The following is a 66,523-nucleotide window of genomic DNA, read 5'->3' as shown; positions in this document are numbered from 1 at the left end:
GTAATTAATATTCACGATGACATCATTCTACCAGCGAAATATCGGACACGTAATAACTAAACAATGACTTCACTGTTATTAAATAATGCCTTCTCGCCCGTCTATCGACGACGCTTCCTGGAGCGTGATTTTGCTTGCCGTGTTCAATGAATGGACTACGTTGTATTTTCGTTAATTCGTATCGCTGAGAAGCTAAAAAACGATGAATCATGGGGCAGGCGGGCTCAATGCGTCGTCAAATCCAGTGTGCGCTGGCGTATTTGATTACGTTGTATTTTCGATGATTTACGCGCCACTTGTGAAATTTTGCGCGAGAGCCCCACTTGCTGCGTTAAGTGGGTTTTACGCCCTAGGGTGACGAGGTGTGTAGGGTTACTCGAATTACCCAAATCACAATTTTGTACCATTTCTTTCTATTGAGTAATTTCACCCGTTGATATGGCCTTGTATGTGTCAGGAGTAAACTACTCTATTACCATACTGTTTCTGATGCAGGAAATATCTTCAGTAATTCAAATGGAATGTCTGATTAAATCTATTTAAGTATGTTTATATAGTAAGTACTGACCTCATTTTTCGTGTTCTTTCCGTAAACCTCCCTTCACTGTAGGCATATAAACTGTACTGTGGATAATTTTCATTCTCAGGCACCTGAATTTTCTGAAAAATAGATATTATTATGTAAATACCACTAGAATTATGCCTTTTTATATGCCCTTTTCTGAAATGTGTCGATCTTTGATTGGCTGTAAAATTAAATGTGATTTCGACTTTGTAAGTAATGCCTGAGAAAAGGGAAAAGCAGTTTAATTTTTTTTAAACAGCTACCAGAGGATACGAATCCATCTCTGTGATCATGCATCAGCGCATTGAATCAAGATTGAGTGGGATTATATTTTTCAAACGGCCTGACACCACAGGCTACAAACTTGTTGCGGTGCCCAAGTAGTCCTGAAGTACCTTCTCTACAATACTGAAAAACTAATACCTATTAGTAATTATTGTGACTAAGAGAATACACAAATATTTCTATAACTATGCTGTTTCTGAATTGTACATATAAAATTTGAACCGAAATAAAAATAATGATAAATATGTAATTGGTTTAGTCGGGGTTATGTGCTGGTGCCCCCCGCCCCTTAAGTAATTGTTCAATTATTTTTAGCTCAATCCCAGTGTTTATTACAGTGTGGTGGGGCAGGTGACTTAATCGACGTGATAAGACTGAAATACATTCAAATTAAATGCTTACTACAAATTGTGGGTATTCAAACATGTATGTCATTTCGCAGGCATTTTCCTTGTCGCTCAAATATATATTGAGCAAACCAGTCATAAATAATGACAATGTAAATAAAGATAGAATTTGGAAAATACTAAAAAACGCCATGATTTTGACAGGACAGATCACTTTGACATTTTTAAATTAATAATGTGAACTTTGTGAAGTGTTATGAACAGTGTTGCCATATTTTGAAAGTGGAATTGTAGTACAGAGCCTCAAAAATTATAGTACCTATTTGGGGATAAAATATAGTACGCGTTGTCATCTGCCGAATGGCTGAGAATATTATTCACTTACCTAGACGACTTCTTAGTAGCCAACCAATCCGAGAAACAGTCTCGGTTCAGGTGGAATACAGGATAACCTTCCTACAATCTCTAGGGTGGTTAATAAATATTAAAAGATCCTGTCTGAACCCAAGCCAACAATGAGGGTTCCTGGACATCACATAGGACAGATACAACAAGCGGAGGTTTCTGTCGCCGGAGAAGTGTGTAGCACTCCGTCACCATCTGCTAATGCAGGTACAAAAAGGCAATTGGTCCCTCAGACAGGCACATATCCAATCCCTTCTGGGGCGACTCAACTTCACATCCTACCTCCACGAAGAAGGTTGTATTGCCGATGGCTACAACGCTCCAGTCATCAATATGGCCGAGGTCCCATCCTCGCTAATGGATGACAATCCCACCACAGGACCAACAGGACATCAAGTGGTGGCCCTAGGCGATTGGATCCTCAGATTTGACACAACGCAGGTACAAAAAGGCAGTTGGTCCCTCAGGCAGGCACATGTTCAATCTCTTCTGGGGCGACTTAACTTCGCATCCTACCTCCAGTTGCATTGCCGACGGCTACAAAGCTCCAATCATCAATATTGTCGAGGTCTCATTCTCGCCAATAGACGACAATCCCACCATAGGCCTAACAGGACATCATGTGGTAGCTCCAGGTGATAGGCTCCTCAGAGTTGACACACATCAATCACTTCCTGACGACAAACGTAGCCGACACAGGCTAGGGAGCCCAACTGAATGAACACCACCTATCAGGTACTTGGGAACAAGACCAGTTAGCATGGCATGGCATTCGAACAGGAAGGAAATTTTTGCAATTCAATCTCAGGTACAATCAATCATAGGATCAGATCTGCTTCTGCAGACAGGCTACAAAACATACATCAACAACGAGGGCGGCACAAAATCTGTCACCCTCCTAAACCTATGCCGACAGATACTAGTATTTACCAATCGAGCCAACATCACGTTTACTGCACAATACTTCCGCAGAAATTACAACTGCGTGGTAGATCATCTCTCCCGCAGACAACTCATTCCCGAATGGCACCTCATCAACACCGCAACCACCCCCCTGTTTCAAAGATGGGGTGTTCCTGAGGTGGATTTATTCGCAAGCGAAACAGCACATGTCATTGCAACGTATGTATGGGGGACATGAAAGGAGCCTCCACGAAGATTGCCACTGTACCTAACCAAAAACATACTCACCGCAATCGGGCGTCCCCTGGAAACGGCAGACCAACAGCCGGCCAATCCTTTCAACACCGGAATCACAAAATACCATCAACAAAATGAAAACAAAACCAAATAAAAGGTCTTTTTCAGGACCAACCTTTGTGGCAGTTTCAGTTAATATCGAAGGCCTATCTAAATTTAAGGAGACAATCCTCTCTGCACTTTGTAAGAAAACTGACTGCGACATCTTACTAGTTCAAGAAACCCACAGAGGCCCAACCAGCCATAGACCCAATGTACAAGGACTGCAATTAGTCGTTGAAAGGCCACACGACCAGTACGGCAGTGCCATTTTCGTAAAAACAGGCACCAGCATAGTCTCCACTGCATTCTCAGATAAAAATGACATCGAAATTCTGACCACTGAACTCCCACGCTGCAACGTCATATCCGAATACAAACCACCCGCAGCAAACTTTGAGTTTGAAGTACCAAATAATTTTAATGCATCCGACATAAAATTTGTTCTTGGTGATTTCAACTGTCACAGCACAACCTGGGGATACAGTACAACAGATGAAAATGGAGCGACACTGGAAGAATGGGCAGAAACAAAAGGACTTCAACTTATCTACCACCCAAAACTCCCAGCCTCTTTCAAAAGCGGCAGGCGGAGGAAAGGATACAACCCTGATAATATATTCATAAGTAAAAAGATATCTGCTCAATGCACAAAGCAAAGGCATGACCCTATACCGAGAACTCAACACAGGCCTATCATATGTGAAGTTAACGTAATGATTAAACCAACCATAGTCACATTCAAGAGACAGTTTAACTTCAAAAAAGCAAACTGGGAAATGTTCAAGGAATATCTCGATAAGGCAGTAGATAACCTGCCGCCACTACCAGAGACACGATAAATTCATTGAGGCGACAAAGAGAATCTCTAGGAAGAATATTCCAAGGGGGTGCAGAACTGAGTACATTCCAGGAATGTCATCTGAAACAAAACCTCTGTTAGACAGATATAAAGCACTTTACGAAGAAAACCCTTTTGCTGACGATACACTTGAAGCAGGAGAACAAGTATTGGAAGCAATATCTGAGGCACGAAAGGGAAAATGGTGCAATCTGGCAAAGAACCTCGAGATGAAACAAAACAGTAGGAAAGCGTGGAAAGTAATAAAAAACCTCAGTAACGACACGACAAGTCCACCTCAAATCACTACGGTAGTCACGCCAAATCAAATCGCCCACCAACTATTGATCAATGGAAAAACGGCTAGGAAAAAAGACAAAAACGTTGCGAAGGAAAAAGTTAGAATACGAAACGAAATAAGTGAAAACAACTTTCTTCAAAACCCCCTCACATTGTCAGAGCTAGAAAGCGTCATAAAAGATATGAAGAATCACAAAGTAGCCGGATTGGATGAACTGAGAGGAGAACAAATTAAACATTTCGGACCCAAAGCTCTGCAATGGCTACTACGACCACTGCCCAACGCCGAGATACCTGGGTGTACTCCTCGACCGCACACTGACGTTCAAGCAACACTGCATTACTACAAAACTCAAAGTGTGCGCGAGGAACAATACTATAAAGAAACTAACCGGGTCATCTTGGGGAGCGCAACCACATACCATGCGCACGTCTGCCTTAAGAATATGCTTCTCAGCCGCAGAATATGCGGCACCAGTATGGAGCGCATCTATGCATGCCAAACATGTGGATGTATCAATCAACGAGACAGGTCGCATCATATCGGGATGCCTGCGACCGTCCTTCGTTGATAAAATATACCCCATCATAGGCATAGCTCCTCCCGATATACGAAGAGAAGTAGCGGCGAATGTCGAAAGAAGGAAGCAGACGCATGATCACAGACATCCACTCCATGGACATCAAGCAGAGACCTCAAGGCTCAAGTCCAGAAAAAGCTTCCTTAAAAGGACAACGGAAGTGGATTGCCTCCCAGAATAGAGTCGTATCCAGAAACGGAAAGAAAGACTCTGGAATCCTTGGATAGAGCCAACAGAGGAACCCTCGCCGGGACAAGAACTTCCCTTCGATGTCTGGAAGGCACTAAACAGACTAAGAGTCGGTGTCACAAGGTGCAAGAGAAACCTCAAGAAGTGGGGTGTCTTAACCGGCGAGGATGTCTCATGCGAGTGTGGGGAGGTGTAGGATACGAAGCATATGTTGGTTTGCCTTCGTATTGGGATTGAGTGTGTTGAGGAGGACCTGTTAAAGGCCAAATACAGGGCGGTCTCCGCTGCAACGTTTTGGAAAGGAGCGGTGTGATCCCGGACACGATAAGTAAGTAACGTATGTGTCACGAGACGTTACAGAGAGTGGCGCGCTGTTTCACGAGGCCTTCAGCCGAGACGTGTAGGACTTCAGACTGGCGTGGATATTTCCCCCACCAAACATACTTTCACGAGTCCTAGCGCACCTGAACTCAGCAAAAGGGAAGTACTTACTAGTGGCACCGAGCTGGAAACAATGCTTTTGGGGAGTGGACTTACGAAAAAGGGCGATAGTACCTCCTTATACAATGCCTCACCTACATACGACACTAGTAGGTATGGAGACCAACCGTCCACCTCGAAGGACCCAGGACCTGTCCCTTTAACTATGGATAATTTCGGGTGGGGTGGAAATAACATAAAATTGAATGGTGGAAGAAAGGGCACTCCTTACTTCCATATGGCGGCCTTCGACTCTAAAAACTTACAAACCAGCTTGGAACAAATGGAAGACAATGACATGGGTAACATGAACCTAATGGATCATAAAAGCCCTCAACCAATGGAATTGGCCAGATACCTAGGTTACATGCACAACATGGAGGGTTTGTCGTACAACACCATCCTGGTGCATAAGTCAGCCATAGCCACATTTTGCAAACCGATTATCATTGTAGATATCAGCATCAACGTGGTACATAAAACGAAACCCGTCAAACAACCGGTTTGGGATCCAGGACGAGTGGTAGATCATCTTAGGAAAACAACACCGGTGGAGTACAACCTATTCGAAACGTCTCACAGGACAGCTACCTACTCGGCTGCTCCTCGCATCGGGACGAAGGGTTTATGACCTCACACTACTCAGTAATAGTAGACAATGGATTAGTGGATACAAGTGACCACATAATTGTATGGCCAATGTTTGGCGCAAATACATATACCGCCAAGCATCGTCAATCGGAATGGAAGCTAAGCGCTTCCACGTGTCAAAACATCGACCCAGTATTCTGGTTACGGAAACTCGTCTGCATGTCAAACCCAAGGAGAGGGGAAGGTGGGGATATTTCGGAATTATTTATATCTTCAAGAGGATCACCAAAACCAGCAACCAGGACAGTTATAGGGAATTGGATAAGGTCAGTACTGTTGGAAGCAGGAGTACAAGAACCACCAGGCAGTGTCCGCTCAGTGGTGGCTTCCTTAAACTGTAAATATACCCAATAGATGATATCTTAAAGAGAGGTAACTGGCGTAGTGAGTCGACATTTCACGACAACTACCAGAGAACGATGGACACACCACCATCAGAAGGTGAAAAGAACCCATTAACTTCTCTATTCAACCATATACATTGAAAGTCGCGATGGTCTATACCTCGTCAATGAATCATTGTCACATACAGGAATTTGGCATACCCAACACGAGGTGACAACAGATATCTCAAGGACTTCAAAGTCCAATTCAAATAATAATAAGAGTTTTACCTACCAATAAAACTCTTATTATTCATGTTGACTTTGAAGTCCAGGTAACTTCTACCTGGGTCCTTGAGTCATATCATAATGAAGACAAAGGGATCCCAAACTCCATACATAAAAAATGGACGCGCGGGTATGACCAGTAAATAAAAACGGAGGAATGACCAACGACAAGAAAAAGGAAAATAAATTAGTAGAATATAACCTCACGCGAAGAAGAAAGAGCAAACCATATCTCAAGGACTTCAAAGTCAACATGAATAATAAGAGTTTTATTGGTAGGTAAAACTACTTTCATTTTTTATCACACTATTAATCTTGCATAAATTAGGATGCTCTTGTTTATAACTATTAAATTAATATAAGAATATATTTAATTTCTTCTATTAGTAGAATATTTTATATTTTCGATCAACATGCTCTATTATCTATGTTTATGTACAGTTGTTGGCTATGATACATAAAAATGGACGCTGTACACTTATTTTTTTACGAGATCCTAGGAAAACGTTTGAATATCTGTCACGTGTTAATTGTTTATGAAATTTGAAAGGACATAAATAATAAGCTGTCATACTTTTAGTTACTTTTGAACATGTCAGACATGCCACCGTGTTTACTTCCCGGCGAGGACGACGAAGGCTCTGACAACAATCAAACAGAACCTTCAAAAGATTTGACTGACTGGGATCTTCCTCTAAGTTTTATAAGTCAAAGGCACACAGAACCTATACAAGGCGCTATAAATAATGAACAGACATGGAGAATGAAAGAGAAGGTGTGACAAAATATATTTACATTTTATTTTAACGTGTTTTACAATAATAAAACGTGTACATGAAGTGTGTTCAACATATTTTAGACGTTTCAATTATAACGCAATTTGCTTACAAAATATTGAATTTATTCAATATCAACGTTTAATTAATAAGTTTAAGCCATCAAAATAACAGGCCTTTTATAACTTCTTTCAATTCTACCACATTTATTAATTACACCATTATTTATCTTTGGTGTTTACCTACAAAATACGCATTTTATGATTTCAATTATCGGTGCTTTGAAAAACTATATACTCCGGCGTTGATCCCCAGCGTACGTTGAATGGAAACATTTAATATAATAGTTTTTATATCATTATGAAACCGAAAAGAAATTTTATATTGATTTTGTATTATATGTATCATTATGTAAGTGATAAGAAGTAATATTGATAACAACCACTTTAGTAGGTATCATAAAAAAAACAATTCATAAATTTATTATCTCTTGTTTTTATTCATACTTTTAGCAAACTGATAGAAAAGACTTTTGTGGACATTTACCAGTCAAGAAATAACTTATATTTTAAAACCTATTTATTAATAAATATTATACCTGTGGAACCTATGTGGCTATTTAAATCTTAAAAATGAAGTATTTAAAATATTTCATGTGTTCAGCCGAATGCATTATGCGGTGGTCATTTGAAACTCCAAAATTAACCAAAACCTATGACAACCTACGTTTTTAAGTTTCAAATACCATGTAAAACAGATACTTCCCTTACTTCTGTTTCAATCGTTGACTAGCTAATGGACGCAGCTTTTGAAGAATAAACCTTGTAAACGATCCTGCTCATGGACATCTGGCACTATTCATACAAATGTCTTTCATAGACAGATAAATGTGGTTATGTATATAATGAACTTTACTTACGTGCCAATAAGGGTGATTATTGCAATACGATATTTATGTCATTACAGTTTTATTGTCCAATTCTACTAACTTCCAGTATGCGGTAATTCAATTGGCTTGAAAAACAGTTAAGGCATCCATGTTACATGGCTGAGCCAGGTACAATGTTGTTTGTTCACTTTCAAAATGATGAGAGGCTGTATGGTCCCCGCCTTCTTATCACCTTGTTACTCCTAAAGTCATACCACCCAGTATACTCTGCAAGCATCTGTTCTTGAAGCTCAGTATACAGTTGCTCTGACTCATGACTCGTTACCGTAAAGCAGCACAGTCAAACATGCAAGCGTCAAACATGCGGCATTTCGTTTTAATCACGTATATCCCTGACATGCTGTATCGAGTTGAAGGTAGCTCCAGCCATTCCTATTCTAGTGAGATCTTTTTGTGACGTGCCGTCTCCTGTTATATGCACCGCCGGGTATTTAAAGCTGAAATATAATGACAGGTGCTATTGCATAAAATATTGGTTTTATTCATGTAGATTTTCACACCGATGTGAGATGAACTATTATGTAGACTGAAGAATGTTTTTTGAATATCCTCGATTGAGTTGTGGAGTTGGACACCATAATCAGTGTACTGCAGATCACACAATTTCACCATATTAAGGGTGACAACTATGCCTCAAATTAGATGATAAAGAGAAAAAATGTAGCAATGACATAACCCTGCCTGACTCCGGTCGTGACCCTGAATCGTTATGTGACGGTGTTACCAATTTAACGAAAACAATACAACATCTGTGTGCGGCTTGCCCGATTTAGATGTCAGGTTCTTGACTCTTATGGAGAATTTTCTGAAAAATTTAATTTTTTGTTTTTTTTTTCCAGTACAAAACACATTGTGTGGCGTTAGTTGTTTGCTTGAATGTGGGAGTGGATCCTCCAGATATTGTGAAGACGCAACCGTGCGCTCGACTAGAATGTTGGATAGGTAATCATCTTTATGTATTTATATATTTTTCATGAGAAGCGGTGACGTGTCAGCTTATAATATACTGGGTCCTGGGCTCGAACCTTGAGTGTGACAAATTTCAATATACAGTCGAACTCAGTTATTACAATCACGGATATAGCGAGATCTCGGATGTAACGAGGAAACATTCGTTGACATTTTAGTTGATGATTTTCTCCACACATTTATTCACTTTTATAATGAGCTACTTCTTAGTTCTACCGAGCTAAAAATTGTCAAAAATTTTCTTAAAACTGTCGATCGTTTAAATACATTTCATTAAACATTCACATTAGTCATAAACTTGACGCGCATACATATTCGTTGCATCGTAGAACGGGGAGATGTACCAGTGCTGAACTAAATGGAAGCCTTGTCGTACGCGTCTAGAAGTGTTTAATAATTCAATATTATTATTAAAGTTTCTCATCTACATATGAATACGTGTATTAATTAAGGCGCTAAGTACCAAAAAAATAAAAACTGACATTTTTATAGAAAAATGTTCTACATACCAACGCCAATAACTTCAACTATAGTCTAAGTGCCTCAAGCAAGTCAAAAACTACAGCAAAATAATTAAACCTGTCGACGTTGTAAGTCCGTTGGCGTGTTTTATTTATAATGGTATAAGTTGCACTGCAGTGGTCAACGGCATTCAATATAAAATAGCTGACGATGGTGTGTTGACACTTGCGAGTTCTTAATACCTAAAATTATAGAAGCTGCTGTGATTGCTTCACACTGTAAAACTACATTTTTCAAAAGGTCTGCTTCATGAAATTTTACTGCAATGACTCGGTATTTTGTAACTACAGGCAATACTACTTTTTGGTACTTAGAGCCTTATTTAATACACGTATTCATATGTATGTATATTAAGTACGTTAATAAGAAATTTCTTCTTAAATTATTGTGTTCTAAATATAAATATTTTTAGTTGTAGCCCTGTATTATGTCGGCGGTTAAAAAAATAAAAACAAACAATACAAGTGCCAGGCAATATCAAACAAAATGGTTTGATAAATATGGTTTGATAGAAAAGAATAAAACGACTGTGTGTGTAATTTTCCATGTAAACAATTTTATCAAAATTCAGGACCGGGTTCGTCAAATTAAATGAACATTCTTAAATAAATCAATTGGTATCCAAGTGGACAGTAACCAAGTTTAGTAAAGCGACTGTAATGATAAATTTGCGTTTGTTTATTTTATTCGACACAACTATTTTAAACAATCGGTAAATGAAGTTTGGTACTTAAATAATACATTATTCCTATATCGTCGCCGTAGATGTCAAGGGAGCCAAGCCACAAATTTGGCGAAAATAAGTAAAGTACACAAAAGCATTTTAAAATCATCAAAGATGCAGTGGTCAATGGATTTAAGCTACAAAACTCTTTTGACTACATTCTTTGTACATTTCAATATTCAGTGGTCAAGAGATATAACACACATAACTTCTAAGATACTATTTTTTTTAGTTATTTATACAAAATAATAAAAAGATAACACCACAAAGTATATTCTATGTTGAAAGTTTCACCGTTATATCTTTAAAAACAAAAAAGTTCAATAAAAAATGTTACTTTTCTTTGTCACACAAAATCTTTGAGTGCCTGTTTCTCAGCAATATGATTTTGTGGACTGGCTCCCTTCACATCTACGGGGACGATATCGACAAATACTATTATTATTTCTTTATGTTTTTTTGTATTCGAAGGGGTACAAATAATTGTCACCTGTGCTATTTTATTTTATGGATAAATTTTGAAATATGTGACTTAGTGACCCATGAGCTAGCACTAAAAAAAATAATGAACAAAATTTGACCCACTTTTCAAAAAGGTTTGCCATCCCTGGCCTAGACCAAACCAGATATAGTAGAATCGAATTTTAAAAACTATCTGCAATTTGTATTCTTAGTTCAATGAAAACAAACAAGTATGTCTGACAAAGTTTAGTGTGCACTATTTATGTCAGATCTCCACAGCCTACATTTGCCACTGTCTGGTACAAAACAAGAGTGAATTAAAATACCTCCTTTGATCATCCGCCCGTGGATGTGTGATGTTTGTAGTAACAAAGGTATAACATATTACAAGAACAGGCAAGCCAGGGCAGTAGCAATGTAGGGCATACACTTTAAAATTTACACATCTAACAGGATTAATTATATCATGTAGTGATTCAATAGCCAAAGGATTTTTGAAATTTTTGAGGATTGCTGGTGCTGTAAAGGAATATTGATTGTTAATGACAAAATTATCTTAATTGATGAACTAATATTTAAACTATTTCTTTTTCAGACCCACTTTCTCTGTCACCTAGCAAGTCTTTAGAATTAATAGGAGCCAATTTACAAATGCAGTATGAAAGATGGCAGCCTCGGGCTCGATATAAACAGTCTTTGGATCCGACAAGTGATGATGTAAATATACTTGCGATGAAAATACTTATTTGTAGTACATATTAGGTTTTGTATCTATCTTCTTCTTCTTTCACACTGTCACGACTCAGCATTGGGGCATAGGGCAAGCACAAGTTTGCGCCACTTCCCTCGGTCCATCGCTAACTCTTGCGCTTCCTGCCATGTCAGACCTGCAGCACGGAGATTGCTTTTGTTGCACAGCTGCAGGGTGAGGGAGGGCCGTTGAGGCTGTGTCACAAGGGTACAAAGTGTCGCACTCTTTGGCGGCATCCGGAACACATGTCCCAGCCACGTGCGTCTCTTCGTGATTACCTCAATCACAGAAGGCGACTGTGTCCGCTCACAAACTTATCAATGTACCACTCAGATTCGGCGGAGATATCGATTCTCAAAGCTCAAAAGCCGAGACCTTTGAAGCTTAGTAAGATGCCATGTCTCTCAACCATACAGAAACACAGGTAGCATTTATGCGTTAAAAAAACGACATTTGTATCTATGGTGGAACAATTTAAACTTGAAAAAAAGCTTCAAATTACGTAAATTGATAGATCCGTACACCACGGGAGCGTAAAATGAAATCATAAATTTGGGGACGTACCTCATTTGAGAACGGAAGTGCGATTAGCTGCACTGGAGGGGATTGTTAGTTCACAGTTTTAACATGTGGATAAGAAGTTCTTGTTCGACAATACAGTGCTTTGACCTGTCGACTAGAATATAGAAGTCACACTGTGAAGCTAATTTTACAGGTCGTGAAAATAATAATCACATTTGGCAAATTTGGAAACAAGAAAGCATACATAATATATATACGTTAATGCTAATAATTCTAAACACGTGTTTCGTAACTATGTACAGAACCTACTTTGTAAGAATAATAAAGATGAATGTGAATACTATTAATTGATATTTTGTAATTGGTTGGTGAGTTGTCGGATTGACGTTACCAGTCTATAAACGATTATTAAATTTAGCATTTTAACATTCATAAGTGATTGTGTAACTATAGTTTTTAAGTTCCTATATGCTTGTCCATAAGGATTTATTTTCAGATCCAGTGGATCTCGTGCAAGGGAACATGTTTATGCTATAGACCAATGACACCTATAATATTTAAAGTTTTTTGCTACCTTTCATTTGACGATTTTTTAAATGATGTTTTGCAGGTAAAAAAGCTCTGCTGCTCGCTGAGGCGAAATGCTAAAGATGAAAGAGTACTTTTCCATTATAATGGTCACGGTGTGCCAAAGCCTACTACCCAAGGCGAAATTTGGGTCTTCAATAAGGTACGTAGCGAATGCACAAAGCATTTACCTATTATGTATATATGACACAAGATCAGGCATTATTTTAAATCTATGAAGCATTTTGTTATTACTACGTGGTACGTGATTGTGCTTTGGTAAGGCATAGTGAAATATTTCTTGCGACTAAACTTATTAAATTCTAATGGATTCAAGCTCTGTACTATTCCATTTAAGTGGTTTTTTGCGACCCGGGTTTCGCCTTTCGGCATCTTCAGGCGTTGTGTACACTCACCAAAGGCAAACACACACTGACAACGAACACCCTTAACTATACCTTATATAGTAAATCAATACAATAAAGTAGGTAAAAACTCCGTTACCTACCTATTTAGTCAGAGGTTACAACAAAAAATACAATAAACAAATTATGAATAGCTAAAGTGTCAGTAAAAAACCTAATTAGTAAAAACCCTATCTTATTAATAACAATACACTGGACAGCATATTATTATAATAAATCGTCAAACCTAATAATATGTCAAAATTCTTTATAACAATAAAAATACTACACTCAAGAGGTGTAAATCGTCAATTCTAAGAAAAATAATTAATCGAGTTAACTAATGAGATATTAGTCTTTAATAATACTCTTACAAGGTACCTACTTTTATAACATTATTTTTTAACAAAAGCAAAATTATACATATAATATAATATATAACTTAAATGGAATGGTACAGAGCTTGAATCCATTAGAATTTAAATTCAATTCCATCAAGTACCTTCGGTCGAAAGTATTAATATTATAAACTTATTAATTTTGAACCACATACCTATTGAAATCTCTACTCTCAACTTCTGGTTTCTTTTCAATAAAATGGTGAGCCTTTAGGAATGATTTCAATTAGAGTTTGATAGTATTAGTAATAATAAAACTTACTACATATGTGGTCGGCGGCCTGCTAAATATATTTATGTACACTAGACGATGACAACAAAGCACACATTATGTTCACGATAACTGATTATAAAATACAATTAAATAGCTACTAATTTAGTAGCTGCCACGGGGCTAAGGAGTTCATTTTTTGCACCCGAAACATGGCAGAATGAATTTACACGGTTAAATTGTGTTTTCTCTTCAGGGTGTCCAGAACTATGAATGTTAAAAATCAAATGGGGATAGTATGCCAAAACAAACTAAATTTCTGTCATTATAATGCATTAGTAATGATAAGTGAGTGGGTAATACTAATTAGTGTCGTTACCATCGATATAATTCTGTGTAAAACTCATTTTTAAGAGCGTATTGATAATCTACTTCATGAAGTGTACCATTTGTCTTTTTAAAACACATGAAATATTTAATATGATTTCAAGTTTACTCTATCAAAATTAATACACTTAAATTATGTATGTACTTGATAGAATATCAGAAAAATGTCTTCATCAACTTCTCATTCGTGGTTTTAAAACATGAGAGAGTCAGAGTGTTCTCCGTAAATGTATTTGAGGAGAATTTTTATTATTCGTGACTTGAATGACCTAATCAATCAGAACGAGACATGGAATGCAATTGATGTGATGACTTACGTTCATCTTTGAGTGACCCATTTCCCATGGATATTTTCGACAGAAATTAATATCTATCAATTTAATTTGCAGGCATATACACAGTACATTCCTCTCTCCGTGTATGACTTACAAACGTGGATGGGGGCGCCATCTCTATACGTCTACGACTGTTCGAATGCGGGAGTTATCGTGGACCAGTTCAAAATGTTTGCAGAGCAGCACGAAAAAGATTTTGAGGTATCCAAAAATCAGCATCAATATTTACAGTGTAGAAAATTAATAAAAAAGTCTATTAGTTGTTATTTCGAGTCCGATCATGTGTTGTTTTGATGTCCAGATGTCCCGACAGAATGCCGGCTCCATATCTAACCAGTCTGACGTGACGTCCACCCAGCAGGCGCCGCCCTCTTATAAAAACTGCATCCAATTGGCTGCGTGTGCGGCCAATCAGGTCCTGCCGATGAACCCTGAACTGCCGGCCGATCTCTTCACCTCCTGCTTGACCACACCCATCAAGATGGCCCTCAAGTGGTTCGTCATGCAGAACCATGCAGCTAAAATTACTCCGCCAGGAATCATACAGCTTATTGACAAGTATGTAGAATTATTGTATTGAGTTTTCAGGCTGTCACTGTTCTTACTCCTTTCCTCGTCGTTCGTGTGAATGTCGATGGCCTCCTTTACTAAGCGCGAAAGATTCAAAATTAATAGGAACTATGGGTTATATTTAAAAATGTTATGGTTTTTAACTCTTTCAACAAAATTTAATATCAGATAAGTATATCTGGATGTCGAAACTGACATAGTACGCTATCGCCTCCCGTTTATACTATTAGCAAATTTCGCTCTCAGCTAAACAGACCCTTTTTTGACACACTTAGAGCAGCATTCACATTCATACACCTAATGGTACACTTCAATACATTAAACCAAAACGTCAAGCAAATAGAAGATATAGAGATAGAATTTTGAGTGTGGTGTGAAGATTGTGATAGACAAAGATATTTTTGTAATCACCATATTGTTACCAACATTGTCCTGTATCAAAGATAATTAACATTCAAAATCTTTAAAACAGCTGGCTTCTGTTATTGAATCACTAATAGTATGTGATTTATTAGTTTATATGAAAATTAATCAATCTAAGGTGTTTTTTTGAAGATTATATCTCACCTATGTAAATTGAATGCCAAAAGTATTGCAAGATTGTTTTATCATACCGAGAGGGGTTAATCGGCTCACCAATAAAAAAGGATTCATGAGAAAATGAAATATGCACTATTTTATCAATTGGATTGTTTAGTAAGATTTAGATATGAATACCGATTTAATATATTGACATCGGTGCAGTACACTTTTATGAGATGAGGAAAAGTAAAATTGCCAGATTAAAAAGGACAAATGTATAATTTTATTATTAGACTTTACGAATTTGTAATTATCTAATTACATATCTAATAGTCTTCAACAGCTGGTCCACGAAAATATAGAAAGTGTAGAAATCTTAAATATTACTGGTTTAAAGCATTCTAAAATGTAAACTGAAAATTTAGCGAGGTGGCACTGAAAATAATGCTCATCAACATTCTGTGTGCGAAAGTAAGAAGGCGTTAAGTCTTAAATCGCTACTTTTCAGGACAGCCAAAAGAAGATTAATTTTTAGACCATTTTGTATGGGACCTCCAATGTTTTTATATGGAATTTTGACTTGATTTATTTAACCTTTCTCTCATTTCTGCATGTGTATTATGGGTTCATTTGCCATCTTTAACTAATTTTTCTATTTTTAAGCATTATCGCCCTCTTCCTTTTGCCCACAGATATTATCTCGTCCCACACTGTAGTAATCGGACATATGCTTAAACACAAGGGTGATGTGATACAATTATGTTAAGTCAGGGAATGTCTGAAGTCCAAATTACATTCGCAGACTCGCAGGTCCAATCATATCCAACGACTCACCCCCGATTGTGAAATGTCATTTTGGATTGTTCCCTGGAGTCGATGGTCGATAACAGTTGGGTGTACAATTACCGAGAGCGTTCAGTTATCGATTGAATTGATAATTCTTTTGAATTTAATCGATTAAATTTATAATAGGAGGCCATCCTTTTGCATACTTATTTTGTAAATGTCAAATGTTAAAAGTGACAGTAGCTTAATTTGACAATGCGTTCGCAGAATACCTGGGCAGCTTACGGACAGACGCACGATGATTGGTGAATTGAATTGGATCTTCACAGCAATCACAGACACCATCGCGTGGAACACCCTCCCCCCTGACCTGTTCCAGCAACTCTTCAGAGCTGATCTCCTCACTGCTAGTCTTTGCCGAAATTTCCTGCTGGCCGATAGGATTCTTAGGTAGGCATATTTGCTATTCACTTATTGGCAACTATGGCATTTGCTAGTTACTTTAGCAAGGAGTAAAAGTTTCGGCAGTATATATTATTAATTATTAAAGAATTTGTATGGTGGGTTAAAATGTCTACAACCTGGCACTCTGCATTTTATAAGGGAAATCCCGTGGCACATTTAATTTGGTCTTGTCTGCTGAGAAATCTTCCACAATATTTCTGATCTTCAAACTTACCAGTCACACTAAAGGCCGGTTCGGATAAGTCGAGTAGTTTAGTCAAGTAGCGAGTGGTTTAGTTACCACTAAATGATTTAGTCACTGAAAAATGTCCGAACACAGTACATTAGTGAGTGATGTGTCAAAATGAGCACAACGTAACAAAGCAAAAATAAATAATTAACTAAGTATTTTTTTTATTCAACGAATAATTCACAAGATTTAAGAATGCAACATTCTTTTTATTGAACATACATAATTTAAAAATACTTCTGAGAAATATACATATAACCCATAGAAAAATCAAACCTGCGCGATGAACGTAATTCAAAATGTTTTCAAATTGTGTATGTTCAAAAAATTAATAAGTTAATAACTTCATTTATAATGGGCTATATTAGAAGAATTGGAGGAAGAAATTCTATGACAATTAATGAACTTGACTAAAGATTTCAGACTTGTCTCGTGGCTTGTTTAGTATTTAGTGAGAGGTGGTGGGGGTCTACTCGACCGAAAAATTAGAACAAAATGGATTGACTGGACTAAATGATTTTACTAAATTACTCGATTAAATTTGTCTGTTCATATATGTTTAGTTTCTAAATTACTCTAAGAGACACTTAAAATGTACTCTTCTCATGTGACATGATAAATAATGAATTTTTGTCTATTAAATTCATATAATAGAGCTGTTTATATTGTGATTTTACCATTTTATTTATGATTAAGCACGAAAGAATGTGACACAAAGTTATTGCCTTTGTACTAAGCTGGGTGCAGCCAAACTGAGAAATTCACTTTTGTAAAACACTAAATATTACCTGTGGAATGGAAATAGTCTGATCAGATAGCAATTGATAATGTCACAATCTAATCTAATTTCTAATTGAATAAAAAAACTAATTCATTTTATTATTTATTAGAATATTATATTTTCAATGTGAGAATAAAAAACTTTTTTAATTGAAATTTTGCTAATAATAACAAATCCTATGAACAGGTCATACAACTGCACGCCTGTATCGTCACCGGCCATGCCCACAATGGCTAACCACCCCATGTGGCAGGCGTGGGAGCAGACCCTGGACTTGGCCCTGGCGCAGCTGCCTGCCATGCTGGACGCTCACACGCCCTACCTGCACTCACCTTTCTTTGAGGAGCAACTCACAGCATTTCAAGTCTGGTTAGACTTGGGTGAGTCCCTGCAAGGTTAAATCCGTCTATATTATTAGTCACTATTTCGTATACTACGGTCCAGGAACGGTGGAGGGATTTACTCAAAGTGATTGAGGGTGGTTGCGCCGATTATTTCCTTTCTTTGTTCCTCTGTCAATTTAAACTTTCTAATTTGACTATCATAATATTAGGTTCAGACTAGTAAGGTTTACTTAAAAATGGTGGTTATATCCATTGATATAATTCTGCTACAAAGCGTCACGTATGCTTCAATATTCGGTGCACATTTGGAATTCTGAAATCCAGTCTTTACATGTTGTGAAAAACAAAAAAACTAACAAGTTCAAAGTCAGTGATTCCGATTCTCAGTTTCACGCTGACACCTCCCCCCACCCCTATGGTTTCAATTACCCCCATCCAAATACACACCATTTCTTCCATTCAAATTGTGATAAGACGGAGTGATACAAACTTAATTACAACAATGGCGATTCCAGAAACTTTTTACTATGTTTGAATTGGTAACTACTTATAGAATAATTGATGTTTTCAATGTTGACAGAATCGGATGCATTGTTTGTAAACAAGAATGAAAATAGCAACCTTTTGATGTCTTGCTTTCGTTATCTACTTTTCTACTGTTATTTGCGGTTTTATGTGATTGTTCATAATATGTTTATAATATCTTCATTTTACTTTGAGTAATTATTGTTGGCTGCATGATTAAATTTTAATCGTTGTTATAATTATTATCGGCGCACTGAACACACAATAACAGGTGTTAGCTTGTTTAACTTTATTAACAATGGAGTGGTGGGTCATAGGTTTGAATCCTGCAGTGTAGCAGGCAAATTCACTTCTTGTTGTCAAAGTAGACTGCTGAAAATGCCACACTAGCCAAATTTCATTTGTTGATCAGCAATATTATCTGGTGTTGTAGGGTTTGTGGGGTGGACTGGCTGCTCAAGAGTTTCTCAAACTTTCTGGTTCAGCTTCCCTTTAAAAAGATTATAATTGATTAACGTTAATCTTTTTAATTGTTTTATTTTTGATTTTGGTTTATATTTTAGTTATTTTTTAAAATCTTTTCACTAAAAACTGTTCATTTTATATTGCATCTGATACAAAAATTAAAATAATTAAGTTTAAAAAAAAAAATGCCACAAACAAAAATCAGTTTTACCAGTGTTATTGGCAACCCGCCGCCGTACGCGTGAATGAGTGTTCTCTTCTGCGTTGCAATGTCTTAACCGTGTTATGCAATGGTTCATTTCCAGGCTCTTCAGACCGCCCTCCCCCCGACCAGTTACCGATGGTCCTCCAAGTTCTCTTGAGCACGATGCACCGAGTGCGGGCGCTGGAGATTTTGGGGCGCTTTCTGGCACTGGGCCCGTGGGCCGTTAACCTCATCCTGAGCGTGGGCATATTTCCCTATATGGTGAAGCTGTTGCAGACGTCTGCCAAAGAATTGCGGCCTCTTCTAGTCTTTATTTGGGCCAAGATTATGGCTGTAGATGGAGTAAGGAATATTTTTTTTATTGTGAATCTTTCACATTTTTTGATGATTGTGTTTTTGCTTTCATTTGACGAAGTAGTCGAAATAAACAGTGTTATTATGGTAATGAGTATTTCTGGGGAATATTTTATGTCATATATACGAGGTACAGGTAACCCCCCGTTCATCGCGACCCCGGCGAGTGCGGATTTGTTATATCGCGATCTTTTTTTAAATCTGGAAATTCTGGAAAGGGGAAATTATCCACCAAATTTAATTTTTAATGTGGATAAGACGGGACTCTATTGGAAACAAATGCCAATACGTACGTTTATTTCCTCTTCTTCTCTTAACTCATTGAAGAAACTAATGGAGGAGATAGAGATTCCATGTGGGTTTGGTGGAAACAATTTAATATGTATTATGAAAGCTATCAGAAACATCGACGAAGCGTGGAATGAAGTCACCCAGTCGTGTATGAAGGGTGTTTGGTTGTTCATTGAAATTGTTGAAGTTCACTGCAATTATGTAAATGATATTCAAAATATCATCGAATAGGTCTTATAGCCATATTCGGAGGCATCGAAGGTGTTGATGTAGATGATATTCAGACTTTGTTCAAATCACACGGCGAACTCTTAACTAATGAAGAGCTGCAGGAAATGGACTGCCATACGTCCCTAGAAAATGACGTCTCTTCACAATCAATGCATGGGGTTGTTAGAAGAGAACGACGAAGATTACAAGCGAGTGAGTGCTGCAAAACGTAGCTGTAATGCATTACTTAACAGTAATCGCAAATTTTGTACAATATGTAAACGTAGAGAGGCCGAACAAGGGAATCCCCCGATGATCGTGAAATTTCGCTTATGGTCATGTCCAAAACGTATCCCCCGCGATGAATGGGGGTACCTGTTCCTTTTGTATAGGGAGTGTTCATTAATATAATAATGAGTTGATTGAAATAAGTTCGTGCATGTTGAGAGTTGCATGCATGCATAAATTTAGCTCAGTGTGATTCAGTCTTTTAAAATAACAACATGGCAAGCGGGTTCTCGCGTAAACCTATTTAGAAATTGGTTGATTTATAGCACTGATTGGTGATGAAAAATTAAAAGAAATTCACCAAGAAAGGGAAATCAAAAAAGATCCATGAACGCAAATTAAAATTAAAATTCAATAACAACCAACTGTGTAAAGGGTCGGCCTATAGCGTCGTGGGTCCCAGGTTCGAATCCTGGGTATGGCAAGTACACATTTTTCAATTTGTGTATGAGTCAGAGTATGGACCTAATAGGTTGAGCAAGTGGCTGACACTCATTTCTCGTAAAAACAAAATCTGTTAATACAAACTTCCACTCTGAGGAGGCCCATATGATCTTATTAGGGTCGGACATAAAAAGAAAATGGTCTTAAAATGTTGTTGCACTGATGTCTATCTTCTGATTGATGGATCTCGGCGCTCAATCTTGCTGTTTGAATAAACATAACATGATCATTCTTCAATAATTATTATATGAAGTATTTTTCTTGTATTTTTAGACATGCCAAGGTGATCTAGTGAACGCCAAAGGTCACAAATACTTTTTATCCGTTCTCCAAGATGTCACAATTCCTGTAAGTTATCCAAACTATTTTTACAATAATAATTCAATAAATGATGTACATATAAATTTATTTTAATCATCTCTTTCTATTGTCAGAGTGAGCACAGAACCTTGGCTGCCTTTGTGCTAGCCGGCATCGTGAATAACTACTTACCTGGACAGGAAGCAGCTTTGCAGGTAAAAATCCATCACATAATTTGATATATTCGATGAATTCGTATTCAACCGTATTTTTATGAACTTCCATTCATCCTGCAGTGTTATGCATTAGTGGAGAAAAGTATGTGATATCTCACAGCAAATTTAGTAGGCTGAGTTGTTGGACATTTTCAGTATTCAGTAAATTTGTTTGAATACTAAAGCTGGATTATTGGCTGGGCATAAAAAAATAATATGTACAGTAAACTCCCGCAGTGCGGGTTATCCGGTTTGCAGATTATCCATGTACGATATGGTGTATCATGTATAAAATTCGAACTGATATTAGAAAATCATTAAAAGATTCCTGCAAACAAATCAAAATCACAGATTTTCTTAATAAATAATGAGTATTAAACATGTTAAAATAATTGTCTGCTTTAGAAATGTATAATAATATGCTATTTTAAAAATAAAAAACCATGGTTCAGATTATCCGTGTTTTTCGTTTATCCGTGCCGCCTCTCCCCACCATTAACCTAGACTAGATAATCGGGAGTCTACTGTATAAGTTTTTAAAACAATGTACCGTGAATCCCGTATTATACTTTTGTCGAAAATGTTATAAATTTTAAAATCGTTGTAATGTTTTATTACAAAAAAATTATATGTATAAATTGACATGATAAAAAAGCCCCTTGCATTTGATTTTGAAAGGAGAACTTTCGATTGTCAGCCATTGCTCTCTGATTGCTCATAAAATGAAAATCACCTCTTCATTTTTGAAGAAAAATTTCAACAATATTTTTTCAAAACATTAAGACGGTACTTCAGTGAAACGGCAAATAATTTTCAACTATAGGTGCGACGAAATTTCAAACTGGCTGGCAATCGGAGAGCGAAAGTCGAGCTGTGAACACGTCAATGTGTTTTATGATGGCGACGGGGGAATTAATTCTTAAATCGTGTAAAGATGACTAAAAAACGTTACCCATTTACTTGAAAAAGAAAACATGTCAATGAATATATTATTATTATTATTAATAGAACAATAAACATAACATTAAATGGACGCACGTTGACTTTTTATGACAAATTATGTTTTGTTCTGGACGCGTCATTTGCACAATCTTCGCGTCGGGTAGTCACGATCGTTTTAGACCGTGCCCCAGCTGAAGTATAGCCTTAACACCGATGTTCTTATTTCTCGAGGGGTTTGGATTTAAGGTTGTGTTAAGGGCCCCAAATTCTCATAATCACAGCCCAGCAGACTATATTCTCAAGGATAGCTGTTACATAATAGCTTACTTTAGGTTGGATAACCTTTCTGTTAGAAAAGTTGTTATTTTGATCTAGAACATCAATACATACTGATTTTATATTATGCGTGCTTAACTTTGCCTTGATTATTTTCTATTCAGAGCATTTATTCGTAAAATATTGACACAGTATGTTACTCTTCTTCTGTCCCTTGTATTAATTATGATGACGGTTACAGGGTTCCCTGGTATCTATATGCCTATGGCAGCTAAACGACCCAAACCCTCTCCTGCGGCAGTGGCTGGCCATATGCTTGGGTAGACTGTGGGAGGGTTACAACCAGGCCCGCTGGTCAGGAGTCAGAGACATGGCCCATGAGAAGCTCTACCTACTCATCGAAGATCCAATCCCTGAGGTATCTATTTACTCAGTATAATAACACTTTCAACTTTATATGGTAGGTCTATTCCAGAATAGTATCAAACATGGTATAAAAAAACCGAATATTTTTTTGGTCCATAATTGAGCGTAGTTATAAAGCAGCCAAGCCACAATTTTGAAAAAAATGAGCTATTGTGATTTCCATAATCTCACACGTTTGTTTTACGTTCTGCACAAATCAGCCAAGCTGCTGTCATACAAACATCTCATATAAATGCGTTTTAAAGATTTTGCAAATCGCAGAATATGACATTTTCGATTTGCATAAAGCAACCAAGCTGCTGTCATACAAAAATGTCATATAAATGCTTTCTAAAAATATGCAATATTCGTTCTGCAAAAAGCAGCCAAATGATAATATTATGTACTTACGTAAATTTTTAAAATACATTTGATTACATTCAATTAATAAACATTATTTTCTCAATTACATTATATGTTTTTCATTTTATTATATATAATATCGTCACCGTTCAGGCAAAAGTCACCGACCCTGAAAATGGCAGTTTTGAGTTGAGTATGTCACACGAAGCGTAAAATTATGTTCTTTAAGATGCAAAAGTCACCACGGTACATTAGTTAGTAAAATGTTGCTTAAATCCGAATTATTTGTTTTCCACTAAATGACTTTCGATAAAATCTTAACAAGCAAAAGTCATTATAGGTGAATAGACATTATTGACTCTAAAAAAATAAATCCTTCGTTATAAATATACAAGCAAAAGTCATTATACTATGGATGGTGAGTTTTACTGATTTGTCATTTGAAAACTTCTAACACTTGTCTGAAATACGCAAAAATAACCAAACAGGAATAGTTGACCTTAGCTTGTTATAATAAGATCGCTTTGGTCAGATTATTAACAAGCAAAAGTCACCAAACCATAATTGAGCTACCTTACCTCCTTCAAAACCTTCTAGAAGTTTTAATTAGCATCAAAAAGTAAAAGTACCTTAAAGAAATTATTAAGAACACATGAGAAAATAATGTAATGTAGATAAAACCTTAAAAACATTTAAATCTGATTTTTCCTGCATTTTCAAACATTCAAATTGCGATAACTCAAAACTATGTTTTTAGGGTTGGTGACTTTTGCCTGAACGGTGACGATATAATATACAGATTTTTCATATAAAACATAGTGCCAGGCAGCTAAATATTGATGTATAATTTACAAGTTTTTCGAATTATTTTCAGAATTTTGAAATTCCCATAATAATTTAGTAACTTAGAAGGCTATTTTTAAAGAAAATAATCAAAAATAAAGACTTTTCTCACAAAAATAAGAGATGGCTGCATTCTGCAGAATGCACATTCTAAAAAAAATCATTTTACTCAAAACACCTGGACTGCTAAAACACTAAAATTTCATAGATTATATGCTTTTATCTCTTCAAAAGTTATACAAAATCATATATATATATATATATATATATAATATCTATCATTCAAAAAGTATACACAGTATAGAGAGGCTTTGCTGATTTAAAGAAACACAATTTACATAAAAGTGCTTCTATCTCTGTTTGAGGTTTGTGTGGCTCGGCTGCTTTGTGAATAACTACGCTCAATTGAGGTGTTGAGGATTGAAGAGCACCGCTAATCAAGTTGAATCGGCTTAAAAGTTAATATGCGATTGTAAATTCTACATAACTCTTTTCAACTTTCTGTAAATGAGGTCTTGTTCTATGATCCATCATTACTCTTCCAACAAGAAAAAAAAATCTCCTTATTTTTGTTAATGGTGTTCATAAGTCAGGCAAAAACCATTCAAATTAATATGTTGCTATCAAAACAATAATGACATTTTATACACCATGTCTATGGAATAAAATACTTTTAACTTGTTATACAAATATAATCCTGTTTCACACATAAATGGGTATGCGTTGATGTGAAAATTGCTCCTAACTTCTTTTTAAAATCTATGTCATTTATGTTCACTTAATCCCTCAATTAACCCTTCTCTTACTGTGTTAATAAATGCCGTTAAATCTTGTACTGTCTCATTATACTACTAAACTAGTTTCAAGATAAGACATTCATCACTATTTGTTTTACATACATGTTTTATCAATTATTTTATAAGTCGATGAGGTTGCATAATATATGAAAACAGGCGGCTCTCGTGGTGCAGTGGGTAAGGCGCTCGCCTTCCACCCGAGAGTTCCTGGGTTCGATTCCCGGTCATGACAAAAACATTTATGTGTTTTTCTCAAAGCCTGGGTGTTTGTGATTGTTCAAAATTACTAACAACCACCTTGTACGAAAAAGCAAGGACATGGTTATTAATAATTCAAAAAAAAAAAAAAAATATATGAAAACATGTGTAACATAACTTGACATCACAGATTGGGAAAGGTTAAACACTTGTATAATTTGATAATGTTATCTATGATTAGGTGAGGGCAGCTGGCGTTTATGCTTTGGGGACATTCGTGTCTTCCGAACGAGAAAGAACCGAACACGCAAACAGCTTGGACCAACAAGTTGCCGTGAGTTTAACGCGGATCGCCTATCAAGACATGAGTCCCATTGTTAGGGCGGAGTTACTTGCCGGTAAGTTAGGCCGTGTTCAGATATCTTACTGCACACTGATTCTGACACACAACACTTTTATTCTCTCTGGTAATGAGGATATAAAAATATGGTGTTTCTTAAAATCGATGGCTTATTATGGTGTTTTTGACACAATAGTAATTAATCTGTATTCTTGAAAACTCCCATAGTGGCCTAGTAGAATGGCCATCTCTTCATTATAATATTATTACTGTATTTGGTTTTTGTTTCAATATTAGGCTTTGTCTGAAACAATGGTTTATCTTTCAGCTCTTCAATGGCTGGTGTTGACATTTGAGCCTCACTTCATCGCAGTGTCATTGCAAGAAAGTAAATCGAGCAATTCGCATTCACATCAACGTGGCGGTAGCAGGTAATTTATTTTATACATTTAGATGTAGCCTAAATATACAGTGGAACTCCGATCTACCGTTCTCGCATAAATCGTTTTCCCGCACGGATCGTTCATTTTTGAAAGTCCCGCCAAACACCCATAAGAACAATGTTAAATAATCCCGCATTAACCGTTCCCCGATTTATCGTTTTCCTCGATCTATCGTCTAAATATTATGGTCCCGTCACAAATATTATCCCGATTGACCGTTTTTGTTGAATATTTTTCATTTCACTTTCGTAGAATTGTTTATGATACATGCAGACCTTTCAGTCGCGTCGGTTTCCACCGGTCAGTGGGTGTTAAAGCTTGCCTCGCATCTCGTATCACGAATTTTTATAAGTCGCAACTAAAATGCCCCCCATGATGAAAACTAGAACTCGAGCTAAAAAAACTTTAATTCAAGACGTCGAAAAAAATCCAGGAGAAAAAGAAGTGTTTTTTTATTTACATATTCCGCATTTATCGTTGTTTTTTTAGGGTACCTTGAAAATCGTAGAATCGGGGTTTCACTGTAGTACGAAAGTGAATGATTGTGCTCGGTGTCACAAAGTTGAGTTTTGATGATGATTAATGTCGTTTTGATTAGTTTGGTAGCTGTAACACCCAACGTTGATGGCCTTAGTGATGTCTAGAATGTTCAGCAGTGGTGAGTAGCACCTTTTCATATTCTGTCTGCTCTTTTCTGTAACACACTTTTTCTTTGTTGTGACATTAGGTGGCCGCAGACGTACAGTTTTCGTAGCAGGTTGAACATGGCACAGACAATAACTGTTCAATAACTGTACGTTAGTGGCCACACCACAGATCAGTTTAACTACCCCATTTAAATCTGTCGAACTGTCAACATACGTGCCCATTACACGTACAGTTATTGTCTGTGGCAGATAAAGTGTCAAAAACTGTGGAGGTTATGTTCGCGGAGATCATACACAGGGGTACCTAGTGTTAAATTAGTTTTAAGTAGGGTATACTTGAACGATATTGATACACGAATATTTTTACTTTGTTAGATTTATTATGATTACAATTTATTGTTTGTGTAAATATATGTCCAGATTCTTTTATTTTGAGTAAATTCTGAATAAGTCTGTTTCCATGATACCTAGACATATTTTTGTATTTAAGTAGTGGAAAATATTGTTTGCGGTACACCTAGTTGACTTATATAATATGAGTAGCAAAAGAACTAATACGCAACAAAAATAATATACTTCTTATCGAACGAACTTAGAAGATTATGACAGAACTGTCAAAATTTGCCGCCAAATTGCGCCAAGAGCCAGCTACTCCTACTTTACGACACAGCTAGCTAACGTCACCCGAGAACTTTCAGCTAGTTGAAATTCCAACAGTTTTACAAAAACACGGGGGAGTGGCGGGTCGCTGGCAGTTTGAACCTGGCACCAGATCGAAAACTGTCCGTCTATGGACGCAGCAGATTATCTACCAAAGATAACTGTATGGCCGCCATTACGTATTAACTGGCATGTTCAACCTGTTATGAAAACTGTACGTCTGTGGCCAGCAATTGTCATTTCAAAATACACGCTTCGGCGCATTGTTTCCTGTATAATTTTCAAATGCGTTTATATGCAATCTAAAAATGAATTGTTTGAGACTTCATTGGAAGATATGGCCACATTTACAATCTGATTTATTTATTAACCTGTCCATGCCATAACATAACCATGTCCATAAATGAACAATGGTTTTGCTCGTGTTAAAAAATTATTCTAATTTGTGGGAAATGTTGCAGAGAGCGCAGCCGTATGTACTCGGGCGGGGCGATAGATACGGGGCGGGACGTGCTGGACACGAGCGGTCCGCCTAGTCCTGCTGAGAGGATGATGAGAGTATCCAGTTCCAGTGCCATCGCCACCCTTGGCACCAATTGCGGCTTGCAGGGATTGCCCACTATTGGTAACTTCTTTCTTTCTTTCGACCATGTCCGATCCTAATAGGATCATATGGGCCTCCACAGAGTAGAGGTTTGTATTGACAGATTTTGTTTTTTTACGAGAAATGGATGTCAGCCACTTGCTCAACCCATTAGGTCCATACCCTGACACACACAAATTGAAAAACAATATGCGTACTTGCTAGACCCAGGATTCGAACCTAGGACCCACAGCTTTATAGTCCAACGCTTAAGCCGCGCGGCCACCGTGGGTAACTAACTACACTTATGCTATTGCTTTAATTAAATGTGTGGACTTACAGGCTCAGCAACTCACACCGATCGCCGTGATCAACCATCATTTTGAAATGACAATTAAACCCAAGGATTTTATTACTTTGCATTGCTAGTATAATAAAATTTCAATTTTGCGGTCTTGCCATATCAGAAACTTGTATAACAATACCTCTGTTTACTATAATATCACATATTTTACTGTGATGACTACATTCCAATGGCTAGCTTTGCAGTAATGCGTCAAATACATTATGTGCTGATACAATAAGCTCTACTCTCACAATAAGTTCTGAATGCCTACACATTTTCGATTCACATCAAAATGCGCGCTCATTGATTTTTTTTTTCTCTATGGATTTAATTAAATTATTATCTATGTCTGGTGTTTACGTCTATTATCTATGGTCTGCCGCTTGGGTTCTATTCAAAATATTATCTATGGATGCAATATCGCAAGTAGTTTTAACATATTATGCACACATAGAAACTGTTATAATTAATTGAAATTACCATGAATAATGAATAATAATTCAAAATACTAATAAATTAGAGTTGGCACTTTCCATAATAGAATTTATAGAGATAGTGATCATTAAAAATATTCTGCGGAATGACAAAACCATAGACTAAATTTGTCGCCGTACCAGCATGTGACAGCACGTGACGTGATCATAGTGTAATCGCAGCATTAGTCTTTCATTTTTGTTTATTTATATGCTGTTTTTTCAATGTGTATTTGATCCAGAACAAGAACCGCAAGGGACAAATGAATGGATTCTTTATTTTAAAAGTTTGATTATACAACCTCCATTTTGTTATGGTACGGTCCCTATGATTTGTGGTGAAAGAAGTATTTTACCATTTTTATTAATATCTTGGTTTATTTTCCAGGTTTTGGATCAGTTTACATGAAACTGTGGTCGGTCCTATTAGTCTTTCATTTTTGTTTATTTATATGCTGTTTTTTCAATGTGTATTTGATCCAGAACAAGAACCGCAAGGGACAAATGAATGGATTCTTTATTTTAAAAGTTTGATTATACAACCTCAATTTTGTTATGGTACGGTCCCTATGATTTGTGGTGAAAGAAGTATTTTACCATTTTCATTAATATCTTGGTTTATTTTCCAGGTTTTGGATCAGTTTACATGAAACTGTGGTCGGTCCTGTGTTCCATGTGCGCCGACCCACACCCCCATGTCTCGGAAATGTGCAATAAAATAGTCAACTACATAAAAAATCAGGTATTTTAACTAGTAAAACAAAGTTATTTATTAATTTCAATAAGAGTAGTGGTTTGAAAACTTGTTTCACAGCAACCTAAATAGTTTGTAATGATTCTTTTACGACACTTTTAAAATGCATATTCTGTCCAGCCAGTTAAATTTTTTTACAATTCGCAATAATTATTGGTGAGAAAACACTGTACAGTGCATGTGCCAATCATGTTTGAAGTATCTTCGTATTTTTAAAACCTTCAATAAAACTAATATTTTTGTGCAGGTTTTGGAGCTAAGCCTCTCCCGAGAGTTGTGTGTGGAGGGAAGATTCGGCGGGAATGGAAGTTCATCTCTTCCTCCTTCACCAAACACGAGAGCCACTTATTTGCATGACCATGCGAGAACATTGCCGCTGCCTGGTGAGTGATTAATATTATAATATTTAAACACCTTTAATTTGATATATGAAGCGCCGAATTTCAAAAGCCCCTAAAACAGTTTTTGAAATTTTTTGAGTTAGATATGTATTTAGATGGATGTTTTTGTTACCTATATGATGGCCAAAGATTGAACTTTCAAAAACGCCAAAAACCGTCATTATGTATGATCAAAAATTTGGGTACATTTCAAAACCCGCTAAAATGGTTAGGTGTGCATTTCAAATATGTACCCCTTAAATGGAAAACCAAAATACCCTTTAGAACGTAACGAATTAAAAAATAAATACATAAAGTTCACAGATTTAATAGATATGATTTTTTCTCATTTTTCTCAAACCACTTAAAATCGTTTTAGGGGCTTTTGAAACTAGGCGCTTCATATATGTACGCACATCTTACTTTATATATAGTGGACAATCCTACTCAAATGATTTGTAGATTATAAATTGCTAATACATGGTGCAGAAAGGAGACGTGATTTTGAGACCGTGAGAAATCATTGATGAGAAATAGTCAGGTCTGTTCGTGTTGAGACTAAAGGTCGATACTACCCTGAGGTGTTTAGCAAAATTGGTCATTCGTAATATTGTTATTTGGACTTTTGTAGTGCATGTCTAAGTCAGATGTGCGATTGGAAGGTATGTTGTGATGACGAAGGGTAGTGTGAGGGGTGGATGCCATAGTGGCCTACTTATATCACCGCATAGGGACAAGACTATTAATTAAGAATATTAATAATATGTGACTTCAGGCTTATTTCAGTGAACATATTATAAGCAAATAATTTTCTTGTAAATATTGTAACCGTAACATGTTTCAGGCAACCGAAGTCGCAAAGCGGTACTACCTCCGGCGATAGCAGAGGATGGTGCAGGTGTTGTGGGCGGTGGAGCGGCTGGCATAAGTGGTAGCAGTGGGGGCAGAAGTAGCAGTGCGGGGTCAGAATCGGAGAAGAAAGTCCGCAAACCCATCGTCACCACTCAGTTTGTGGAGTGGGCCAGCAGCCATTTTGCCGGCAGCTCACAGGATGATAAATGGCAAAAAGTGAGACTCATTCATTAGCTTAATTTGTATTTCGTTATAGCTAAGCTAAGTTCTAGTTTTTTGAAGTCTACTTACCAGACCGGATTATGTAAACAATCGCGTTAAAAATTGATTTATTATTTGTTGACTCTGGTCAAACCTATTTATGTTTTATTTCTATGAGCTTTTGTAATTAGACAAATCATATTATATATATCGTATTTGTCCGCTTTGATCAATCAATTACAGAGTTCCCAGATATGCAAACCAATAGCAACCCTTTCTTCAGTGTTGATATGCTTGTGTACCTCAGTTCCTGGTAACCAACAAGAATGTCATCAGTGAAGAAATAAATCGGGAGAGTCATAGCAGCAAATGGGTGCTACTTTGGTCAACAAAATCTACTAGTATCCTCTTCCGTCATACAAAAATCCTGATTACAAGATCTTAGTTCGACGAGGGTTGAAGCCGATGAGTGTGTGCTTGATGTGTTTGGGAGAAAAGTGCTGCGTAGGATATATCGGCCCATAGTAGAAGGAGAAGAGTGGCTTATTCGACATTACCTAGGCAATGTTTCCCAACCTTATTTGTCCCATTCCCCACTTCTACGCTTCAAAAATCTCCACGCCCCTTACAAAATTTTATAGTTACCTATAAGAGAATAATGAATATATTGTTGATCTTTTTTTAAATTTCACTTTCATATTCCTGCCGTTTTCAGTCAAAATAATAAGGAAAAGTACAAATATAACAGTGCTGCCGTCTTTTTCTCGGAAAGTCAGGATTGCAATATTAAAAATGCGTTTCTCCACAAAAAAATGTAACAAATATTAACAATATGCGCATTGCCTTACAAAGCATTCAAATTGTACCCCCTCGGTGGGGCGAACGCGCCCCACGTTGGGAAACACTGACCTAGAGCTATCCAACTTCCTCCGAGAAGAATGTATCTCCGTATTCGATAATGTTCGATGGAGCAAACACCCAAAGGATTTTGGCCTACGATAAAAGGAATTAGATGAAATTTTCTTGGAGGAGACTTGGGGACTCTGCGTTGTTAAGCCACCGATAATGGATAACGATGAGCATTTGTAATCAAAATCATTTTTTTTTCAGGATATCGAGAGCCGAATGTATCAGGAAAGACAGTGGAGGTACAACAGAAACATAACCCTCAGAGAAGAGGCGAGATGTAAGATTTTAATGAATTAATTATTTATTAACTCGTAAATCTGTTCATGCTTTGCGATTAAAAGTGTGCGAGAGAGATGCAATGTTGGTATTAATTCGTTAGCATCATTCTAAGTCGATTCTATGCTACACAATTTTTTCCGGTACAAACTTAACTTTGTATAAATAAAAAAATATTCTTGGCCGCAGTCTTGAAGGGTTGCTGAGTTTATAATTTGAGATGGTGTTAGTACCCATATACTCTATTTAGAGGGTGGACACAGTAAAAGAATAAACAATGTCTTCCACTATTGTGTCATGTAATAATGTGATTATTTTGTATTTCCAGGTGAGCAATTAAGAATGCCAGTGAGTCGATTAGAGTCGCAGGTGTTCAATGCCAGAAGTCCCTTGCCTCCCTCCGTTGTCATCTTTCACCCGTACGACCAACACATTGCCTTGGCTGCCAAAGATTCCTTCGGGTAAATATTTAAATATTGAAATTATAATTTTTTAGTCTTTTTGTTGGGATAAATAACTTGGCTTACTATCAGATATTCATAGGCTGGATTGTAACAATGCCTGTGAGATTGTCATTGCGGAAGGCAATTTTCGATCAACCTTTAATCGATTCAACCAACTTTTGTATTTTAATCTTTTTGTATTTGCATGATTGCGTAAAATGATTTTGCTAAGAAAACAGTATTGATGTGTATGCAAAATCTCATATAAAATGTGACCCTGGCGAGTGCGGATTCGTTATATCGCGATCTTTTTTTAAAACTGGAAATTGTGGAAAGGGGAAATTACCCACCAAATTTAATTTTTAATATGGATGAGAATGCCGTTTATTTCCTCTTCTTCTCTCAACTCATTGAAGAAACTGATGGAGGTGATAGAGATGGCATGCGGATTTGATGGAAACAATTTAATATGTATTATGAAAGCTATCAGAAACATCGACGAAGCGTGGAATGAAGTCACCCAGTCGTGTATGAAGGTTGTTTGGAAAAGGTTGTTCAGTGAAATTGTTGAAGTTCACTGCAATTATGAAAATGATATTCAAAATATCATCGCAGAGATTAATCTTGTACCCATATCCGGAGGCATCGAAGGTGTTGATGTAGATGATATTCAGACTTTGTTAAAATCACACGGCGAACCCTTAACTAATGAAGAGCTTCAGGAAATGGACTGCCATACGTCCCTAGAAAATGATGTCACCGAACCTGTTCCCGTGCGAAAATTAAGTGTTAAAACCATTGAAAAGGCCCTTTCTCTTCACAATCAATGTCATGCAGTTGTTAGAAGAGAATGACAAAGATTACGAGCGAGTGAATGCTGTAAAACGTGGTTGTAACGCATTACTTGACAGTAATCGCAAATTTTGCACAATATGTAAGCGTAGAGAGATAAAACAAGTGATTGTGATTTGATTGTGAAATTTCGCTTATCGCGACCATGTCCAGAACGTATTCCCCGCGATGAACTGGGGGTTACCTGTAGGTACATTTTTTTTTTTTTTTAATAACAGTGCAAATAAATTAGTGTCTCAGTTAGGTACAGAGTAACCAGCAGTGTTTGTTAGGTATATAAGTAAAGTCGACATATCTAAACTACATTGATAAAAAATACATTTTACATATTTCTGTGTTTGATATTTTCAGTATATGGGACTGGGGAACCGGTGCTAAGTTATCCTATGGGCAATGGCGCGGTCCGAACAACACGACAATGCGGATAGCTGCACTGCAGTATGTGAATGCACACGATGCGGGCCGCCTCATACTGTGCGGGTCGGCCTGCGGATCTGTTGCTCTCTACCGGCCTGGTGCAGGGGGATCCGCTCCGGGAGCCAGGGAGCCTCGCCTCGTCACCGCATGGCGTGCCCTCACCACCTACAGCGGAAATCAGATGTCACATCATAAAGCGCCAGGTTTGTCGCTCACTCATTCCTTGTTTGACTGTATTAGCCACAATATAAAAGCTGTACTTTATTTTTATATTCAATACTAATAATTTTTGAATGAATTGAGTTAATTAACACGTTCGTGGACACGACGTCTATAAACGTCATATTCTGTGAGATGTGATATGACAGGACGTCCATTGACTTCCTCTACTGTGGAACGGAATATATCACGACGTTTATAGAAGTCGTATTTTGAATTAAAACAATATGTTCCCTGTCTACTTGTGTCACAATGCGAACATATTTCCATTAGATAATGTCGTATCTTAAGATTTCATTTCTATATAGGTATGTATCTAAATCGAAAAATTAAAAAAAGTAACATTAGTAACATTACTAATACAATAATTTCAATGTGTCATCACTAACATATATTAGCTAACACGTGTCTGCGAAAGTGTTAAGGTATTGTGGAATACGATACACATATGGGAAGAAGAGGGCCAATAGATTTAGACTGGTGTTGGGTCTGTGTAGGAAGAGACGCAACATACCTGAAGTTTAGGCGGTAAAGGGAACTTGTGGTAGACAGAGGGGAGTAGAGACTTACTGGGGGCGGCTAAGATCCACATTGGATTACTAGCCCGATGATATTGAAAGAAATTCATAGATAACAATTGAAACTTACTTATAATTTATCTTTTATCCCATTGAGTGATTAAACACTATTATTGATTTTGTAATGATTATTTCCAGGTTCAGGTCTGGTGATGGAATGGCAGCAGACTAGTCAAAGCTTGGCCGTGGCAGGCGCGTCGGACGCCATTCAACTTTGGGACGCTTGCTGCGAACGGAAACTCTTGGATATTCCTACTGGTGAGAATCATTAAATTGATAAATATTTGCTGAAACGTCAAGTGGGACAATCGTCAGTTCAATTTAGCTTGTTTCAGTCACAGCTGAGATGATGAGGGTATCTTACAAGGCTGCCTTGATCTTCAAATCGATTCAAATATTGCAGATGATCTCTTGTCTCCATGATCAGATGGGTTTTGGGATACAGGGACGGTACAGTTTGTCTTAAATTCTTTTAATTTTAATCATAACTTGATGGGATACGAAATATCAAATCGCATGTGACTAAATTGAGATTCGATGATGCAGAAAGCATCACAGTATTTTATCAAGAAGTTTACACCTTCTTATGTCGTCAACATGGTACCTTTTTTTTGGGCTTGTTAGTTAATCACTCAAATGGCAGCATTATTATCAGGAGCGCAACAACCCGGAGTCGGTTCTGGTGTCCAACAACTATTTCCACCTGTCTTTACTCGTATTGGGCATTTTCCAGTTTGGTACTCCAAATATACAGCAGTCATTTTCAACTCAATTTTGCCAGTGAATTTTTTGTATCCTATTGGATTTCTTGACATTTTTCTATTTGCTGATTGATCATCATTTGTATGGTGGACATAACCTAACCGGTCCAGTTACAAACACACTACAAACTTTGTACAGACCGTCATTGGCGGCTCTATGCTCGATGATTTGGTAGGTCAGTTTTATATTATTTTAATTTGCCTTTTCGTTGTACACTTAAAAGACGTATAGCAAATTGGCTTTTTATACATTATAAAAGAAGTGATATAAATTGTTAGATAGTTAGATTAAAAAGATAGATACCTACCTATCTTATACTACTTTAAAATGTCTATTTTCACATCAAACAATCAAAAATATTTAATAAAAACTCCGTAGCTTTTTCATTAAACTATCACTATCAGAAAAAGTGTTGTGTACTGTTATGAAATGGCGGGATCATGTATATATAAACACTTTTTATATTTCCACTGATTTTATTAGAAGGTAACTTTTACGATTAATATAGCAGATTACATTTTAAAGGGTAACTTTTATACAATGGTTTAACTGTTTAATACAATGAATGCAGTCGATGCGTTTTAGTCAAAGGTTGTATTTAAACTAAACTAAAAAGCTATTTTTGGTTGAGTACTATAATAATACAAAACAAACAATGACATTGCATAATATGAAACTTTCAGACAACAATAGGAAGTTTGAAATAATAAAAATATAAAAAATAATACGGTTGAAACCATGTTTGGTAAGTAATATAATACATGCTCATGCTTAGTAGGTAATATAATACATGCTCGATGAAATCGCGAGGCAATAATAATTAATAACAGAACAACGTTTTATACCTGTTTCCTTTAACACACTGAAAAATGTATTGTTATCTCTTTCTGGGACAATGACGAAAATCTTGCCTATGCATCGTAAAAACAAATTAAAAAAAAGACTGGCGAAATGTGTGTTTTCTCCATTTCACATATGGAAAATGAGAGAGAAAGAGAAATAGGTAGAAATATTTTATTCCGGCATATTTCCAAATGCCCAAATTATAGCGACCGAGCGGATTCATTTTGTTTGAATTTTATACACACAGTTCGTTCGTCCGTGTGCGTCTCGCCTTGACGTGTTAGCCGATAATTATTATAATACATTGTACCTACATCTTAGATTATAACCTACATAGATTGTAAGATGTTTATTTTTGGAGGGTCATTGACCAATTGACCTAATGAACCAGCCGCTATTGCAGACCGTAGAGATCAAGTATTGTCTCACTCATGTTGTGGGTGTTTTTTGTGAAATATTGCAGAAGCGGAATGTTCGGCGAGTTGTATCTCCCGCAACGGGCCGCTGATATCATGCGGGTTTAGCGACGGCAGTGCACGCATCTGGGACGAGCGGGTGGCAAAGAAGCGCACGCAGGCTAAGCGCACCGTCCGAGACCATCAAGCCATGCTGCTGCAGGCACACCTAGCCGCCGACGACAGAACGCTCATCACCGGATGGTATGTCAATTGCATTCTCTTTTTTCCTCCTGCCAGGCAAGTCCGTGCTTAGGTTCCGATATCCATAAACTGTGTCAAGGCAGGTTTCTCTTCGTGCTATAAAGCTGCCTGACCAAGGCCTGAACAAAAACGAACCATAAGTGTTAGTGAGCAAGCATTCGGCACGCTTATATATCCACATTATGCGTTAGTGTAAAATAGAATTTTTACGGCTGAATTAAAAAAAATTTGTACAAGTCGCTGGTAAATATTGATTTGGATGACTGTAGTCATTTAAAAACTGTGAGCATGTGTTGCTGAAATTAACTGTTTTTGTGTTAAGTAAAAAGGTTAATTATTTTTAGTTAATTTAGTAGAAAATATGGTTAACTATGTTGTGTTTAAATTTGGTAGCCGTACTGAGAAGCAACATGATGGTTTAATATTAGTTTTATATTTAAGTTAATAATAATAAAATTGAGGCTCTACTGTGTGTTATATGCAAAAAACACAGCTTCATTTTGCCGAAAAATACCCACTATATTATTGTCTTTCTTATTCTCTTAAGCTTGTATTTTTTATTATGTTAATGGTATCTCTTTTTGACTGTCAAAAATCACACTACTGTGGGCCTGTATTATGTATGTGTACTAAATAAAATTCACTTTAAAAGATTCAGTCATTATAAACAGTATTTCTCCAGCTTTCGATTATTCTTTCAAACTATTGAGGTTTTTAGTATCAAACGAACAACAAAAAATTATGTTGGTTTTGAGCTCTGTCCGCAGGAAATAAAAGCATTTTAATCCCATATTTATTTTACTTCTTCAATGTGTAATTATTAAGCTCATCGCAGTGGCCATTTGCAATAGATAATGTGGTTGATTGGCGAACTTTGCTCTAAGCGATGTGTGTGTCGAAAAATGTTGCTCAGAGTAACAAGGTGATTCAAGACCAAAGGTGCTAGACTGGATATTTTATTCTGCTGAAAGAGCAAGAAGTCATGATTTTTTCAAACGTAACCTGTTGTCTTTATTAATATTGTTGAGGTTCTGGTATTTTTCAATGGCTAGTATAGAAGTGAAGCTGAAGAAATGTTACTAATACTAATGCTTAAATTTTATAGTGAACATCAAACTTTTGTGCTGAACCATTCATTTAGATCAGGCGTGTCCAATGTGCGATCATGAAAGTACATCCAGCGATCATCATGATATAATAGAACGTCAATAGAAGCCACCAATTTGTTTGTGATTCAATACTGTCAAGGCATAGAATATTTCGTCACTGTTCTGGCAGAAGACACTAATTCGAAAAAATGACATATTGAGTTAGTTATACCAAAATGTTCCTTATTTCAAACTTTACCGTCTGGAAACCTTCTTAATAAATAAACAGTCTTTATTTTAAAGTCATCCTTTTTACGATTACTTAATAAACTCACATGATAGACCATTTCAAACATTTTAACAACTTCAAAGTCAAATTACTCAAAACTAGTATTCTCCAGTTAGTGTGTTCTGCCAGAACAGAGACGATTTATTAATTCAATCACTGGGAATCGTCAATAAATCGCGAGCCTAATACTACAAGGTTTTAAGTGTTTATTTTTTTGTCAAAACAAACCTAACAGTTTCTCCAAAAATAAACACTTTTAGTTCTGCGCACGCGAAGTGTTGTAGTACATTTGAATTCTTCTGAATTCTTTGGGCTCATGGCATGGTTTAAATTTCACATGTAGATTGTAGAAACATTCCATCGATTGGAATATAAATGTCTTGTTTGTAATTTTTCTAGTATCGCTGGGGAGATAAGAATATACGACCTGAGAAAATCTTCTCCTATTTCATGTATACAAACCGCGCAAGGAATGTCAGCCATGTCGGTCCATCAATACGCAGATATTTTTGCGTGGTGAGTTTACTTCAATATCAATTAAATGATTAATACAAATAGATAGTCCAATAATTGCCTGATGTTAACTTGTCATTTGATTTGTCTGATTTCAGTGGCTTTGCAAACCAGCACATTGGGGTCTATCACAAAAATGGAAACGTCCTCAACACAATTAAGTTTCATGAAGGTTTTATGGGCACGCGGATAGGACCTGTTTCTTGTCTCTCGTTTCACCCTGAGAGGTCAGTATATCCCCAATTTAATCATAATAGTTTATTCAAATTTGAATTTTTATTTATTCAAATTTTATTACCCACTTATACTTTAATTTGCAAATCTTTGACCATATAAAATTATCTTCATTTAATCCAAAACGTAGTTAGTAACAATAATTTGCAACTTTAAAGAATAGTCCTTTTGGCTTAGCACTTTCGATGTGAAATATTAACTTCATTTATAATTTTTAAATGAGTACCTAATTGTTTTTATTGAACCTAATAAGTTGAGCAATGGCCACATCTATTTCGCGAAAAAAAAATCTGTTAATATAGTCTCCATTCTGTGGGGGCCCATATGATATGATATAATATCGTGGGCGTACAGGCAGAAGTCACTAACTCCAGTTGTGACGAAATTGAGATTTTAATGTCATTATAATATAGAAAAAGTAATGCTGCTTGACTGGCATAAGTCACGATTTAAGATTATTGAACATATAAAAAAATAAAAGTAATGAAGAACTCAAAAAATAAAGATTTTACAACCATTTTAAGAAAAACAAAAACACAAAACATTGATTATCTCAGAACTGTGTATTTGGAGTTAGTGACTTCTGCCTGTACGCCCACGATATGATCCTCTTAAGATTGAACACGATGATGTCAATAATTGTTTTAATTCAGTGACATCTAATTTGGCCCCTTAGGGTCAAAGAACTGGACATAAAATAACATAATATTATGTTAAGTAATGAAGAGACTTTAGACAATGTAGGACAATGTAAATTTACTTGGGCTCTCCTATAAATTAGAGGAAAATGAGATACGTGTTTTTGACCCGAAGGGGCCGAATTGAACTAGACAATGTCAACGAAAGTTTCAATTATTTTTTGTAGGGTGTGTAGTTGCAATTCTCCCTCACAACCTTTTGACGTATGCTCGTACGCTCGATCTTATAGCACCTGTATAATATGAGCATGGATTTACTGGCACCAATAAATAGTGTGGAAATTAAACTATCGCGATAATAACTGTTTACATGCAAAAGTACTGACTGTCTCTCCAATCACATTCTTCATGTGTTTGACAGGTTGTGAAAATTGGTAAATTTCAAAATGCTCTGCGGGGTGTAGTTTTTATTTTTTCCGGCAGGCTCGCAACTATCGTTCTACTGCGCATGCGCATAAATTCATAAACTGCTAACCTTGTTTGATCCATGTATGCAGTATTGTATCATGCACGATAATACGTGTTTACATTTGCATTTTATTATTATGGTCGCGACAATAAATATTGCCTCTAGTAAATTCATTATTATGTTACTTGGTTTTTTCTCAAGGACTACAAGGCTCACTATAGTAGTGAAGCTGTGATACGAAACTGTAAATTTCGATGGTAGTGCTAGTTGTTGCTCATACTTTGAACGCAATATGGTAAAATGTTTGTGGATAATGATGATTAATGTATATTGAAAAAGTTTGTAATAATTTGAATGAAGTATGTAGTTGAAAATCTTCATTTATTGCAAACTGATTACGGCATTGCATTCAAAGATAATCAATAACTAGCACTACCATTTTAATTTGCAATTCAATGCTACGGCCTGAATATAGTCGATCTTGGGTTTTTTCATCATGGAAAATTAGTAAAATACTACCTTTTCTGCAATCCAAACTTTTGAAATTTTAAAATTACACATGTAATTCGTAATTCGAATTTTTGTTTTAGATTGCGAATTAACAAATTTTTGCTGTATATTGTAAATTAAATGCATATTGATTTGAGTGTTGCATTGTTTCAGATGTGCCTTGGCGGTGGGAGCGAGAGACTCGACGGTGTCGGTGTACAGCACCGACCCGAAGAGGTGATATTCATATTCGTACTATTATATTCCGTTACCCCTCCCCTTCACCACATGCCAGCCTTCTGAACCGTGAAATCAGCAACTAATTCTTGTTTTATGGTGTTAAGTAATTAATAAACAAATATTTTTTTAATCCATTGCATGAACCAGTTTTCTAGTTCAATACTTTTGATCATAATTGCTTAAAAATGTTTTATACAATGTTGTATAAATGAGTCTATAATTAAATGAAAGGGATTAAAAGATGGCTTGTTCTGAGTCTATTCTATTATGAGATGTTCTCTTGTACAACAGACATTTTTGACATTGTCAGAATGATATTTGTTGCATGGGAGAATAGAAATGGAAGTACATTTATAATACAACAAAATGTAGCTGAGTTATAAAAATTGCTAAAGTGACATCGTTGGAACATATTTTCCCTACACAATCGTTATTAAGTGAAATAGTAATAATTTATTAGTTGTTAAGATCAATCCAAGTTGAATATATGACATACTGATGCATTGAAATTTACTATATTAAGACTTACCTACCGTACATTTATATATAATATAATCCCCTAAGCAAGCAATCATTAGACGTGGCAAAATATTTTTTGGTTTTTACATTTTAAATACGATTTGATATCATAGCTAGAAAGTTATATTAGAATATATCCATATTTGATAGGAAAACTGGTTCATTTAAAATGTATGTATGAATAGGTTATGGATGAAGCAAATAAATTGATCATTAATGTTGTGTGGAGTTTTGTAATAAACAAAGTAGATTAATAAATCTACGCACTAATAATTAAAATATGTAATTGTTTACATAATGAATACTGTCCTATATTCCGTTTCCAATGAGTTTAAAGGGGTCATATTAGTACTCTTCTGCAACATCTTCTTGGCTACGCTTCTAGGCGCTGTTGTCTACTAAATGGGAGGAGCTTCTTAGTTTATAATGGAAGTGTGTTTTAACAGTTTTAACACGTAGCCAAGAAGATGTTGCTGATGAGTAGTAAAATAGAATGATGACATAAAAACTCATAAATAGGCGTGTATATACCATGTCTTGTGTTCAGATTGCCTATATACGCAATATTATTATTAATACATGCATAAATCATGTTGCTGCGTTAGCGCCCAGATGTTGTATGTATTGAGAAAGTGGACAAACTACAAAGAATTTGGACTCAGGATAGATGGAGTCTTATTCGCATTTCATATTAGGAATTCAATTAGGCAGTTCAATTTTTTGAATGATTATACGTGTGGTTGGATTGGTAACAACTACATTATTTTCTTCCTTTCCCAATGCAGCCCCAAAAATAAAATGATGGTTTGCGTTTTGGTTTGAAGTCTGTTGCTTGTTCTACATACGCATTTTACATGATTTAAGAGATTATTCCTTTAAAAAATAATGCCAATTGGCTGCCAACATAAAATTGATAAAAAGTTTTCTTTGATACGGCAAAATGTGGGAGAAATTTCAAATTGAAGTCAAATTTAATTGTACACTATCAAATCCTGTGAATTTATGTATTCAAGGCTTATTTTGGCAATATCTGTACATATAATCATGTATGTAATTAACTATTTGGGTGAATCTGAAATTATAGTGGAATGTCTTGGGAATAAAGACCATTCAAAGTTGCTAATTTAGCTCGACTTAGTTGGGCATGTCTTGACCGTATTTTAAATGGTTTTGTTATGGACCACTGACTTTTTTCCGTAGATCTACTGAGTGCTATAATATGATGTATTATTATGTATGGATACTGTAGGCGACGTAATCTATGTTGCTGATATTGGCCTCTTAAAGATATGCGCGTATCTTAAGGATTTACGCTCTTAAGTATGGTTAAGTATCGCGCCTTAAGGCTCCATCACTATAGAAGAAGTTTTTTTATCAAAATTTTTTGACGTATTTTGCATTTCGATGATACAATAACTTTTTAAAAATCATATTTGAATATGGTACAGATGTATAATTACTTAATTTTGGTAAAAACTGGAGATACAATTTCTGTGCATTAAACACATTGATATTATTACAAAGTTCCATAATATATACAATACCGATTATTCATTCATCGGATGTTCTTCTTATTGCAATGTTTTCCATAACCTATTTGATTGTTACTTATTATTACATTGAATGAGCGATGTGGTGTGAATGAATCGTAATGACATGGCGCTTGTGCTGTGCTGGTGGACGATTATTGTTCGATGCATTTGTGTTAAACATATAATTCTATTTTACATTACACTCCTTCACTATTACAAGGTTGTGTGGAACGTTTTTGTGTTATCCATATTACAGATAAATAAAAGAATACATTGAGGATGCAAAGCCAGAAGGGCAGAGGGCATAAGCGACATTTTGGCAAAATGAAACGTACTGAAAAATATATTTATGCGGTACTAATAATTTTTTTTTGTACAATAAATTTGCAAATTTACTGACTATTTTTAACACTCTCAAAGATATATTATGTATATTTTTAATAATAAATTTTTGAAATTAATCTTCTAAACATTGTGAAAAGTACGAGGGTGGGTCAATAAGTCCTTAGAAAAGCCGACAGGTGGCGCGAATTGTACTGTAAGCAGTTTGTTTTCATGCAGCGGCACTACCGATTCAGTATGCTGCGAAGTTTCAATCAGATCGGTCGGGTTGTTGTGTGTTTTTCGTACATTTAAAAAAAAAATTTGCTTGTGGAAAATGGAAAAATGGAAAATGGAGAAAATTGAGCTTAGAGCTGTTATTAAACATTTTCATATAAAAGGGTTAACAGCAAAGGAAATAAAAAATGAGTTGGATTTAGTTCACGGCATATCTGCTCCTTCACTTGCAACTATTTATAACTGGTTAAATGAATTTAAACGTGGTCGTACATCAACAAAGGATGAACCACGCTCAGGACGTCCTGTAGAGGCGACTACACCAGAAATGATCAATAAAATCCACGATATGGTGTTAAGTGACCGAAAATTAATGTTGAGTGAGATAATTGAGGTTACAGGGATCTCAAAAGGTAGCGTCATTTCTATTTTACATGACAAATTGGGCATGAAAAATATTTCTGCAAGATGGGTGCCGCGTTTGCTCACAGTCGACAATAAACGCAATAGGGTGGTGGCCTCTAAAGCCCTGTTGTCGCTCATGCAACGCAATCCGGATGAATTTTTTCGTCGCTTTGTGACTGTAGATGAAACATGGATACACCACTATACTCCCGAGACGAAAGAACAGTCAAAGCAGTGGATTGCGAAGGCAAACCATGTCCAAAGAAGGCGAAAACCGTAAAATCAGCTAGTAAGGTTATGGCTACTGTATTTTGGGATGCACGTGAAATTATTTTCGTTGACTATTTGGAAAAAGGAAAAAAAATAACAAGGGATTATTATGCATCTTTATTGGACCAGCTAAAAAACAAAATTGAAGAAAAACGGCCTCATTTAAACAGGAAAAAAATCCTCTTTCATCAGGACAATGCCCGTGTTCACACATGTTTACGATCAATGGCTAAAATTGAAGAATTGAAGTTCGAATTGGTCGACCACCCACCGTATTCGCCAGATTTAGCCCCCAGTGACTTTTTCCTTTTCCCAAACTTAAAAAAATGGCTAAGTGGACAACGTTTTTTTTTCATATGAAGAAGTCATCGATCGGACAAATGCTTATTTTGAGGACCTTCCGAAAACTTATTTTTCTGACGGTTTAAAAAAAATTGAGAAACGTCTAACCAAGTGTATTGAGCTCCAAGGAGATTATGTTGAGAAATAAAAAAAAAATACAAAAATAAAAAGTGTTTTAATGCTTTTTTCTAAGGAATTATTGACCCACCCTCGTAACATACAACCTTGTTATATTGAAGTTTCCTATTTGTTGTGTATCCAATGACATTCAATAGAGCGTATCTTAACTAAAAAGCCTTCAAATATATATCATTATGATATATTTATCCATCTAGTGACAAAATAAAAAGTAAGTTAGCTATTGTTCTAGAAGCTCAACACCCGCTCTTTAACTAAAAATGTCAATTTGAATCTATAAATATTTTGAGCATTTTTTTTTTATTAGCTAGCTATAATTAAATTATACGGCCGAGAGAGGAACCTGGAATTATAGGTGTTATAAACTACAGTAAAATGCGTAATTCGAAATTTGTGTGTAATTTCAATTTTGATGTAATTCGAATTTTGGTGTACTAAATTCGAATTTTTGATGTGATTCGAATTTTGGTGTACTTAATTCGAATTTTGTTGTAATTTGAATTCTTGGCCCCATTAAATAATTTTCATATAAAATTCAAAATATATTGCGATTAAATGCTTGATAACTAAAATTTCACGGTAAAGAGGTTACACTAATATTTATTGTTTCGGTGCAGCGTCTAATAGAAAATTTTGATTCCATCGCCAAAGGTAATTGTAGCCTATAATTTACATTGTTAGAGTGTAGAACGCTTTAATTTATAATTCCATGTATCCGTAATTCCCTGGACTTTCACATTGGTTTCTAGATAATAGATAGACGAAATATATACAATATATTTACATGAATTCATAAAAATACGCTCCTAGAATATACGGTACGAGAGTTCTGCGATCCCGTGGGCTCTTATAAGTTTTGTACCCAAATATAGTTTTATACCGATGCACGGCTATGATTAAAGCGATTCTCTTGTACTAATTAACTTCTATACATTATAATAGATAGTGAAGTCAAAATATTAATGACAAACTGCCTTGAATTGATTACATATTAAATTCAAATTGTATCGATTACTAATTAACACAGACTGCTTTTTAAAAATGTTTATTTGTTGTGAAATTAAGTACCACTATTTTATCGAATTCATTTTTATAACTGATAGGCTGTGTGTAGCTTATTGAAAACTCCTGTATGATGTTCTATATTATATAATATTATATTTTTTTTACATTGAATAATATATGAATTGAAATTATTAATTTTGGCATATTCATATATGTAATAAATTTTCTATGAACAAAAAACACCCGAGCATATCTGTACTATGCTGCAAACTTTTAAACGTGGAACTACGTCTGGGGTTGCATAGTTAATAAAAGACTTTAGTATTGCAGGTCATATATACATTTATTTTGTTTAGTTATTCTTAATAATCGATGTACGTGTTTGTTCAGTCACAGTTGTGTCTATATCGGTGGCGAAGGGTGGAGGTAGATCCGGCATCAATAGTGCACACTATACTATGTCAGTCATACGTATTTAATTTCATTGAACTAAGACTACAAATTACAAATAGTGTTGGTTAGCTTTTAAAATTCAATTAAACCCTGTGTAAACCAAGCCATAATAGATAATACTCAAAAGATATTCGTTTATCTATAAAATATCTAAAACAACACATTTAAATTATACATAATTTTAGATATTTATATAGGAGAATTATTTTTATTTATTATGGTTAGGCAGGGTTTAGGGATTTTATAAAACTAACCAGCACCATCTGCAAGTTGTATTCTTAGTTCAATGAAAACAAGTAAGTATGTCTGACAAATTAAATGTGCACTATTTATGTCAGATCTTGATAGCCTACCTCCACCCTTCACCACTGGTCTTTATATGCATGACCTCGCACTGTAGGGTGACATAAGTTGTTCTGTTAATCGATGACTGCAATATGAGTTTGCGTCATGCGTGACCTAAAATCTAGCCCTGTACCCTCATTTATGTTCGGCTTCTTTTATGTGTGCTTTTTTTAAAACATTGCACCCTCGGTCACCCCTCTGAGCATTTGGCCGGCCGCGATGGTATTTCCAGAGAATGTTTAAATTATAAGCTATGTCTCGTAACTCTCTTATTTTAACTCACAGGTAAATGATAGCCTTGTCTTTAACTCATTCACTGCGAACCTGTTAATTACTATTTAATTACCACATTTAATTAACATGCTAATAGTATCTAATGGCCAACTAAAGGCAACACACCAGTTGCGTTGGACACACGGAATGAGTTAAGCTACAAAAAGACGTACTGCTCACTTCCGTATTTCAAATTACACTAACGCAAACTGACTCATATTGCACCACAGTGCCACGGTCGTTAAAGATAGCCAGTTCCGCTGTGTCCCCAATCATCTATCTATATATTGTTAGGAAGTGACATCTGTCTATCCAATAGTACAACGTAGCTCTTATAGTTTCCGTGCAGTTACCCAGACTCGGGGGGAATACGTAGTTCTACGTCAAAAATTTCCTTGTCAAGTCAATTTATTTCAGTTATATATATAATATATAATATGTATGTATACCCAGAATAATGTAATATTTTAGGCCAAGTAAACAACTTGTTTTAGTAAAAAATTATAAATTTATTGAATTTCATGAAATATTGCACCATGACTAATAATATCTGTACTGTCCCGCTTGTAAGATGACATACTGACAACAAGGTCAGGCAAGTAAAGTAAAACATGATTTTGACAAATAAATTTGACACGGTAAGGACAGTTGACTTTTTTGAATTCAGCCAATGAATGTTATTACACATGTAGAGGAAGGACAGATTCATGTGGTTGCGTCAAAATCACTGTTTTAGTGTCATTTGAAAGTAACGTTACCAACACCTAAATGACTCGCCTGCACTGCCACAAGAATCTGACACCATTCTACATACAATGAAAGTCTTTTGAATGTATGTAGTATTTATTGAATGGTAAATGATATCCAAAATCATTATAAAATTTTGATATCGTAAACTCATATATTATGTTTTAAGGGATACATTTTATTGAATAACGTTTAGTAGAAATTAAATTATAATTTGGAGAAGTCTAAAGGTCGGTACTGACTTGAGCAAATTTACGCGTGCAAACGTTCTTGCAGATAAAATTTTTGTACACAACTTTTTTCGTGCACGTAAAATGCCCTCTAGTTCTGAAGGAGTTCAGCAGTTGTCCAGAAGTGAACACGTCCAGACTCAGCACACACAAGCTCTTTGATGAAATCGAAAAAACCGACAAGCTATTGATAGTATTCGTGCCCGCAAAAACGTACACGCACGCAAATTTGACCTTGTACTGGCATGAAATCTGAGCGCGCAAATTGGCTTAAGTCAGTACCGACCTTAGTAATCATGGATAGTTTATAAAATAATATGGTTTTATTCTTAATAAAACCTTTAAACTATATCCGTGGCTCGAGTGTCAATGTGTCATGTACGATTATGTAGAATTATTAGATAATAGTCAATTAACTCACTTTTTGAATAAGACCACAGACATCAAACGTCTGAAATATCTTTTGTAAAAAATTCCATGTTTGCCTCAAATTTTTTGACCGATTTAAAGCACTTTCCCCTTAAATGAATGCCCGTGTCTTATTTCTGCTTGAACATCACTTGTTTTACCTTTACCGTCAGCCTGTCAATTGTCATGTTAGGTGTAAAATTGTCTGTTGAAAAACTTTTTTAGTCATTGCTATGTTGTAACACAAATGATAGCGAGTATGATATATATATATTATATATTTTTTGCGACCCTTAGTATTAAGTTCACACAGAAGGAGTGTTCATAAGTTTAAGCAATACTTCTTATTTATATGCTAATAACAAGAAAATATAACCTATTTACAATAATTATAATTTTCCTGTGACGGAAACATAATATAAAATAATGTGTACATTCGGTATGGTGATGCATGCCTTGAGATTTACTAATGTATTTACCGATCATTTTTAACTTAAAGAATATATTGGACCGAGCAAATAAAACTGAGCACATGATATTATTATATGATTTTACTTTAATTTTTTTAGTAAATGCCTGTAAACTACGCGGATAAAATACGCATTTATTTTAAAAATACAGAAAGAAAGAAACTATAACTTTTATTCTCTTGGTCCACTATTTCATCTTTGTTTTGTAATGTTTTTATGTGTTAAATTATTATTGCTCCGATCATGAGTCAATTATTGTTACGTACCTATTGTTTTAAAACTATTATAAAATCGTTGTACACTGTACAGTGTATGTACCTACGTCAAAAGGTTGTATGTCAATATGGTCTAAGTCAAGTTAAGACTTTATGCAGTTTTTCTTGATTCTATTAATTCGTGTTTTGTATTACAAATTGAGATGAATATTTCAGTTTACAACGGCTTAACATTTAAAAGATGATACTAAAAATATTGTAACTAAATAAATATGATTCATTTTTATTTTTGTAGTATACAAGTCGAGTGTTGTTTTATCATTTTGAAGCGTGGGATATGTAGTTTTTTTTTTAATGGAAACAAGCAGATATCGTGCCTCTTTACATAATATACAAGGATACTCAGTCGTTTCTTAAGCTAGCAATTCGAACACCAGTGGGTCTATTCTATACTTATCGAACACTAAAGTGATAAATAGTATCAAACTTAGGGTAGGTTTGTATCAAAATATTAGCACTTATTGTAACAATTACACGAAGTTGGTTTTTATTGTTGCAATAAGTGCGATATTTCAACAGCAGCAAGATAGGTGCTGTTAAAATATAGCACTTATTGCAACAATAAAAAGCAACTTCGTGTAATTGTTACAATAAGTGCTAATATTTTGATACAAACCTACCCTAAGTATGATAATATTTATTACTTTAATACTTTAGCGGTCGATAAGTATAGAATAGACCCACAGGACAGATAGACAACAGTGACTTACGACAATATTGCATATCGTCACCTCAATACTACAACTAGATAACTCTGATTTGGTCATTGTTGGGAAAATGAAATTTAAACTTTTCTTGATTGACATAAATCTAGGCTATAATTATTATTTAAAATAAAAATGGAAAATTGTGCTTGTCTAATAGGGAACAATTAAATAATATTCAGTCAATTGTATGAAAAACTATTGTAGCTATATTATTTTATGTATTTAATGCAGTCAAATTAATATAGTTCCCATTAACTTCTATGACTTACCTAGTTTTATCATTTTGCAGAGAAGGAAATGTAGAATCATATTCAATAGCTATCTCAAAAAATGTGAAAATCAAATTATCTAGTTGCAATATTGAGGTGACGTTATAATAATGTAAGGTTGTAGGCGACATTATCTTAGTTATTGCAAACGTTTCTACTACATATTTCACGTTTCAAATTATTTCACATCTGCTCAGACTTTTTACCAATAATTTTTTTGTACTGGCTTGTGATATTTCTAGAAATGTTCTATTTTATGTCTATTTGGCATATTGAGAATAATAAATACACTGTATTTGTGGCTGTTTTTACTATTGGATAAACAGTATGATTTTTGTGGTCACCCAGTAGAAACTGGACATTTATTTTAAGAAATATTCACATTTTCAAAGTTTACATTGTGTGTAAAGTGATGTAAAGTGATGCATGTGCCATACACTTTTGGTTGGGCTATATGTATGTTAATTGTTAACCAATGAGTTTTAGTTTTATACAATACTGGATTATTTAAATTTACAATTGAGAATGAATATATTTTTCATAATAAGTATATAATATGAAATCAAAATTTAATATCCATGTTTTGTTGGTTCAAACTGAAGATGGAATGAAATATTAATGAAATAAGGTCAAGGAAGGAGAAATTCTTCTGGCATTGCGGCCTCTACGAAATCACTTTTCAACGGTGTTAGTATTATTTTAATGTAACAATACCGACACCTAAAAGTCGCCTGCACTGGCAAAAGAATCCGACATCGTTCTACACGATAGAAATTTTCATAAAAGTTTATATAAATTCAACAGGTTAAAGTTTAAAGTGAAAACATTACTTGCAAAAAACTGTTTGAAAAAAAATTGATCCAGGGCAATCTTACATGATTTTATGTTGCTTCAATTTAGCCTTTGTGGATATGTAGTGTTGTTTGCCATTGAAGCCCTGAATTCAGAATAATTATGAAATTTATAAAAAAAATCTACATTTCCTTAAAAGGAAACCAATAGATATTTAAAAAAAAATATCTTTCACAATATCAATATATAAGCACAAGCGTTTTTGATACTGCTATTATAGGTTGTATATAAAAATGTAGACTTTTGATTTCACGAGTTTTTGGTGTGTTGTGAAGAAATATATTTTGAATACGTCGTGATGTTAATATAATAAATGAAAATTTTTGACATACAATCTTTTGTAATATGTATAATAATATTTTGCTACGTATAACTATTTTTTGATGTCGAATCTGTCTTTGCGATAGTTAATTGCCATAAATAACAAGGGTAAACAAGCAAAATAAGTATTCGCTTTTATATAATATTTTTTATTCATTTATAATATGTGTAACTGTAAATTACGGGAGGTATAAAAATTTACGACTGCAACCAACAATCTATCACACTCCCTTATAACGTTGTCTGTTTATCTTCTCTGGGGCGGTCTAGACGCTATGTGTTTTCTTCATAACTCTAATAGAGTATGGAGAGCTACTATGCAGGCGCCACAGAACAGATAATAAATAGATTTCCGATTGGCTATATACCAATACAGTAAAGTTTGACGTAGAGTTTTGAATATGTGAGTGTCCTACAAAAATGAACCACACATTATAGACGTGCAATAGTGTGTGTAATACACCAATATTAAATGAGCGTCAATGCATAAACCGGGAGCAGTTGTCAGTATTCGTCGTGTGACCGTATTCTTGACGCGTGTTTAAATTTATCCAAAAAAATTAAATTCTTCCTTACTTGAGATCAGTTGCCTGCTTCTCCTTACCCGTTAGGTAGTTCAGTTCCTATTATTTCTGAGTTGCCTGGCAGGTGCTCTATTGATGAGCAAATTAGATGACTTAAGGCAATACCAATGCATTCACAGTAAAACAATATGGCCGCCAGATTAAGCCATAATTCTTGCATTGAAAAGATTGTTGACCTCGGGCTCTTAACATGATGGCTTAGTCTGGCTGCCATGTTGTTTTGCTGTGAAGGTTTGTATTTAAATGTGACTTGCTCGTCAATAGAGCACCTGTAATACGTCTAACAACGTAACCTGCCCATTTGAGGTTGTTTTGACCTAAATAGAGTGAAGTAAATGAAGCCAATACTTATTTTTGATTTGTTTGACCCGGCATATTGAATATCAGTTTCTGTACAGTTTTTTTTTAAGTTGTTATTTCCTTTTGTTTTCTGTCGTATCCTATTGATTCCTATGTGATGCTATCAAGTAGTGTCAGGCCATCATGTTAAAGTAAGATTTCGTAAATTTAACTTTTAAAGAGCATTATAATTTTTAATGTTAGTAAAAAAAATCAATCGAGTGCTGTATTTTTTGTACATTTATTGTTAATTAATTTTATGTGGTAATGTGTAAGAAATTATTATTTTTTAATAATTATTATCAATTATTAATGTGAACTTATTTTCTTTTTTGACTTTGTAAATTTTTGCTCAATATGTATATTATATACCTATTTGTAGGCTGCTAAATGAGAACTGCCTAATATATATATATATATTATATATGACATCTTGGTTCTTATAAATTCTTATAAATATATTTTTTTTATAGAATCCACGTTATGAAAGTAAATTGTTCTCTGTAAATACCAAAAAAGAATTCTGTTACTTTTGTTGTAAATTTATATAAATAAAACATAGCTAATATTGAATGAAAAAATTGTTTTATTTCAACTACCACCTATGTCAAAATATTAAAAAAAAATACTTTGGCATTGGCCTAATTGCGTTGGACTATCACGCTGTGGGTCTCAGGTTCGAATCCTGGGTCTGGCAAGTACACATATTGTTTTTATTCAATTTGTGTGTGAGTCAGGGTATGGACCTAATCGGTTGAGCAAGTGGCTGACATCCATTTCTCGTAAAAAACAAAATCTGTTAATACAAACCTCTACTCTGTGGAGGCCCATATGATCCTATTAGGATCGGACATGGTCGAAGAAGAAGAGTTTCCAAGCTCTTAAGATTGACACCAAAGGACTTGTGGTTTGTTCAAGGTAGGTTTCAGATATATGATCAAAAATATAATATATATTTTTAATATGATGCTACCTTCACATTGTCTCGACTGGGATATAAATTGAAATGGCCGGTAATGTTGCAACTCTCTTCCGTGCGCACAGGCGAGACTATGCCGGGAAATAGCCGAAACTAATGTAAAACCACCTTTACAAATGGGTGTTTTGGCTATTCTACCTGCATGTTGAGTTAAGGCTATACCGCAGTTGAGGCACGGTCTAAAAAGATCGTGGCTAGGTGATGCGCGAATTGCGGGTCTCGGGTGCAAATCACGCATGCCAAACGAAATATAATTTGTCATATAAATGCGTCCATTTAATGTTCTGTTTATTGTTGTATTAGTAACAATAATAATATATTCATACATATGTTATCTTTTTAAAGTAAATGGGTAACGTTTTTAGTCATCTTTACACGATTTAAGAATTAATACCCCCGTCGCCATCACGAAACAAATTGGCGTGTTCCCAGCTCGACGTTCTCTCTCCGAATGGCAGCGAGTCCAAAATTTCGTCGCGCCTATAGTTGAAAATTATTTGCCGTTTCACTGATGTATCACCTTAAGTTTGTGACACACGACTGGCAGATGTTTGGTTAGGAGATGAAATAAGGAACAGGCAGGGTAGGTTGGTTTGACTTCCAAATGAATAACTCAGAATTTGGTGCGTGAATGAAATGACCCCTGGTTTTATTATCTCCTTCCAAATAAATATTAATTTAATTATTACAGATAAGTTTACATATTATAATTTAGCTGGGTGAAATCACGAGTATGCGTTCTGATGGATTACGAGATCCGATCGGGCGAAGCGGAACGATAACCTTACGGTTCAACCTTTGATGACTGAAAGACTATGTTGATTTCTTCTACCGAGTGTTTTATAGTGATTCGATACAATAGAAAATGCTGCTACCAACTACTTGAATATTTTGAATATCATGCTTATGAAGTTTATTGTGCAATGCATGATTCTTTCGTAAATTATAAACAATTGATTTCAATTTGAACAATTATGCAGTGTCAATAATTGAGTAAGATTGATTTTCTTACAAACAATTTTTGTGCATATCATAGCAAACTTAAATAGCGTTGTTTATAAATTTGCGATATTATTGATTAATTGAATTACTAAATTATTTTGCGAAATTAGCTTTCTGTTGAAATTTGATTGACTTGCATAAATCGCTTGTTTTGAAATTTTAACAATATTATGTTGCAAGATACATTGTAGTTATAAATTAATGGTTTCCTGCGAAGTCATGCTGGATGGTAGGGTATTGACCCTACAGATGTTTTTTTCAATCAAAAATGTCCCGCTGTGCGGCAGTACATTAAGTTACGTGGGTTTTGTGAATAACAATAAAATCATATCGACAAATTCGACATATTGCAGTCGGACGAGTTTCGTGTGCGACCAGGCTTAAGGTCATCAAATCGGAAGAAAATATATTACAAAAAGCATTGTTTTTAAACAACAATAGTTATGATAATATACTATTCAATTTCAATAGTCATCTTCTTCGTCGTTACCTCATGACTGAGGATCGTGACCACTTGAAATTCCGTCATTTTTTGAGCTACCATGACTTTCCATTTCCATCCCTCTTGATCCCATGCTTCTCAGGGCACAGTGAAGGTTGCCACCAGTAAGCTCCTTTACTTGGTTGCTCTAGCGCGCCAACGCAAAAAACTGCAGAATGCGTCTCAAACACTCGAGAGCCGTTCCTTTCTGTAGTCTCTGGATGATTAACTGGTTCATTCTGTGCTCTATCCAAGAAATATGAAGCATTCCGCGCCAACACCACATTTCGTAGGCATCAATTGCTTTCTGCTCCCTTTCCCTCAGGGTTCATGACTCGACATCGTACAAAAACATGGAGAACACTAATGTTTGGACAAGCATAATTTTCGTGGCAATAGAAATTGCCCAATACTTCTATCTATATAGTAGTAATACGTTTCAGCGCATTTTTCGCAATTTGTGTGCGACTTCTTATCTCTGCTTCACATCCGCCTTTTCCGCTAATGGTAGTCCCCGATATATAAACTTCTAGGCGTTTATTTGAGTATTCTTGCTTTTGGTAGAACGTTAGCCCGATCAATAAGTATTAACTTGATCTTATTCCTAAAAATAAGAAGGCCGTATTTGCGACTTTCTTCATCCACCCTGTCTAGCAGCTCTGTGCTTTCTTTTATCAACAGCGATTAGCGTTGTATCATCTGCGAATCTTAATCGAATGCGAAGTTGTTTATTTTCTGGCCACCAATTGTTATTCCGCCATGAGAGATGGCTATTTAACAAAATTTATGGCTGAATACTTATTTAATCTATGCTGAAATTTTAAAAATATTGAAAATATTAAAATATTAATTCCGGTACCTACAATAAGTTTTGAAAAGAGAATTGGTTTTATCTCACCCCATTTCACAATACATATTTTTTTCGTAATGGCTAAAATATAGGAAATATTCCAGTGCACGTAGGGTCTCTACAAATAAGCTGCACTATGAATTAATACACTATTTTAGCTTCCCTTTTATATATAAAGAAAATTTATATAAAGGGGGGAGTTGTTCCATTTATGATATTGGAAATTTGGCACCTGCAGTTGGCTGTTTTGGGGGGTTTAACGGGGTAGTGCATGCGTACCGCATGACACTGTATCCTGATAGTGTCGGATAGCCTCTTCTTCTCAATTCCTATCTCTACCTCCACGTGGTGAACCCTGGAAACCTGAGCAACTACACCTAAGATCAGGTAGTCAACCTTGGGTGGAATGTGTAGTCAGGGATAACGGAGAAGGAAGAAATGGCCCTCCGAAAAGGGGGTTGGGCGTGGGGCTAACAACCTCACCCCGTAAAAAACACATTGTTACGAAACCACAACAACAGCCTCGGAAACCGGACACTAAACTCAGACAACCTGGCAAACGCTTTAAAGAAATACGATTTGGAACATGGAATACATTATCACTCTATCGACCAGGAGCACTTAAACTCCTTACAGAACAACTTTTAAAATACCAATGCGATATTACGGCCCTATAGGAGATGCGATGGATAGGTCAAGGAGTGATGGAGAAACGAGACTGCACTATATTCTATAGCTGCCATGATAGTGAACATCACTTTGGGACTGGATTCATCGTAAGCAAAGGAGTGAAACATTTAATTATTGGGTTCGAACCAGTCAACCCAAGGATCATGCGACAGCGAATTAAAGGAAGTTTTTTCAATTACTCATTTATAAGCATACATGCCCCTACAGAGAATAAGTCGGATGAGGAAAAAGAGGACTTCTACGATGCATTAAAAAGCACGTACAGCAGTTGCCCAAATCACGATGTGAAAATAATACTCGGTGATCTAAATGCCAAAATAGGACGGGAGGAGATGTACACTGCCATTGTCGGAAAACATAGTCTTCACAATGAAAGTAATGACAATGGTACCCAACGAATTAACTGTGCAGCGTCACTAAATATGGTTATTGGTAGCACAATGTTTCCCCGTAAGGATATACATAAGGGAACTTGGAAATCCCCGGATGGGTGCACAATAAACCAAATAGACCATATTTTGATAGACAACAGGCACAGATCGGTCTAATGAGCGTCCGGACATACAGAAGGGCTAATGTAGACTCAGACCATTTCCTAGTGTGTGGAAAAGTTAGAGCGAAGATCTCAAACACCAAAAAGGAAATGGGAGCAAGAGCAAAACCCTTTGACACAGAGAAACTGAAGATTCCACAGGAACTGGCTCGGTACCAGGAGAGCTTGAACACTCACCTGAGCGACAATGTTGAGGTTGGAGACCATGAAGAGGTAAATCAACACTGGGAAGAGTGCAAGACTGCCATAGTATCCTCAGCTAATGATACCTTAGGACGCCGAAAAACAGGTGAACGATCAGAATGGTTTGACGAAGATTGCCGCGAAGTCACTACGAGAAAGAATGAGGCTCACTTAATGATGCTACAGAAGAAAACACGGGCATCAGACGATGAGTATAAAAAGCGCCGGCGTGACGAAAAGAAACTACACAAGAAAAAGAAACGTGATTATTTAAAAAAGGAAATGATCCTACTCCAAGAACACTATAAAGCCCAAGAAAGCCGGCTGAAAGATAAATAATGTTAGGAAGGGTTTCAAGCCTCGTATCACAATGTGCAAGGATGACGATGGCATGATACTCACAGAAAAGCACCGTATTCTTGCCCGGTGGGTGGGTTTCTTTGATCAACATTTAAATAGCCCCCCCATAATGATGCCGGCAACACTAACATTAATACTCATGACCAGGAATCAGTACAAAGTGGCATGGATGATAACGAAGAATCACCGACATTAAATGAGGTAAAAGGTGCCATGTCAAGGTTAAAAACAAACAAATCGCCTGAAATATATAACCTACAGAGTGAATTAATAAAATGTGGAAGGGGGGGGGAAGCCTGCTCAAACATTTGCATAGCCTAATCCACCAAGTATGGACTTCAGAAAAGATGCTAGAGGAGTGGAAGGATGGGCTGATTTGTCCCCTGCACAAGAAAGGAGATCAACTAGAATGTAGTAACTACAGAGGGGTGACACTCCTTAACTCTGCAGATAAACTGTTGTCGATTCTGATATTCCAGCGGCTGGAACCCATTATAGAAGGAATAATCGGACACTACCAAGGAGGCTTTCGACGAGGGAGATCATGTGTTACTCAAATATTCACTCTAAGGCAGATTCTAGAAAAGACCACTGAATTCAATATTATCACGTATCACCTGTTCATCGATTTTAAGGCAGCTTATGATAGCATTAATCGAAACTGGTTGTACGAAGCAATGCGAGAATTTGAAATTCCGACGAAAATAATTAAACTTGTAGAGATGACAATGACACCAGTACAATGCCGGGTGAAGCTTCAAGCGGAAATATCCGAGCCATTTATATCACTGAATGGCCTCAGGCAAGGTGACGCTCTGGCATGCCTTCTTTTCAGTATTGCGCTAGAAAAGGCGATACGGGATGCAAAGATTGATGCCCGTGGCAGCGGTATGATATTTACTAAGCCTGTGCAGCTGCTGGCGTATGCCGATGATATCGACATCATTGCCATATCAGAATTGCCGCTAAAAAAGGCATTCACATCACTAGGAGCCTCTGCCGATAGAATGGGCTAACAAATAAACGAGGCAAAAACTAAATACATGCCTGTCTATGTCACACCACGAGAAGGCGCACCAAAGTTAGATATTGGTGCATACAAGTTTGATACGGTCGACAGTTTCATATACCTTCGATCTCTTGTAACTCGACATAATGATATTACAGAAGAAATCAACAAGAGAATCATGTCTGCGAATAAATGCTACTTTGGCCTGTTAAGACATTTTAAGTCCCGCATACAATCTTGCCGAACTAAAAGCACTCTTTACAAGACACTTGTAAAGCCAGTGCTCACCTACGGAAACCTGGACATTAACTCTGCGAAATGAACGAGCCCTGAACATCTTTGAAAGAAAAATTCTCCGCCGTATATATGGACCGATCAGGGACGGCACCAATTGGAGGAGAAGGTATAATGCTGAGCTCTACGGGCTGTACGAAGATTGCAGCGCAGTTCAATCAATTAAGATTGGGAGACTGCGATGGCTAGGTCATATGCACCGTATGAATGACAATGAACCGGCAAAGAGAGCGATGTCCAGCAATCCAATAGGGCGTAGAAGAAGAGGCAGGCCAAAGATTCGCTGGTTGGATGGAGCTGCCAGTGACTGCCGTATTCTGGGGGTACCGAATTGGAAAGCGGCCACACTGGATAGGGACAGGTGGAGGGAGCTGTTGGAGGAGGCCAGGACCCACACCGGGTTGTCGCGCCCCTGATGATGATGTTAGTTAGCTGGAGTTAGCTGTTTAACAGGAGTTAGTTGTTTTGTGTAAATAACGATAACGCATTTATTTATAGGTTTAGGAGTTGGAAATTGTGTGTGAGTATAGAAAACATGCTGTATAACAAAATACCATCAAAATCTCATTTTTGGTCAAAAGTGCAGTCAGCTGGTTTGTAGATTAAGCAGTCGATATGTCCTCTTTTTCCGCTATGGACATTTTATGCTCCTATTTTGTAAAATCGGTTGACAGAATAATAATTTTATTGTTCATATACTTGAAAGAATTGTGATTTTTACTCTATACGAATTATTCTTGTTTGTTAATAAATATGATTATGTGTCATGATTGTAAAATTATTACATTTCGGGATAAATTATCGAGATCTATCAATCATTGGGATACCACGCGTTCAACTACAGTGGCTAAGTACATTACAGAAACACTCAAATTGAGAAGATCACACGTAGGTATGTATTGTGAGATCACCGGGTGGAAACGGCGGGTTACATGTAGTAAATTGTACATATTGCATTTTTCACCGTAGCGCAGTTCGCCGTGAGATGAAAAAAATACGCGTTCGTCGAGCATTGCAGACAATAATGCTCCAATTATATTAGATCTTAACCTATCAAATAATCCAGTATATCGGCTATTTTCAAAATTCGTTTGTCGCTGGCTTCCTGTAAACCGACAAGAACTGTGTTTTATTTAGACATGAATTTTATCTCTATTACGACCATAATAAATTTCCGATATAACATTTCACGGTGAAGTGTGATACGTCGAACTGCATACGTACAAATTTCCGCACACGAATCCGGAGACCCGTAAGGCATTGGACTATGGGGTAGGTGCTGATTATGAAATATGTCCTCTTTTTATCATCGTTTCCTAAATATCGATGCGGCAATCACCAATCGGTACTAATTAATATTAGAACTAGGGGAAAAGTATCGAATTATTCGAACTTTTATATCCCTCAGGGGGGAAGGCAAAGGAAACAGGTAGCTTGGGTTGACAGGAACCTGATGTGGTTTGATGGTGTTATCCTTCCTTCGTCTCCTTACCAAATACTGGACTTCTGTGCAACTCTTGAGTAGTATCCACAGCTGTTACGTTTAAAAACCGTTGTATTGAAGGTAATTGTCAGGTGATATACCTGCAAGGATGTATTTAGACTAGATAACAATCATTGATATACTACTAGATGAGGAGTTCACATACAAGTGTCATTTTAAAAATGTACCACAAAAGAAGATATTACGAATATCGTCTTATAATATTTCCTTGTAGGTATAATGCGTTAAGACCGTTAACATGGATTCCCGAATTTCACCTGTATTGCCCTGGCTGTTAAACTAAATTTGCGTTCTTGGAATAGTGACCCTAAGGGTGTTGCAACCCAAAGCTTGCAAGCTACCAAAAATTCATGTCTGAGCGGACAGAGCAAGTCGTCATGCGCTGACTATCAGTTAGAGTAAGATGCAAGCTAGATCGGGCTTACTCATAATTATTGCCAGGTCATTTTCGAGACAAATATTAAGTGAGCTTATATCGAGTTAAGTCCGCTGATATTAAAACAGTAAGTTTTAACACTGGCCGAGTCGCTGAAAATCGGGCGTCATTTTAAGAAGCATATGATTCATCCAGTAGTGTATCAATGATACAATAAGCTTTCACGAAGGTTAAAACATTAAAGTTTATTCAACGGAAATGCAAGTAGGTACATAGGTATACAGCGGACAAGATATACCTACGCGTTACAAAGATTTGAACATAATAGAATACATTTTTGGTGATATCATTTTAATTAGTTTATTGACGTGTGTGATATCCGGCGTAGGTCTATAGTCCTATGACCTCCTGGTGCCCCACAGTTGTGTTTATCAAGTTAGAGTAATTCTATAGGAATTACATCAGTGAGTAAATCACATTACCCGGCTATTGTTTATTAACCCTTATTAACTTGCAAAGTTTGGTAGGTATAACATACTATGAAACTTGGGAGTAAAAGAACCAATAGTTTTTTGACGGCCTTCGCCACAGTAATTGTGTGTCCATCTTAATATTCGATGTCGATTGAGCTACTGGCTGCTACATAATATTAAATTTATTATATGTATAAGAGTTGGATAATTTGGCAATTCCAGGTAAGGTTTTGTCTAATAAAATTAAGTTTGAGGTATGGTAAGACGACGTGCCACAGCCGAAAGTTTCATTTAAAAGCAAATATTTGAATTTACCCTGCTAATGAAGTAAGATTTCCGTATTTCCCCCAAAAGATGTTTGGATCTTCTCAGCCATGACTTTCTATACAGACAGGTGTTTTCAATTACTATTGTATTAAATTTTCACTAATCGTGTATTAATTTAAACCTGGGGTTTGGTGATATTGATCTTTGAAGCAACGACTCTGAAAGCGATGTTGTACTGCAATGTTTCCCTTGCAACAGGCACTCACATAGAAAAATGGGTTGGCGGGGATCGATTTTGAAAAATATCCACAATACTCTTTAATTAATTTTAGAACGGCGGTAGGGAACGGGGTTAAGAAAATCCAGCAGATGCCACTCTCCTCCAATCGCGGAACACTGCACTTTCTAGGTATATTCCTCATACTCAGACACTACGCACTTTAAATCTAGCGATACACACAATGGCGGCTGGCCCTTTAGGTCAAATGGTCATTGACCCTCCAAAATTAATACCTTACAATCGACATAATAATATTAATATTATGTATAATGTCAATGATACACACCGGTATACCTATGAGTTATTGTGAGCTGTCGCATATACAAGTGGTTATCGAATACGCATGGCTTCGGTCATAATTATTCCGTTGGTGTCTGGTATTTTAGAAATGCCGCATCGGTATGTTAAGGCAAACATTGGGTACCCCAGATCAGTGATGGCGAACCTAATGGGCACTGGAGATGATTTTGCATAGCACGCGAATGTTTTATTTTAAAGAGAAAATAAATATTTAGGTATAATAATTTAAAATATATTGTTACAAATAAATATATACTTAAATGATATTAAAACATAATAAAAATAAAAATTTCCAGTCAATAAACCTCATGAATTTTATCGGCAGTTATTCAAATATAACAACTGCTTGTCATGTTGTCTCAAAAATAATTGCTAAAATGGAAAACCGTTCAGTGACGGGGAAGATAATATTATGAAAAAAAGCGTGGTTAAAATGCTCCCACGATCTCTTTGAAAATATTGAAAACAAGGAAAAAAAATATTCAAGGAACAAAAGATATGGCTTTGGCTAGAAACACGGTGAAAAATAGAATTTCAAGAACTCAATTGTAATTTTAAACCTTTTTAATAGAATTCTTAAACACTATTTTTTCACTTTTATCCCCGTGGAAAACTGCTTGGCACGCCAGGCAGTAGAAAAATAATATTTGGGAAATTTTGGCACGCGTACCTAAAAAGGTTCGACAACCCTATCACAGATTGTTGCACCAATTTACGAGTGCCATGGGTCTTCCAGTGGCCACAGTTTTTGCATATTGTAGAATCCCGAGAGGAGTGGGTTCAAACCTCAGTAGGTACTAAAATAATATTCCATTTACCTAAATAATTTATATTTTTTCCGTTTCTGGAGGGGTGGATAGTATGAGAATTGCAGACCGTAGTAAGTTGTAAGACCCTTCACCCAAAAAAAATCTCGAAGACTGACATTCTTTCCACTAAAAATAATAATTGTCAACTTCTTACCGTTAAATTTGTACTGTTGTTTAAAGATAGATATCAGAATTCTTTGCTGCTTCGCGGGCCAAAAAGAGATCCTCGTCAATGGCACTCAGCTCGAACAGGTGAAAAGCTACATCTATCTGGGACATCAAGTGTCTATTATAGATGGATGTATATTTGATGAAATTGTTCGCAGAGTAAAGCTAGGCTGGAATGCTTTTGGCCGCCAGAATAATGTCTTAAAAAGTGACCTTCCACTGTGTCTAAAGCGCAAAGTGTTCAACCAGTGTGTGCTTCCCGTGATCACATATGCGTGTGAAACATGAACCCTAAGTAAAAAAGAGATCCAGAAATTTAGAGTAGCACTACGTGGTATGGAGAGGTGCATTCTGGGCATAACGCGAAAGGACAAAAAGAGGAATGAGTGGATAAGGAAGCAGACAAGGGTTTGCGATGTAATAGAGTTTATTAAAAGCCTTAAATGGAGATGGGCTGGACACATGGCTCGAAGAAGAGACAATCGTTGGAAATATCTAGTCATCTAGTGGTATCCAAGAAGTACAAAACGTCCGCAAGGTAGATCTAGAGGCCGCTGGATCGATAAAGTGATAAAGTTCTGCGGAAGTACGTGGCAACGCAATGCACAGGACCGAGAGAAGTGGAAGCAGTTTGAAGAGGCCTTCATCCAGCAGTGGATAGATTCAGGCTGATGATGATGATCAGAATTCTATCTATTCAATAATATACAAAGATCTACAACGTGTTCTGTAAAGATTTTGTGTTTAATGTACTTACACACCTACATTTTTATATCTCGCTCAAAAAGTTTTTTCAGACACTCTCCGTATACCTAAAGCATGGCCCACACGTCCTGAAGCGGCCCCCCCTACCTATTGCTAAGAGTAAAGGCAGTATGACGCGTTGCAGTAGCATTTTCCAAATTGTGTGCGCGATAAAATTAACGTGTATTTTTAGCGATTCTTTGTATTTTACCTTGTTTTTATTAGGTCGTATTCTTGTTTGTCCAGTACAATTTTTTTCTTGTTTGTCCAAAATTTGTATTGAACGATTGAAGATTTTTTAACTAGACGTTTGAAACTTTTAGAATATATCAGAACACGACGACAATGCATTCTAGCCATCTTTAAGCAGAATTGAATTCATTTTCAGTTAATTCTGTTTTGTATGGAAAGTTATTTCGGAAAAAAATCGTAAAAAGTAAAACACTATTATTGGTTGCTAAGGGGGTCCTAGCAACTAAATTATTAATATATACGTGCGTTATTATGTAAATCAATATGAAATGTCAAAATGACATTTCAGTATTCTATATTTATTCAGTATTTCTATCAAGTACAAAAAAAGTATTTATTAATACATAGAATTGTCAAGTTTATATGATTCAATGGGAAATTTTAAAACGTGGCATATAAAAAGTTTTTTTTATCTTGTAATTATTTAATATGGACATCCATTTGAATTATGGAGTTGTCGAGTATCGGCACACAGCTAAAAATTGCATCGTACAATCAAATATATTAAATTATAAATGTCATTGAAGTAAAATAGCGCCTAGACTTTTTTATTTGGTCGACTCGTCACGATGGGCCCTTCCTCAGCCCGGGCCCCTAGGCTAGAGCCTTGTCATTCCCTCCCCCCATTGTGGGGGCCATGACCCAAGGACTTGAAACTTCTGTACACAGGACGGTGCTAATGCGATCACAATAGATTCTATAAAAAGTTCGGTAAAGATCTGGTATTTCAAGCACCGGTCTCGAAACAATGTTTGTAAAAATCCAACATTTTTGTTAATAACGTTATAGATTTAAAACCTTCAAGAAATGTAAAAAAATGAGCGTCGTCGATTTATTTTGCGAGATAATACAACTTAAACACCGCACTGTCGTTTCGCTTGTACAATGAAGGGACGACGGAATGGAGGCAAGAGCCCACTCGTAGTAAAAATAAATAATATAAAATTGACCGCGTTTTCCGGTTTGAAATTCCCGCCGCATTATGCGGCGTCCGACAATTCACGGAACAGGGATGCCTGTAATTAAATTTACTTCCCCAAATATATTAATCCATCCTTTAGGCTCCTTTGTGAAGTGTACAAAACAAATTTTATCATCTACCTACCTACCTACCCATCTAGTACCTACCCAATAATAATAACAGATACTTTTCACTAACAAAGATGTCAGTCAGCATTTTCGCTCCGTTTTAAAATTTAATGTTTGTGTTCAAACACAAAGAATTAAACTGCACGCTAAGATTTTTACTTTTTGAATATATTTTGAAAATTAAATAAAAAAAATTCTTCGTCTTCTTCTTCATTTTTTTGGCGATACAACCCTGTGTGGATTTTGACCTAATCCCACATATTTCGCTATCGATAACTTGATTTTTCATCCAGAACTCGCCACATTTCCACTCATGACACGTGAGTGTATACTGTGGCATAACATAGTGATCTCTTCACATCATTTTTGCTTATCTATCCTATCCTATCTATCATCCTTATTCTATAATTAGCTTCGTTTTTTGTTATATATTTTAAATTAATTTTCTTTTTGTTAATACTCTGTGCCTTTTATCTCCCCCGGCACTTTGCATTAGAGTAAAATCAGTAAACTCAGTCAAACTTGAGAGCGTGGCGTCCTCAGTTTGGGTAACTGCTCCTGAGACATTCCCAGTCATAAAAATTGATGCTTCACACCAAACGTAGGGTCCCGTGATACGCCCGATTAAGACCGGGTGTGGTTTGGTGGGTCCATTAAATTATTATTATATTACATTAACTATTAACCTATGGAAGTATGGACGCTAAACCAAGAGATGTCACGGAGACTTGACGCTTTCGAGATGTGGCTGTATAGACGCATCCTCAAAATTCCTTGGACTGACCGGGTGACAACTGTTGAAGTTCTCAATCGAATGGGGAAGGACCGAGAAAGTTCTACGTAGTACCAAAACCAGGAAACTACAGTACCTCGGCCACATTATGAGAGGACAAAATACGGCATTCCCCATCTTATCATTCAAGGAAAGATCAATGGGAAACGTAGCAGAGGAGGGCGCCGCATTTCGTGGCTTAAGGACCCCCGTGATTGGTACGAGTGCAGATCCACTGAACTGTTCCGGGTAGCAGACGACAAATATAAGATCGCCTTGATGGTGGCCGACCTCCGCTAGGGGATGGCACAATAAGAAGAATAACTATTAACCATTAACTTCAGTAACTGAGTCAGCCAGGACTTCTCAAGACATTGTCTGGCGTGCACTAAGGTGTGTGCGATTCTTATTCTAATTTAGTGAGACGTATTAGCGTATCTCGCAATACGTTGCAATGTCGGAAGTATCGACCGTTTCATCTGAGGGTCGGACCGACCTAAGACTTTAAATGTGATTAGAATTCTGCAATAATTGGCTCTCCACCCAGGTCTGTTCAAAGCCACTTCCCTACAAGCTTGGACTAAAACAATGTCTTCATATCTTACCCGACACTATCCTTCCATCATGTGCGAGGTCGATCACACTTTGATGACTTGCGATTTAAGGAAGTCAGTTTTTAGCCAGGGCCGTACTGAAAAAAAATACTTGGACGTAGGTATTCGTTTTACAAGTACTTTGAAAAACACTGCTATATTATATGAAGAATCACGTAAAATGTAATTATATAACAATACGTATGATAATATTATATTATCCAACTGACATTCTCATAGGAATGCTTACATACTGCAGTCTGCAATTTAGGAGAGATTTTTATTTAGTTACATACTTTTTCTACTTATAAATGAGGTATATAAATGAGATATATTATATTTTGAGGTATAAATGAGAACTTTGCCATTCCGGGCAGTATTGACCTGTGAAATAGAGAGCATCAGTTGTTTAGTCTCCCAAGGTGCATAACCAACCTGCCACTGGTAATGACAACTGGGAGGGCGATAACTATGTTCAACCAAATTGCGTCGGGTTTTTATATATTCCACTTGGGTCAGGTGAGTTTAGGTGGACACTATTTTATAAAATTCTTAAAATAAGGCCTT

The 66,523-nt window shown here is 36.1% G+C and overlaps 2 protein-coding genes across 3 annotated transcripts in view; one reads left to right on the top strand and one right to left on the bottom strand.

The window, feature by feature from the left end:
• Positions 1–1,433, bottom strand: part of PGAP1 (GPI inositol-deacylase) — a 26,326-nt gene extending 24,893 nt beyond the window's left edge. For both annotated transcript variants that reach the window (XM_085949583.1, XM_085949584.1), the window contains exons 1-2: positions 1,253–1,433; positions 569–660 (exon numbers count right to left, since the gene is read on the bottom strand). In XM_085949583.1, the coding sequence (XP_085805709.1) occupies positions 569–660; positions 1,253–1,390 (230 nt within the window). In that variant the 5' untranslated portion in view covers positions 1,391–1,433. The remainder of the gene's footprint in view (positions 1–568; positions 661–1,252) is intronic.
• A 5,511-nt stretch (positions 1,434–6,944) lies between these two features.
• On the top strand, positions 6,945–42,347 carry raptor (regulatory associated protein of MTOR complex 1). The gene is made up of 26 exons (XM_085949489.1): positions 6,945–7,269; positions 9,059–9,161; positions 11,492–11,613; positions 12,780–12,899; positions 14,526–14,672; positions 14,773–15,029; positions 16,617–16,799; positions 18,011–18,204; positions 19,464–19,705; positions 21,224–21,298; positions 21,385–21,465; positions 22,925–23,101; positions 25,531–25,687; positions 25,958–26,060; positions 27,841–28,004; positions 29,411–29,523; positions 29,783–29,918; positions 30,760–30,983; positions 32,079–32,154; positions 32,482–32,614; positions 33,800–34,068; positions 34,801–34,920; positions 36,731–36,926; positions 38,703–38,819; positions 38,915–39,043; positions 40,821–42,347. The coding sequence occupies exons 1-26, from the start codon at positions 7,087–7,089 to the stop codon at positions 40,885–40,887; spliced, it is 3,888 nt and encodes a 1,295-aa protein (XP_085805615.1). The 5' UTR covers positions 6,945–7,086; the 3' UTR covers positions 40,888–42,347.
• The last annotated feature ends 24,176 nt before the right edge of the window (positions 42,348–66,523 follow it).

This window comes from Rhyacophila brunnea, unplaced genomic scaffold (assembly GCF_057557595.1).
Source record: "Rhyacophila brunnea isolate RB1 unplaced genomic scaffold, BYU_Rbru_1.0 scaffold_22, whole genome shotgun sequence".
Lineage (NCBI taxonomy): Eukaryota > Metazoa > Arthropoda > Insecta > Trichoptera > Rhyacophilidae > Rhyacophila > Rhyacophila brunnea.
Note: the sequence above shows the minus strand (reverse complement) of the source record. Positions and strands in the feature narration are given on the sequence as shown.

Coding starts and splice junctions, on each gene's coding strand:
- raptor (XM_085949489.1), top strand. CDS start 7,087: ATGTCAGACATGCCACCGTGTTTACTTCCCGGCGAGGACGACGAAGGC. Junction 21,299..21,384: donor TCCAAGATGTCACAATTCCT/GTAAGTTATCCA, acceptor TTCTATTGTCAG/AGTGAGCACAGAACCTTGGC. Junction 38,820..38,914: donor TACGCAGATATTTTTGCGTG/GTGAGTTTACTT, acceptor GTCTGATTTCAG/TGGCTTTGCAAACCAGCACA.